The 72,089-nt window shown below is 38.8% G+C and overlaps 2 protein-coding genes across 4 annotated transcripts in view; both read left to right on the top strand.

Annotated features, from left to right (window-relative positions):
* Positions 1-4,965, top strand: part of rasl11a (RAS-like, family 11, member A) — a 17,879-nt gene extending 12,914 nt beyond the window's left edge. Inside the window, exons 7-9 of one of the 2 annotated variants that reach the window (XM_038293125.1) lie at positions 868-944; positions 1,221-1,294; positions 4,424-4,562. In XM_038293125.1, the coding sequence (XP_038149053.1) occupies positions 868-944; positions 1,221-1,294; positions 4,424-4,427 (155 nt within the window). In that variant the 3' untranslated portion in view covers positions 4,428-4,562. Of the gene's footprint in view, positions 1-867; positions 945-1,220; positions 1,295-4,423 lie in introns of both variants that reach the window. The other variant, XM_038293124.1, reaches the window with a different exon arrangement.
* A 29,304-nt stretch (positions 4,966-34,269) lies between these two features.
* On the top strand, positions 34,270-68,007 carry gc2 (guanylyl cyclase 2). 2 transcript variants are annotated; one of them, XM_038293133.1, is made up of 25 exons: positions 34,270-34,470; positions 40,582-41,037; positions 41,158-41,286; positions 41,396-41,575; positions 41,741-41,858; positions 41,975-42,276; positions 42,374-42,505; positions 42,608-42,711; positions 45,810-45,928; positions 46,071-46,155; positions 46,252-46,348; positions 46,478-46,600; positions 47,686-47,766; positions 48,138-48,314; positions 49,212-49,368; positions 51,098-51,247; positions 53,369-53,517; positions 53,635-53,798; positions 53,893-54,085; positions 54,174-54,348; positions 55,085-55,183; positions 55,582-55,676; positions 55,768-55,853; positions 64,617-64,717; positions 67,391-67,527. In XM_038293133.1, exons 2-24 carry the CDS (start codon positions 40,636-40,638, stop codon positions 64,714-64,716), a joined length of 3,417 nt encoding a protein of 1,138 aa, XP_038149061.1. In that variant the 5' UTR covers positions 34,270-34,470; positions 40,582-40,635; the 3' UTR covers position 64,717; positions 67,391-67,527. The 2 variants fall into 2 exon arrangements, with proteins under 2 accessions (XP_038149061.1, XP_038149059.1); XM_038293131.1 differs by lacking the exon at positions 64,617-64,717 and having other exon boundaries at positions 67,391-68,007.
* Positions 68,008-72,089: the final 4,082 nt, after the last annotated feature.

Below are 72,089 nucleotides of genomic sequence, written 5' to 3'. Positions count from 1 at the left end.
CTACCCGCAACTAGAGGGAAAGCAGGAAGAGGAATAAACTGATAGATTGGGGTTTATGCACTAGTCCAGTCTGTTATGATGAAGAAAGAACCCCTGATTTACTGTTCTGTCTACCCTCCTGGCCTCAGCTATGCTTTTGAGGTATGGATTATTACTGAAACAACGTGATCCTGGATACAAGCGGCCAGTATGATCTTCTTTCCGGATGGCTGGACTCTGCTCTCTCTTCCATCCTCAAAATAGAGCAGAGGCTTCTCTGCATTGAAGGGGTCAGTTGAGGTGCATTGAGTAACAGGGTGTCCCCTGGGTATATTATACCCCCTTTTCTTGCTGGAACCCTATTTATACCACTTAAAATTGTCTATTTATTAAATTTTTTCTACCATGACCCATTCCCTGCAATTATACTGCATCCCCAACCATTAACATTCTTATGCATATTTTCTCTGAAAGCTTTTTTCTTTGGTGATTCTTTTTATTTTGACCCTCTGTGAATGTTTGAAAGATTTATGCTCTTTGTTATCCAGTGAAAGATCTGCAAAAACCATTTATTTTATGGTTTACAGTTCACAGATAATCACTCCTTTACTTATTGTTCTTATTGTAAACCTTAATCCAAGTAGAAATAGAAACCACCTATTCTGAAATTGGTGATTTCCAGTTTTTAGATGGATTAGTTATGGTTGAACACACCAACCAACTCCCAACAGTTGGCGATTTCACACTCTGCTAAAATATTGAGGAACACAGTACAGATGAAGTGACCTTGATAAACTGTATCCTGCATGTTTCCTGATGAGAAAGGAATGCCGACTGTTATCAGGACGATGAGAGCTGAGTTGATCTGAGCCATATCTCTGATCGCAGGAGGCGTTTACTTCGAGGCCTCGGCCAGAGAGAACCACGAGGGAGTCCATGCCGCCTTCCTCCATCTCTGTCAGGAGGTGGGGCTTTATCTTATTTTTCTCTTCTTTTGTCGGAAACGGTTGATTGGTGACTCAGGAGTCCTAATATAGGGAGCGTTTGTCTCGATGAAAGCATCTTATTTAGCTCCTTGGGTGTTGGTCATTTTATATCCACCATCCTTTTAAGGAATTTCATGCTCTGTGGGAGCTCTGATAGCTGACTGATCCTAAAAACGGAAATACCACATGTTTATCTTTTTGGCCATAGAGGGAAACCAAAATGGATCACTGTGTGTGTGTGTGTTTTTTTCTTAGTGGAGTAACAGTCGTTCCCCTCCGGGAGGACCACTGAAATTTGCAGTTTCCTGCTGCTCTACGAGATTGTTGTGGTAATTAGGCTCAAATTCTCCCCAAAATTATCCACATTTTCAGATAACAAATCCACCAGTTAGTTCCTCACTAAATAAAAAGCCAAATAATGTATGAGATCCACAGGTTGACGGTTTAATAATCCTGTTAAAATAATAAAAAAGGGGGGGGGGGGGGGGGGGGGGGGGGGAATTACAGATTTAGCAAAATCATCCATAGTCCATAAATAATCCTTGAGATATTTTAATTTTACATTTTTTAACAGACCAAAACAAAGTAGCTCAAATTGTGAAGCAGCAGTCAAGTCAAACATGACCTTAAAGATATTTTGTAAAGAAATAGTTAAAAGTCTCTTGAGTCTTTTTTTAGACCTTAACATATTTTCTTCAGACTTGTTTCTATATTAAGCTCCACCAAGGTTATGTTGTTTGTTCCTGCTAAAGAGAAACAATCCCACTGCATGATGTAGCCAGAAATAATCTGCGAAAAGCAAGTTTCAAGGTATGCTGCCATTTTTAAATTGTATTTAGAACACAGCTGATATTGGGCACATGAATATGCTTTGACCTCGACCATCTGATTTAATTTTTTTGTAGCTTAGGCAGAATTTCTTTCTGTCCTTCTTCCAAATGCTGAACTTTTTCCCCATCATTGGATAAAAAAACATGATGCTCGCACCACCGTGCACCACGATCCCGCGTGGACCTGCTGTGTTTAGGTTATTTGCAGTTGGGTAATGCTAGGTTTATTTAGTTTGTTTTTTTGCAATACATAGAGTTTAGGATGCCTGTTAAAAATATTCACATTTAATCTTATTTAAAAAGAACATGTTTTGCAGAAAACCCAAATGATAAAGCTCCTGGAAGGTTGCAGAAGGAAAAAACAATACCCGTCAATTTATTCTCAAAACTTTATCATGAATGTTGTTGTAGCTAAACTGAGATTTAGCGATACAAAAGTGCATCTTTGTTTTTGTATTTATTTTTATTAAAGGACAGAAAAAATTACAAGTGAGAAAGGTTTGACTAAAATTTTCTGGCAATAAGCAGTGAGACGAGACAAAGGATTAACGGAAAGAAAAAACAGAACAGAGATTAGTCTATTAACTAGTTTGCTTTACTAATAATATACAAGCATGGGAGCATAGGCCTAAGAGAAACTAGATTTAGAAGGAGCAATATATTCCATCCAGGGTCAACAAAGGTGGATTCTGGTAAAGCCTCAGTGTGTAAAATGTACTGTTATTTAGCAGTGCACTAAATGAATAACAAGCACTTTGCCTATATCGAGATAATACCCAATATGGGAGCCATGGAGTATCATTAATGTGACAATGTCAACATCCTGCATAAGTTCAAGTGTCCTGTCAGGTTATAAAGAACAGAAGGATACACAGTGCAGTTTCTTTGTTTTGGCATCAAAATTCTTGCAGCTCTACGGACTACATCTTGACAAAAAAACTTGTGTTACTTTGGTCTATTCTACACATCATTCCCCATCACCATTGATAAATTGTTGCTATGACTCCTGTGCAGACTAAAATCAGCTGATAAATGTTGCAATGGAGCTCGTCCAATGTAGGCTAACAAAAAAATTAGCCAGGAGGACTGAGTAGTTGCTGGATTTCTCTGTCCTATTGCTAACATAGTGCCAAAATAAACTCTGCTGTTAAGTTAACCTACCTGTCCAGCAGAAAGCATGAAACCTCCACGTCTAGTTTGAACCCCCAACTCCTCATGAGTTGCTTCCATCTGGTTAAAGCTATGTCAATATGGACTCTGTTCCTGTCTTAGTTATTGTTTCTTTTTCTTTTGTTGGTCAATTTCTCTTCCCTCTCGCTGAGTAAATACACATGTGGGCAAAATTATTGGTGTCTTTTGTTTAATGAAAACACAATGGTTCTAGAAATAACTTTAATCTGACAAAAGCAATAAATAACTATTCTATGGAAATGAACAAATTAATTCAGACATAACCTTAAAAATCATTAAAATTCATTAAAATATCATTTTTTATCATTTTTAAATTAAGGCCTTAATTGGTATAAAAATTCATTAAATGGGATTATCATGGCATTTAAAATGCTTTATGAAAATATATATAACAGATATATAATATTGCGATATATTTGCGCGGAACCGCTTCCGGTTGATCGTGAAGCCGTATGTTCAGAAAAGAAACCTGAGGTGAGGAGAAGGCTAGAAAATGGGAAGATGTACATTTCAACAAACGTGGCTGGAAAACGTGGTATTTGTGACATGGCTGAAGCCTGTCAATGTAAAGATTAGAAAGGATTTTGAAGTGTTTTTTATATATATATATATATATATATATATATATATATATATATATATATATATATATATATATATATATATATATATATATATATATATATATATATATATATATATATATATATATATATACAGTATATGGGAGTCATGTTTACTTGTTGATGGCATTAAAACCATTTCTAAGAGCATTAAAAGAGTATTAAAAAGCATTAAATTAGAGTTACTTATTCCTGTATAAACCCTGTTATATGGCCTTATAGCTGCTGGGAGGAAGGATCTGTGATAACGGTCCCTGGTGCATTTAGGGTGCAACAGTCTGTCACTGAAGGAGCTCTCCAGTTCTGTTGCAGCTTCTTGCATGGGGAGACATTATCCAACAGATGTTCATTTAGTTAGGATCCTTTTGTTTCTCACCTCCTGCACTCCAGAGGGCATCCAATTACAGAGAAATCAAAATAAATATATTTCAAAACAAAAAAAAAAAAAAACAATCCACTGGACTTTGTTTCCAAATTTGAAGATATTTCGCTTCCCATCCAGGAAGCTTTTTCAATTCAAAATGTCAGAAATAGCGTTGAGTTCAAGGCTTAATAGAGTGGACCAAAAACATGCAATTTTGAATTAACATTTGCATCCTGGATTTGAATCAAGACGTCTTCAAACAAAGTCCAGTGGATTGCTTTTTAACATTTTTGGAATTACCAAGACCTGGATGACTGAGAATCTTCACCAGAAAAATAAATATAATTTATATTATAGTATTTTCTCAAACATTTGAATCGAAAATTGCCTATAAACTAAGAGAAATGTAAAAATAATGGGAAACTGTTCAATCTTTTTCTCCTGCACCAGGTGATCCGAGCGCTGGGAGGAGGGAATGGGGAGAAGAGGAGAGGAGGCCTTCATCTAGCCAGGCCCAAGTCTCCCAACATGCAGGAGCTGAAGAGAAGGTTCAGACAGGTCCTCTCCTCCAAAGTAAAGTCAGCTACAACTATATGATCCTGAAGCACACAGAGGCAATATCAAAGCCTTCTGTCCAAATTAAAAGATGGAAGAAAAATCACAAGAGGAGATAATGAAGAGCCATGACCTCCAGGTTTCATGTCTGAAGCGTTACATGAAAACTACCGAGATGCTCTAAGGGGATCAAAGCCTTTCAAAGAGCACAATATGTCTCTCTTCTGATGAACAGATAAAGGCAGAGACTGACTTTGACTTAGCTTCCTGGCTCTCCAGCTCCTCTGAAGGAGAATCCTGGTCAGAAGCACTTCCTTCCTGGGATCAACAAAGACACATCTCAAGGACAATTGATTAGACGGTTCTTTTCCTGTTTTCATGAGAGTGGAAATGACAAGTCTTTAACCCAAAGTAATTAAAACTCTTAAGAATTTAAATAGAGAGATGGATTCTTATTTCTACTGGTAATGCTTTGTCAAAGAAACATTAAAGATGTGCTCTTTTCTTAAACAGCTGACATAAATCAGTATGGCAAAGACAACATTTAGCAGACAAAAAAAAATGTCTTCATCACATTCCTATTAAGAATATATTTTAAACAAAAACAGGAAATGACCCCAAAACGCTCGAGTTCAGGGCTATATGCTGAGACAAATAGTGACCTATGGCCGAGGACGGAAATCCTCTTATTCCAAAGTGAAGAGAAAATTCCTTTTCTCTAATGATGCTTTGGGCTCACATATATAGAAGAATGATGAATAAAACCGGTTTAAAAGTGTTAAAACAGGAACTTAAGTTCAGCATTTTGTTCTTGTAGATTTCATATCATATTTCAGAGTAAAACTAAGAATGATATAATTATAATGCATTTTATAAGTATATAAATAAAAACAGCAAAACTTTAAATATGGAGATAACGTACTAAATTATTCTATTTGGTTAATTTTCAATAAAACCCAAAATGGTCACAGAAATAACTTGAATCTGAATTCATGAAAACGAACAATAAAAAAACAGACGTTGATTTTTTTTAACCAAGCTTCAAAAGAATTATTTAAAAAAATAAACTCATGAAACAGACCTGCACAAAAAACATTGTACCCCTAGAAAAGACAAAAAAATCTTAATAAATCAAGGTATCTCCACTAACTAGCATCACAGGTGTCTACTACCTTGAATCAGTCAGAAGCATATATGTAGAGGGAAAAATTGAAGTTTGGACTCATAATGACCACAAAGTTGCATAGTCCCGCAAGTTGCATATATTTATAAGTATGTCTAAAAATGTATATTCTATTAAATATACTATTATCGTTCAACAAATAATTTTGTCTCTAATTGGATATAAAAAAGGCATCCATCTGCTTTTCTTCCAAGATCCCTGATAAAACAGTCATCCACTGTATGATCATTCCCTTACCTCTAAAGTGTGTGAACTTTAGCATTGATCAGGGGTCTGCAATCTGTGCCTCTGGGGCCGCATGTGCCTGTTGGACCCTTCATGTCAGCTGGTTTGTAGTTTTTTGATCCAAGTGCATGATTACATGGACAACGAGTACATTTTAATGTTTTATTTACAAAAGCAATAAGAATCTGGAAGCGAATAACTGAAGGGAGTCAGTTGAATTTTCTGGTCTATCTGAGGGGAGAAAGCAGCCTGATCGGGAAGGAGCTGGTTGATGACAACTGATGAGTGATTGATTTGCTTAATTGAGAGATACGGTGGAGGTAGCATGGATCTGTGGGGGTTTGATTCAGCAGACTTAGCAGACTGTACCCTAGAAGTCCAGGAGAACGTGAGTGAGATCCGAGAGTTTGTATTTGCCAGAGACGATTGCTAGAGAAATGGCAGGCAGATGATAAAGGCTGAGAAATGCTGCAAACAGGTGAGAAGTTTTCCATGAAGATCGGAGACGAATTGAGGTTCACTTGTTGTCTGGAACACTAACATACAGACATGGGCAATGTGGAGTCAACAAGTCATCTCCATGTCATGTATTGGTTCTACCCAGCCACTGAAGCAGGTGAGTCCAATCTTCACCGTGAATTAACCTGTGCAGATTGGACTCACCTGGTTAATTGCCTGGGTAGAACCAATACATGACATGGAAATGACTTGTTGACTCCACATTGCCCATGTCTGCTAACATATTTCCCAGTAAAGAGATTTACAAGAAGAAAATTTTCACAAGAAATATATTCCTGGTTAGGGTTAGGGTTATGCTTGTTATCTGGATTGAGAAATTTTCTCAGGTGTGCAGCAACACGGGTCTGTCCAGCCACCAGCAAAGATCCTCTCTGTGACAGGAAGCTCACCCACAGCAGAAAAGCAGAAAAACCCAGAGACCCTAAAACTTCAAAAATGATATAAAGAACTAACTAATATAGAATAATAAGAAATATCAGTCTTAAAAGCTTTGTTTTACAAAGAATGTATGAATCACATTTTCACAATAGAATGACATTTAAAACAACCAGAAAGCTACTTTTAATTAAATTAGTTTGGAAATTATGTGTTTTATTTATTTTTCTTTTTACATGAAATAATAATAATATAGAAGAAAATGCATGATTCATCTCTATGAAGCTTTTTGTTTTTAATTTTTCTTAATAGCTAAAAATAGAAAGAAACTTTTGGTTGTTTATGGTGGCAACAAATTTGCTATGGAAGATATAAAAAATACTGGGTTGTGTTTTAAAAGTCATGTAATATATTGTGGCTCTAAATGACTTAAACCTAGCCGGACTTGGGGCAAAATGGCTGTTTGGATATGAAAGGTTGCAGACCCCTGGTGTAGATTCAGGTGGTCTTTATATCCCGAGGCTCCAAACATGTTTCTCATTGAAAGAAGCAGTCCAGTCATCAGACACTGAAATCCATCTTTTTACCACAGCAGAATTAACATTACATTTATAGATAAAGTTAGTGACTTTTGTACATTTTTCCCTACACAGCTTTGCTGCCCGTATTCCCAAAATATAAGGCTGTGCTCATTTGTATGTTAGTTAAAATCCTTTCATCTACTTGTTTGCATAATTAATAGTGTTGCGCCGATGCCATTTTTTTGGCCCCGATACCTGGCTGTGCGTTATTGGCCGATACCGATACTATCTGTTTGAAATTTCCATCATGGCTTTGTCAAGCTGCTGCCTACCTTTGTGAAGCAGGAAAAAGACTGATACAAAGGGAATCCAGTAGAACTTTTTATTGCCTACCTGGAATGGGTGACAATAGTTGAATTTACTTTTGGCTCTCAAAATGATATCGGTGCCCTAATTGTTGGTACTCACCAATACTGATAACATCATTTTAGTGCTGGATCGGGGCCCCGCCTGATACTGGTATCGGTATCGCTGCTACACTAATGATTAGATGTGTGCATTTTGACGGTCGACTTCAGCACTTTCAAACAAACTTTGACTCACTTCATAACAATGACATTTTTCAAAACTACTGTCTCAGCATCCGGGGAGAGTATAGTGACTCCATTTGCCACAGGTTTCATACAAATGCAATAACTTAACAGGGGGTCTGCGACCCCCTAGGTGGTTCAAGGAGGTATTGCATGGGGGTCACAAAAGTTTTGGCTGGACAGGGCCATAGAAGGTCTACAACCCATCAGCAGGACCGGTATCTGCTCCACTGCTGTGAATGTCTCTGACCAAACAATCTTCACAAGGGTGGCCTGAGGGCCCAACGTCCTCTAGTGGGCCCTGTGCTTACTGCCATCCACCGTGGAGCTTGATTGGCATTTGCAGAATTGGCAAGTCGGCCACTGGCGCCCTGTGCTTTTCACAGATGAGAGCAGGTTCACCCTGAGCACATGTGACAGACGTGAAAGGGTTTGGAGAAGCCGTGGAGAACGTTATGCTGCCTGTAACGTCGTTCAGCATGACCGGTTTGGTGGTGGGTCGGTGATGGTCTGGGGAGGCATATCCATGGAGGGATGCACAGACCTATACAGGCTAGACAACGGCACCCTGACCGCAATTAGGTATCGGGATGAAATCCTTGCACCCATTGTCAGACCCTATGCTGGTGCAGTGGGTCCTGGGTTCCACCTGGTGCACAACAATGCCCGGCCTCATGTGGTGAGAGTATGCAGGCAGTTCCTGGAGGATGAAGGAATTGATACCATTGATTGGCCCCCACGCTCACCTGATCTAAATCCAATAGAACACTTCTTGGACATTATGTTTCGATCCCTCTGACTCCGCCAGGTTGCACCTCAGACTGTCCAGGAGCTTAGTGATGCCCTTGCCCAGATCTGGGAGGAGATACCCCAGGACGCCATCCGTCGTCTCATTAAAAGCATGCCCCGACGTTGTCAGGCATGCATACACGCACGTGGGGGGCCATACAAATTACTGAATACCATTTTGAGTTGCTGCAATGAAATTTCAGCAAAAGGGACTACCCTGCCACAACATTTTTTCACTGTAATTGTTGGGGTGTCTTTGGATTCAGCCCTCTGTAGGTTGATAATTTTAATTTCCATCAAATGATGTGGTATCTTTTTGTTCCTAACACATCACCCAGTCCAAAAAGTATAAACAAACAGCATGATTTTTTTTGCCCTATTGAGATCTGATGTGTTTTCAAAGTGTTCCTTTTATTTTTTTGAGCACTGCATATAATTAGGGGGTCCCCCGCTCCATCTTGCCATCAGTTTGGGGGTCCTTGGCTTGCAAAAATTTGAAGACCCCTGCTCGAGGGAAACATTATTAATGTGTTAGCATTATCCCCATAAAATAGTTTATGCTTGAGAATCATGACTCAGTTTGAAGCAACCGTGTGTGTTTCTTGTAGTGTGTGTGTGTGTGTGTGTGTTTTCCACTGTTCTCATGACCTCTCCTGTTGCTAAAACACTCAGAATTCCAAGCAAAGACAGATTCCACGGCATCTGGAATTTCTTTTTGGCTCATTGAGCCACCAGGCTTCACACACACACACCCAGTATAAAATGTTTGCTGACCCAAACTTTAACCCCATCGCTCTCTGACCTTTAGAATCCGCAGGACTCCATCAAATTTAAGAAAAAACTCTTTCATGCCCTTAGTTGCCATTAAAAAAATGCAGAGTTGTGTTTGAGTTCTTGAGTCATAGTGTGACGACCTTAACCAGAACATAAATCATTACTTTTTTTATGTGAACTTTTCAGGCTGATAGTAAAAGTAGATGAAAGTTCAAATGACAAAATACTTTGTCCTTTAAAACTATGGAAATATTCCGACATTGTCTGAGAAAAAATATTAGAATTTTTTTTTTTATCAATGTCTAGTAAAATCCTGTTGCTTGCTTTCAGTTGAGTTCTTTCCTCTTTCTTCCTCGTTACTAGATACACACACATAAGCAGACACAGTGATCTCTAAAATCTTCTTCCTGCGTGCCGCTGTGCCACAGAGTTGGCTTCGATAGATAAAGAGGAAACTTTTGCACTTTTCCCTCAAGGCCGGTTTATCTGCTCCAACTCTGACTTCAGCTGGGAGTTTATGTGATAGATGGAGACCTACTGTGACATTTAGGAGGTTATATGCATAAAAGTGAGCCTTTGCTAAGTTTTGCCTTTTTTCGGTAAGGGCAGACCAAGCTTTACTGGGATCTGTTTCAAATGTGAGAAAACCTGAGTGGAAAAAATTACATTGATTTGTATTAGACAGCTTACTGTGTTATTCATAACAATGCAGTTCACAGCACAAGTGTTAATCATGGTCTTTTCTCATCCTGTCGCGTTGCAACCACAAATGGTGTGTTATCATTATATTTTATCAGAATTATTTATGTGACAGAGCACCAAAAGGTTAAGCTATTAAGCGTTGGTAGCCTTTTGGGAATGTATCTTCTATTTTTGCACTTGAGACAAAAATCTTTGTCTAATCTTCTTTGCGAAGAGCTCAGAATTTCCAACCTCTGAATTGGAAATCTGAACTGAAACTCGGCCAAAAGTAAGACCTACATGTTGGGTAATTGTAGCAACCCAATCTCCACATTTAAAATGGCCGCTCCTCACATGAAACGTGGTAAAATATTCTAACTTTGAAGGTTTTTAGAATAATTTTTTTTCACAGAAAACATATGGGACAACATGCAGGTTCCCTGTTCAGAGTTTTTAAGTTGTGTCAATACTTCGCAGTAGTGTTACCATAGCAACTACATACAAACAATAAAATTTTTTTGACTTTCATACAATTTGGAAAGTAGAACATTCTCACCCATTATCAAGGGGAGTGGTGGCCTAGTGGTTAGGACAAAGAACTTGGAATTCTGAGGTTCTGAGTTTGAGCCCCACTCCCAGAGATTGCCCCTCTTGGTCCCTGAGCAAGACCCTTAACCTGATACTGCTCCGTTGGAGCCCCACAATGACAGTCTTCTGCTCCCCAAGGTGATGGGTTAAATGCAGAGTTCATTTTGTTGCTCTGTACTTGTGACAGTGTAATGATAGTAAAAGCTGGGAAAAGAAAACATAAAAAACCTTGAAGGTTATCCTGTTCTTCAGTTTTCAACCCTTGGAAGAGATTAGCAGCTGGATCTAGTCAAGGATATATTAGCTTTGTCTATATGTATGTTTCTCCACATCTTTCTCTCTGATTTGTCTGCTATATCCCTTGGTCTTTATGATGCTGTTTGTATACTACAGTTATCTAACAAACCTCTAATGTATTGCTTCCTTAGAAGTTTGATAGGGGTCAAACCCTTGGATAGGATTCAGAAAATAAAAAATGTGGGAACCTTTGCTCTCATCCTTTATGAAACAGATGGATTCATTATTACAATAAACTCCACACAAGTCAAATTTCTTGACTCAATTAGGCAGTGGATAAATTTACTGGCATCAGAGTAAAGGAGCCTGAACAAAAAGGCTCACTACATTTCTATTTTACATTTCTTTATATAATAATTTGAAAACTATTCATCATTTTCCATCAACTTAACAATTTTGCAATACTTTTTGTTGGTCTATCACCTGAACCCTAACACCTAATATAATAAGGTTTTTGAGTTGTTAGAGTAAAAAATGGTAAATTGTTTGGGGGATTTATTATTATTTTTACACTATAATGTACAGTGCATAATTAGAACTGTAATGGGGCCCTAATACATGATAAATCCTACAAACCATGAACCCCATTGGAGAATTTTACAACAATCAAGTATAGTGAACACTTTTGCCAAAACACTGTCACTATGATTACACATCCTGCCACTGTGACTTTGCAGTGTTACACAAACTTGCAGTGCTTACGAGGGATTGGCTATGTACCATTCCTAAGGTATACCTTGCTTGTAAAAAGTTATAGTTCCATAAACTGTTAAGACATAACACTCTTATGTTTTTAAATCCTTTTAATAACATGGTGTCTCACTCCAAGCATATACATGACTAAAAGTTGGTGTTTGGAAAGTATGAGGAATATGACCCATTATTCCTATTAAGGTAATACTTATTTAAACAGCTGCTATGCTAAAAGACTCAAATGCTACGTGTGTTAAGCATCGAAATGCAGGCTAGCTTACCAAGCCAGTAGCCCAGTGTGTTGCAAGATTTCCACTACCGCTCTCCTAGGTTGAACCCATAGGGATGAAATTCTGTGCAAATAACATTATTTAAAAGCATCCAATGAATAAAACCCCTCCACATCTGCTAAAAAAACTCAATTTGAACTCGTAGGGAAGTCATATTTAAATGTCAAATCATTCTGGCTTAAGTATGTATATACATGTACTCTTTATCAGACGATATTGACCTAAAAGTTAGAACATTTCAATAAAAAAAAAAATCTCTTAAAATCTGTATTTTTTTTTCGTTATCTTATGCAGGCCAGTTAGTTATACGTGAGCTTGTTCACCTAAATTCAGCCAATAATATATCAATGGTCATCTGTCAATCAAATTTTTTCGGTCATAGCGTCTCGATTCATATATCACAGCTAATATACGCAACGGTTGAAATAAGAAATAAGAATAATTTCCTTTCCCATTGAGTTCCGTCCCAGTGTTCACGGGGATGGACGTCTGTGTCTTCAGCAGGCGTAGAGCTAACAGAACTGGCAGCGTTGCGAGGCAAGGGCTCAAACATGTACGGCTATAAGCCTTCTACACCAAACCAAGCTTTTGACGCCCTGGCGTCCTCTTTTAAAACATCTTCGTCCCCGCTTTCCTCCTCTATATAAAACATGTATGACGGAGGAGACTCATCCATGACCTCCGACACAAAACTCTCCTCCTCTTGCATGTTGCTAGGCTCTACTTGGTCCCAATGTAATTTCCCATTGGGAACCTACTAGCACTAGTGAACTGGTTAGAAAGATGACACCGACAAACTGGCAACAACTAAACATGTTTGCGAAACTTCCGCCACAACCATCCCGCCCCTTTGATGAACAACCAATCACATTCACGTTATTCACTCGTGTAAAGTCAGGCACCACTCGGAGAATTCGTAAATGCAACGGTTGGAACAGCTGCTTCCCTACGAATTTAAAGCATATTTCAGTTTTAGAAAATCATCTGTGGCTAAGATACTATTTTGTCTGGGATTTTAAAATATCCTAAACTAAAATAAAGAAAAACTAATTTGAAAACTTGATCTTTAGAGCCTTAAAAAGCTGACTTTACATTTAAATCGAGGGACAGTTACATTAAGATCATAATTGTTGCCATTGTGATTATTAGTTTATTGCTTATCAAACAGCATATAGAATTGGTCGCTACTCTTTTTAAAGATGTAGTCATGATTACCATGTCATCCTCTGGCCTAGCTATCGGCGTGTGTGCTGTGACAGTCAGTAGTTAGGATCATTAAATGTACTTCACTCTACCTACCTGTTCACTTGTCTTTATATACAGATCTACAAATTATGTTATTTAGCCGTGTGGTCATCGTGGATGAAGCTTTTCTGGCTTCTGCTTTCTCAACCACAAACCTGGTCAAGCACCATAAAACCACACGTTTTTCCCAAAACTGCCAATGATCCCTTCACCATCTGTGCCTATCTCAACCAAAACATAACTCTCTAATTAAAAATGCACATGGTTCTCTGGGCATAACACACTATACAGTTTTAATCTCACAGCAATGCATTTAGGTACAGATGGAAATTTACCCAATGCACACTAACTATAGAGTAGTACAGTTTAAACCATTACTTGGATACTTACTTCTCCCATTTATTTGTTTTCCATCTCATCACAGTCTGAGGGCTAACAACCTCCCCCCACACACAGACACACACACACATACCCTCCAGACGCCTCTTTTAGATAGTGGGACCAAATGGATGCATATGTCCTCACACACAGCTGGATCATGTCCCATAATGATCTACCACCAAGGATAGAAGCTTTTCTATGGTGTTCATCAGAAAAGAACACCCACTTATTTATGTTGTCTGGCTTTTAGCAGCCGATAAGCCGTTGAAAAGTGAAGATGGTTTATCCTATGTCCTTTTTTTTTTTTGCTGCATATGACCTTTCCTTTTAGTGATTCCTAGCAAAATGTACATACCTCAAATATCCCTTGGGTATTTCTGCAGAGGTAAAAGTCAAATAAAGCAAATGAAGGAAAACTACATAAAAAGAGATGCAATTTATTTATAAATAGTTTATATAACTAGTTTATAATATATGGGTAACTTTTTTTTATTTTCTTCTCTTTATGCGGGTAGAAAGAACCAGTACATTATTGCCCCCAGAGGTTGTACAGGATAATGTTAATTTCTGAATGAAACTTACACTTAATTGTTGATACCTATGTTTATATTGTGCACTCCTTTATTATAGACTGATATTTCGGGTTTGGAGGGTTTTTTCTTTTACTCAATGTTAGTAGGAGCAAATTTCGTTTGATTGAGAATAAGTTTGAAGTTGTTGTTTTTAATTGTAAATAGGAAAAACATTAGTATGCCATACATTTCTGATGAGCAGAAACAAAGTGAAATACTTTATTTCAGTCAAATTGGTATAACGTATAATATTGTTAAACTGGAAGGAAAGGAACTATAATTGCTTTGATGTACAGAATTGGAACAAAGACTTTTTGGAATTGGTTGGTATGGAACGGGCCGCCATAATCCTAGATAATCAACCGGGTTCAAGATTGTCTGGACGTTGGACCACACTGAAAGTGTATTAAAAAAATAACGTACATGATAACCACCTGTTATTGCCTTGATAAGTGACCCCCCCCTCCCTTGTGTATTATGGCAAACTCTGTACCCCTTTTGGACAACACCCTATATAAGGTATGCTTAATAATTAGTAACTTCCTTTCCTATGGCAAAATGGGTCAGAAAAGAGATTTGACAGAGTCTGAAAAGTCAAAAATTGTCAGATGTCTTTCAGAGGGGAGCAGCAGTTTGGAAATTGCCAGGTTTTTGAAGCGGGATCATCGCACAATCAAGCGTTTCATGGCAAATAGCCAACAGGGGCGCAAGAAGCATGTTGAAAAAATAAGACGCAAAATAACTTGCCATTAATTGAGAAGGATCAAGCATGAAGCTGCCAGGAAGCCATTAGCAACCAGTTGTGGCGTGCCGAGAAGCATAAGGTACTCAATAGCAGGGACCTGGCCAAGGTAAGGAAAGCCGAAAAAAGGCCACCTTTGAACAAGACACACACAAGAAAAAAACGTCAACATTGGGCCAAGAAATATCTTTAGACTGATTTCTCCAAGTTGTTTTGGTCTGATGAAATGAGAGTGAGAGTGAGACTGGTATGTGCTGGTATCATCAAAGATGAGCTTGTGGGACCTTTTCAGGTTGATAATGAAGTCAAGATTAACTCCCAGACCTACTGCCAGTTTCTGGAAGACACCTTCTTCAAACAGTGGTACAAGAAGAAGTTGCCATTATTCAAGAAAAACATGATATTCATGCAGGACGATGCTCCGTCATCAAAATACACCACAGCGTGGCTGGCCAGAAAAAGTCTGAAAGGAGAAAAAATAGTGATATGGCCCCTTTTTCCCCTGATCTGAAACCCATCGAGAACCTGTGGAAAGGGAAAACAGTCCACCTCTCGGAACAGTGTCTGTTAGGCTGTGGTGGCTGCTGCACGCAATGTGGATTGCAAACAGATCAAGACACTGACAGAATATATGAATGGAAGGCTTTTGAGCGTCATGGTGAAGAAAGGTGGCTATATTCTTCACTGATTTGTGGTTTTTGTTCTTTTTTTTTTTGACTGTTGCAAATGTTGTATTTCTAAATTTGGAGTTGTTATATTGGTTTACCTGGTGAAAATAAACAAGTGAGATGGGTATAGGTTTGTTTTTTATTACGTTGCCTAATAATTCTGTACAGTAATATTTACCTGCACACACAGACATCCTCATAAAATGGCCAAATCAAAAAAAAAAAAAAAAAAAACACCTCAACTTCCAAAAATATAAAAATTTGATATTAAGGAGTCTTGTGCGTTGATTGAGAACACAATTGTGGCCCAATAATAAAAATAATCCTCAAAAATACAACTTGTCTAATAATTCTGCACACAGTGTATATATATACAAGCAGCGATAAACCACTTTATGGTTTAATTTGTCCTCTGACATCATGTTAAATGAAAGGCAAAGTATGAGTATGGGTGTATAGTTTCTGACTTCAGCAGGAACATTTGAAAGTCTGCTATAGATACACTTTAGTCCATTTGGCTCATATCGCTCCATTCATCTAAAGGTTACAATAAAGCCCGGCCATGTAGAAGCAAAATATAAAGAAAACAGCTGGAGATGACGGGCACTTAAGAGATACAGACTTAGAGAGTTAAGAATGAAATTAAATACCTTGGAGAGGAACATAATCAGCTCATCTTTCTAGAGATAAAACCATACCAGTGGCCAGCACTGTTATTCCTCTTTATGATAAAATCATGTGCATGTAGGCTTTATCGTTCAATCTGTAAGGGTTTACCTAACAGTTTCTTTTGGAGGCAGAATAAACACATTCCAGTGATGCACTGAGCGCCTCAGCATCCATTCTCCAAAGCCATTTTAAAGTTTTTAAACCTTGGAGAAGTTTTATGATTCTGTTGCAGTGCCTCTTTAAAGAAACCATACATCTAACTCATTTTTATACGTGTTTTCTACTCTACTTTAAAGCCACAAAGTAAACCATTGTATTGTAGCTTTGACTTTATGTTTAGGGTCATCCCCCTACACTCTTCTCAAGTCATTTGCAGCCTCCATCAGGTTTTCTTTCAGGATTAACCTGCATTAAGTTTCATTCATCTTCCCTTCCACATGGCCAGTTTCCTTATGCTATATCATTGTTATGTTAGGTTTAGTCTTTATTATTCATGTATGTGCTTGTTAAACGCTAATATTACCCACCGGTAAAGTCGTAGAGAAGTGGCTGTTCCAACAGTTGCATTTCCGAATTCTCCCAAGGTGCACGACTTTACACGAGTGAATAAGGTGAATGTGATTGGTCATTTATCAAGGGGGGATTGTTGTGGCAGAAGGTTCGAAAGCAAGTTTAATTGTGGCTGGTTTGTCGCCAGCATCTTGCTAACCAGTTAGCAACTTAGTGCTAGTAGGGTCCCAATGGGAAATTCCATTGGGACCAAGTAGCACTAAATTGGTGACTTAGACACTGTCAAGGAACGCTATGGACAGATGAAACATGCAAGAGGAGGAGAGTTTAGTGTTGGAGGTTTTGGATGAGTCTCTTCCGTCATAAATTTTTTTTATTTAGAGGAGGAAAGCGGGGAAGAAGATGTTGTGTAGAAAGTGTAGGTGTAGGTGTAGAAGGCTTACAGCCGTACATGTTTGAGCCCTTGCCTCGCAACGCTGCCAGATCTGTTAGCTCTACGCCTGCTGAAGTTACAGACGTCCAAAAACACTGGGACAGAACTCAATGGTAGAGTAAATTATTCTTAATTCTTATTTCAACTGTTGCATATATTAGCTGCGACATATGAATCAAGATGCAATAACCGAAACAATTTGATTGACATTGTTGATATATGATTGGCTGAATTTAGGTGTACAGGCTGAAATATAACTAACTGACCTGCATAACATAACAAAAAAAAGAAAAAAAAAACCCCACAGATTTTAAGACAGGATTTAAAAAAATAAATAAAAATGGTCTAACTTTTGGACAATATGATCTGATAAAGAGTACGTTTATATACATATTTAAGCCAGAATGATTTACTATTTAAATATGACTTCCCTACGACTTTAAAGGTACACAGTTAATTTCAGAAAATATACTCTTCGTAGAGTTCTAATTTAACACTGATTTGAAATGGGAACAAATCCACTGAGAAACAGTCAGTATCAGAGTGTTAATTTTATGTGACATTTTACATGTTGATTTGACCAAAGTCAAATCGCTAAAAGAGACAAAAACAGACAAATGGGAAAATGTTAAGATTATGATTTATGAACTGCTGCATTTCTTTGAGTTGGAGGAATATTTGTGTGTTTAAACCATAAAGGCAGGTCATAGGGTTTTGAATTTCCTTCCTGTCTGTGCAGAGAGATTTTTTAACCTTTTCCAACCTGAAGGAAAAATCCCCCAACAACTGTTTACTGTAAACAGGAAACTTCCCAGCACAAAGTCAAAACTGCTACTTTTGACCTGTAAACCACTGGTTCCCAAAGTTTGTGAGAGTTGGTGGTAGTGGGTGGGTGGGGGAGGTATTGGGAAACAGGGGTAGCCTGCAGGTTTTTCCGACATCAAAATTATAAGCCTATTGAAAATATCCAATAAAACCTTTAGTTTTGCTATTGTTGGGCTCTACTGTCTACTGGGCTCCACTATAACATTACAGCCATGTTGGTACAGAGTTTATTCATGAGCAATATTTGAGGTCTGTTTCTATTCCTGGCTGCAAAGCTCCCAGCGGGCAGCCCATTTAGCCTCCCATTTCCCTTCTTTTAGACTGCTTTCCTTCTCTCATCACCACCCTAGAACCTGGCTAGTCACTTCTTATACAGCTCTGTCCTTCTATATTTATAGTTGTCCCACACATACTGAACTACTTTGATCCAGGTGTTATAACATACATTTTTATTTTAGATTACCAACATATATTATTACTTATCTCACTTATAAGTAAACATTTTGCAACACCCAAAAAGGTTGAAACTGAATAATAGATGGAGTACAAACGATACGGGAGACTGTGTTTTAAAATGCATAGTCTACCATAAAAGTCTTGAAGGCCATCAGGATGTTTTTCTTTTTGTCTCAGATATGAGAAACAGGATTGTTTTCTGCTCAGCAGTGGTTTCCATCTTGGTTCTAGATCAGGCGTCTCAAACTGGTTCCAGAAAGGGCTGTGAGGCTTCCAACCAAGCAATGGCACACCAGACTCCAGTCATCTCATGAAGTAAGTCCAGTCTTAACATGATGTCTGGTGTGAAATTGCTTGGTTGGAAAGAAAACCTGCAGCCACGCGGCCCTTTTTGGAACCACTTGAGCGCCCTGATAGAAGGCACTTTAAAGATGCACTTCGTTTTAGTCACTAAGGGCACTAGACAGGTACTTCCAGGAAAAACACACCTGAAGGCCACTGGAGCCTCTACACTGTTATGAAATTAAATAGACTCCTTCTGTCTTTAAATTCTACATTAGAGGACCAAAAATATTTCTGGTCAGGTAAGTGCCATCTTTTTGTCTAACAATACTATTAGTTAAATCATGGGTTTAAGTGAAGCTTAACATGCTATAAGCCGATGAGGTGGAATTTTGTGTGCAAACTGGTATGCACAGGTGTGATTAATTAAGGATATTGTTTGCATTTTGTTATATATTCCCAGCATATTCTCACTTCCAACTCGTCACATATTAACGCTTGGTCAAAGTCCCCTGTGCGTCACATACTGGTGCACAAGGGGTAACCCTCATGTCAGTATTTGATGCACAGGGTAAATGTCAGGTTCCGGACAGTGTATCACGTGACCTGCACAAAAAAAAAAAAAAAAAAAGAAAAATTGAAGTTTACCCTACAAAGTTACTTTGGTAGCTTAAGAAGTGTATGATAACATGTATACTAGTGTTTCTTTAGGTCTAGTGGTTAAGGTTAGGGTAAGGGATGGTTTAGTGCTATGTTTTTACTTCACAGCTCATTGATCAGCATTATCCTACAATCCCAAATTTTAGTGAAGTTGTGAACTGTTTCAGATAGGTAATAGAAAATGGGGCATCTTGCCAGCCTCTTCATTGTGAACTCCTTCCAGCTATAACTTATGTTTCATAACGGTATATCAACAATAATAAAACCTTTATGTTGTATGCTGGTGAAGATTCTCAGTCATCCAGGTCAGATTCAATCCATATACTATAGGTTTTACATTTGTTATTAAATTTCAGACTTTTTTTGCAGATTTATTTATAATTAATTAAATAATTAATTAATTAACACCTTCATATAAATTAAGCCCCTTATCTATTAATCACATTTTAGCACAAAACATTTATGTAGTAAATAATGTCAAATAACATAATAATACTTTTCCAAAAAGTCAATGGAATAAAATGGAAGTAAGTAAAGGAGAGAAAAATTTTAATAAAACATTGATAATTGTAATATTTACCCATTAATTACATGCATGTAGGATGTTTGGTCTATGATTGTCATAGGAAACAAGCTATATAAATAAATCTGACTTTTAATTTGCTTTTTCATCATATATGTTTTCCTTGTTTTTCTATTTGGTCTAATCTGAAGGGCAGGTGCGCTGACAAAGGTGCGGTTTACTGGGATAAGCATAGTATGTATGGAGAGTCAGAAGCAGCCTTCTTAAAATCATATTTCGATTTAAAGGGGGGATAAAGTATTTGATTTGCTTTTCTCCTTATAAATATTTTCTTTTAAAACGTGATAAAGTAAATTGAACCATATTTGTTGTGAGACCATTAAAATAATTTGCATGTAAATTATTAATCTTTAACTTCCAACCCTGATTTGTAAGAAGATGGATCACTTCATGGTATTGTCTGGCAACCTCTAAACAGGTCAAATCCACAATAAAAACAAAATATTTTATTAAAGTTGTAATGTCTTCTATTGAACAAAAGGACCTTGCAGCTCTTTATAAAGTAAACTTACAGTTACTTAGGGAATTAAACCATAAGTTTGCTTGGAGTTATTAAGCTGATTATATGGTTTTATTATTATTCTCTGCTGTCTTCAAGGAGATGTCCTTCCCTGTAAAATGGTACAATTAGATCACCACTAAGAAAACAATCTAAAAGCACCCTTGCAGATAAACAAATGCACTCTGTATTTTTCCATAAGGTAGTTGTGGGATTTTTTTTAGATGTTTCAGATAATCCCTAGTTACAGTCACAAATAAACCCTAGAAACTTTGTCTCTGCTCTTATCTGCTAACTGTGAGCTTGAAGGCCACTTATCCTGCCGCCTCAAAGACGCTGTCCGACTGACGAACAGTTTAACAACCCAAGAAAAGTCAACAGTTACAAAATTGGCAGTGAGAGATAAAAGCCATGTGTGTCTGTTAGCTCACAGGCAATTTCTTCTGAGGCCTTAGGGAAGGGTCTGTGGGTGTGTTCCCTAGCTATATTTGAGACTGAACTGCTATTAAATGTAATCCTTTCAAGTAAGGTCATCCCCCTGCCCCATATCTGGCTTTCTGCTGCTCCAAAATAAACTAGCTGAGATGGAAAGCAGCCGGCTCAGGGGTTTGCTGATGTAGCCAAGGGATCCTTGAGGAAAGGAGATTTTCTGTGTGGGAGGTCAACTCTGGAGCTGATACTACAAAAAAGATAACTTAAAGCTCAGGGCTCTGATAAAAAAAAAAGTGTGTTAAACCTTTCAGATAATTAGTCAGAGAAGTGAATGGGATGAATGTTTATTTATTTATTTATTTTTTTTTAAAAGCTAAACCTGAGATAAATGGTACCAATGCACAAATGGTTTAATACAAATTGGTGAATAATTTATTTCTGTCATGATCGATTTAAGAGATCTGACCCACATGCAGAGAATCCCTCAGAGAACCAGGGGAAAACTTTAACAGGTTTATTGAGTAGACTGTACAGGAGTTGAATCAGGAACTCAGAGAACTGGTAACCAGAACTGGAAAGTCTTTAGAGGAGATCACAGTGATCAGTTCATGGGCCGAAGGAAAAACTGATTGAGTCTTTAGCACAGTGGAAGTGGGACTCGTGTTTGAGGGGGTTCCTGTCTTTCCTTGATCCAGTTAGTGTGGGTTTATCCAGAGAAGAGGGAACTCGTTGGAGAGCAGACAGGTAGACATACCTTGCACTCTGAGGAGCAATGGAGCGGACTGTCACTTGGATTTCCGATGGGGACTTGAAAGGCAAGTGTGGAAGTTTTCCCCTGCTCAGTGTGAACTCAGTTAATCCTTCCAGGGGGAGAAGGCCAGGCATCCAGTTACACAGGAAGGCTTCCTGCCGAATAGGCAAAGACAAAAACAAAGTTAGACTCAGAGAAACAAAGGCTCGGATTAGACTCAGCTAACCTCAGCTTGGCTAGAATACCCAAAACTGGCAAACACTCTGGTGTTGAGGTAGTGGCAGTCCGCTGCTCAAAAAATCTTAAGTGATGAACCAACGAGCCGCAGGTGTGCAGGAAGGCCAACGAGAACAGGGCACCACCTGGTGGTGGAGGGAGAGAAAAACATATAACAACCCACACAAACTTGATTCCTAACAATTTCAAGCTTTAAAAGACATGATTAAAAAAAACAATGTGCTTGATATCCCAGTTTTAGAGCAAATTATAATTCAAGCTGTCTACATAAACATTTAAAGCGTAATTCACTAATGTTCAATGTTCCATTTCAAAGGGAGATGGTAATGGTATTTTCTGAATCTGTTGATGTCCTCGGCATAATCAAGGTAACGGTCTGGATTTAGTTAATGTGAAAGTGGATGTCTGCACTATTAAAGGGCTAAGACTGCTAGAAAGATAATATTCGGGCAAATGGGTTTAAAGGTGCGTTCACACTGAAGGTGAATGCAGTCTCGACAGGACTCCCATACCTGCTTTGCCAGCACTACAGGGAAAGCCAGAGGCACTTCCAGGACAGCCGCACGACATAGTCCCTGCAGTCTGTCTTGGATTGTCTCCTGGGCTTCCCCCAGGGAACACTTCCATTGGAGGCCCCCAGCGGGCATCTGAAAAAGATGTCCGAGTCACCTCAGCATTTCCTCGCTATGTGGCGAAAGAGCAGCTGTACTACGAGCCTCTTGAGGATAACTGAGATCCTTATCGATCTCTATCACCATCTCTAAAAGAGTTCTCCCTGCAGAGAAAGCTAATTTCAGCTGCTTGTATCCAGAATCTTGTTCTTTCAGGTAACAATCCAGATTTCGTTTGCTTTGTTGCTCTGCTGTCTTTTCATCACAAGAGACTGGTTGTGAGGGACCGAGCCAAAAAATCAGAGAAGCACAGGGAAGTCTTGATGAAAAAATGGTAACAAATTTATTTTGCAAAAAATAAAGTTCAAAAGTTCAAACAACACTGGGCCCATCAAGGAAAACAAATGACAAACATCTGCATAATCCAAACCTGACACAGGAAAAGACCTACCTAACTGACACACAGGGGAAACATATATATATACTGGTTGATCAGACCATTTTGAAACAAGAGGGAAACATAAAATACATTTTCCTAAACAAAACTACAACAAAAGACAAAACTAATCAACATCATACTTAATTAGCAACCGATGAAGAAGAGGACTTAAATATTCAATTTTCCAAGTGTTACTATAGAAAACAAAACCAAATACAGAAACCTAAACCCTTTCTACACCCCTTCTGAATGCAAGTGGAAAAGTCCAACTAGGCCTCCATGTCAATGAGGAGATACTTTGCAGCTGGGGCCTCCTTTCCTTTACTGGCTTTACTCATGACAGCCTCCCAGGAACTGGCAACAGACCATTTGTGTGGTTGTACATGCAGCCATCACACTCCCCCTCCCTTCAGAGTCGTCACAACCCCAGCGAGAGAGGTAGTCTGCCGTCAGGTTACATTTGCCCGGGATGTGCTCCACAGTGAAACGGAAAGGTTGCATAGCCAGGTACCATCGCGTGATGCGGCTGTTTGTATCCCTCATCCGCTGCAACCACTGGAGGGCCTTATGATCAGTCTGCAGGGTAAACTCTCTTCCCAGGAGGTAATACTTTAAAGAATCAAGGGCCCACTTAATTGCTAGGGCCTCTTTCTCCACTGTAGAATAGCGAGTTTCCCTTGGGAAGAGTTTACGGCTGACGAATGCCACCGGATGTTGTTGCTCTGCTGGACCCTGCAGAAGGACAGCTCCCATGCCCCTCTCTGAGGCATCCGTCTGTAGAATGAAAGGTTTTTCAAAGTCAGGGCAATGCAGAACTGGGCTCTTACCCAAAGACTGCTGAATGTCCTTAAACGCTGTCTCAGCTTCTTCCGTCCACCGGACCACCATAGGGCATTTTGACCCAACCATGTCAGTGAGTGGAGCAGCTCTGGCAGATAAGTTGGAGATGAACCGTTGATAGAATCCAGCCATCCCCAAGAAGGATCTCAGCTGTTTCCTGGTTTGGGGCAGAGGGCAGGACTCGATGGCATGCACTTTGCGGACCTGTAGCTTGATGACTCCATTTCCAATAATAAACCCTAGGTATTCAGTCTCAGACTGGGCTAGAACACATTTCTCAGGGTTGATGGTCAGGCCTGCAGGTTGGAGACGCCCCAGCACTTCCTCTAAATGCTTGAGATGCTCCTCCCAGGAACCACTGTAGATCACAATATCATCCAGGTAAGCACATGCATAGTTGTCACATCCATTTAGTACCTGATCCATAAGCCTTTGGAAAGTTGCTGGAGCACCATGCAGTCCAAATGGCAGAACGGTAAACTGGAACAGTCCCCAAGGGGTCCGAAAGGCTGTCAACTCCCTGGACGACTTTGACAGGGGAACTTGCCAGTAACCCTTTCACAGGTCAATGGTAGTCAGGTATTTTGCTTTTCCCAGATGCTCAATGATTTCGTCAATGCGTGGGGTGGGGTAGGAATCAAACTTGGACACAGAGTTCAGGTATCTAAGATCAATACAGAAACGGATTGAGCCATCTTTCTTTGGGACCAAAACCACAGGATTACACCACTCACTCTTCGAGCACTCAATGATCCCCAAAGAAAGCATCAAGTCCACCTCCTTTTTCAAGGAAACAAGAAGACGCTGTGGAATCCTGTAACTCATCCGTTTGACTTGTGCTTCCTCCTTCAAAGTTATGTGATGTTCAATCATATTAGTGCGACCTGGATACTCCTGGAATATTTCTGGAAGACATAAAGCTCTGACCTGATCTTGTTGAACAGCTGTCAGATGTCCCAAATCCAAAGCCCTGGGTGCTGATGAGGGCAGATACTGATCATCCACCAGCTCTTCCTCCTCGACCGATCTGATAAGCAGCACAGCAGCTCTTGTGGTCTTTCCTCCCATTCCTTAAGAAGATTCACATGCAGTACTTTGTTGGAATGTCTTTTACCTGGAATGGCAACTTGGTATGTGGTATGTCCAAGTCGTTTCACCACTTGGAATGGACCCTGCCATTTAGCCAAAAGCTTATTGTCACTAGATGGCAGCATAACTAGGACCTTTTGACCTGGGCTGAAAGTCCTATGTTGTGCAGACCGATCATACCAAGTCTTCTGGTACTTCTGGGCCTGAGACATGTGCTGCTAAGCGAGCTCAGACATCTTTTGCAGTTTCTCTCTCATCTGCACAACATAAGAAACCACATCAGCTTCCTCACCCTCTTGGTCCCCAGTCCAGGTCTCCCTGAGTAGAGCCAGAGGCCCCCTCACGTCGTGTCCATACAACAGTTTGAATGGTGAGAAATCTGTAGACGCCTGGGGAACTTCCCTGTAAGCAAAGAGCAGGTAGGGAAGCCATTGATCCCAGTCAGAACCAGCATCATTTACAAACTTACGGAGCATTTGTTTGAGTGTTTGATTGAACCGCTCTATCAAGCCATCAATTTGTGGGTGGTAAGGAGTAGTTCGCACACCTTTAATTCCCAACAGCTTGTACACCTGTTTCAACAGTGTGGACATGAAGTTGGTTCCCTGGTCTGTTACAATCTCACAGGGAAATCCAACCCTGGAGAAGAGCTGCACCAAGGAGAAAGCTACTGCCTTTGCTTTAATAGATTTTAGTGGAAACACCTCAGGATATTTGGTTGCATAGTCGGTAATCACCAACATGTAGCAGTTACCTGCTTTGCTTCGCTCGAGTGGACCCACAATATCCATGCCCTGCCGCTGGAAAGGGACACTAATAATGGGAAGAGGTTGGAGTGGTGCTCTGGAGGGTAATCTATTGGATGTTACCTGGCACTCAGGACATGTCTTACAAAACCTAGCAACATCAGTTCTTAGGCCCGGCCAGTAAAAATGTTGCCTTATACGAGCAAGGGTCTTGTGTTTCCCCAGGTGGCCAGCCCAGGGAATGGAATGGGCCAAGACCAGTACGGTATCACGTGCTCCTTTAGGCACCACCAACTTTCTAGTTGAGCCCTGTAGGTGATAAAGGGTGCCCTCTTCAAAGACAAACTCTCCAGAACCCAATCTAAACACTGTCCCTTCTTTCCTTTTCTTTGCTTCCTGTAGCAAGGTAGCTAAGCTAGGATCCTCATGCTGCATTTGGCTCATGTTTAAAGTAACTTTAAGATCCAAGGGAGCATCCAAGTCTCCTCCAGGTATCACAACTGTATGTGAATTCTTCTCTTGTCTTCGCTGCCTGCGGGATTTCCGTGTCTTACCAGGCTGTGCATCAAAATCTGCATTGTAAAAGGGTAAGGCCCTCAAAGTCACAGAAGGCTCGTCCACCTGCTTGACTTGGGACCTGGTAACAGCAATATTACAGATACGTGAATCCTGCAATATATCAAACAGGACTGGTAAGTCGCTACCCAACACAACTGGGAAAGGAAGCTTGTCTGCGACTCCCACATTCAGAAGGTAAGGTTGTCCCTGTACCTCCATATAAATGTGCGCTGTGGGGTAAAATTTTTCATCTCCATGTACACAGCAAATGGGAATAGTCTCAGAGGTGCAAACAACATTAGCTGGTACAAACTGTCTTTGCACAAGAGTCTGAACACTGCCAGTGTCAACTAGGGCTTTCAAGGTTTGTCCATATATCTTTACAGTTGTCAGTTTTACTGAGCGCCCATCACAAACTGTAAAAGCGCTTTTATAGGGAACCACACACATTTGAGTAAGCTTAGGAGGATTCTTTGGACACATTGGTTTTGTATGTCCTTCCTGTCCACACAAATAACATATGGGCACTTTATTGTACTGCTTTATGACATTTGCTGGCTGATTCTCTCTAAGGAAAGTCTTACCCCCACCTGGAACTTTCTGCTGGTATTGGGAGGTTGTTGGTCTGCGGGTGTCCTTTTCAGCTTTCCAGGTGGAGTAGCTCCATGGTTGTCCTTTTTTCCGAGCAGCCACAAACTGTTCTGCTAATTTAGCAGCTTGGGCCGCCGATGAAGGATCACGCTCCCGGATCCAGACCTGAAGCTCAGGGGATAGCATGCACAGATATTGTTCCAAGATGATAATTTCACCAACATCTTTCACAGTTTTACCTCTTGGTTGAATCCACTTGTCATACAGCTCCTTCAATCTGACATAAAGTTCCTTAGGAGTCTCTCCAGGCCCTACATCTGTGGAACGAAATCTCTGCCTATAGGTCTCTGGATTAATATCATATTTCTTTAGGATAGCCTCCTTGACATGCTCATAGCTATCAACTTCATCCATGTCCATATGCACATAAGCGCTCCTTGCTTTACCAGGTAGCAGTGGTATAAGGCTGAAAACCCAGTCAGACTCTGGCCATCTACATGATGCAGCAATCCTCTCAAATGTAATAAGAAAGTGTTCAATGTCATCCGTTTCTGACAGTCTTTCAAGCCTAGGTTCTTGGAAAAAACGAGACTGACCTGATGGTATAACTGATGGTTGGATTGTTTCCTCCACATCCCCGTTCACGTGATCCTCTTCGTCTAGCCCTGCTCCCATAGGTTCTGGTGTGGGAGAAGTCCGGGCCTGTACCTCCAACTGAAGCATTTGAAACTGGTGCTGCAGTGCCTTAAACCGCTGCTCCTGCCGTGCTGACTCCTCTCTCCATCGTACATCACGAGCCTCTTGCTGACCCATGTGAGCCCGAAGGATCCCAGCCAGGTCAGACAGCGTTGGTTCTCGAACATCCTCCTCTCTGTCTACCATCCCTGCAGACATTCCTGGTCCTGGTGGATCCAAATGCTCCTCCTGAGCAGCCTCCTCTTGCAGCTCCACACGAGCTCCTCTGGTGTTGCGTCCTCCACGCTGCATTGTCCACTTCCAAGAAAAAAAAAAAAAAAGAAAAAAGAAAAAAAACTGTGCTCTCTTACTGGCAGATCCCACTTCTGACACCACATGTGAGGGACCGAGCCAAAAAATCAGAGAAGCACAGGGAAGTCTTGATGAAAAAATGGTAACAAATTTATTTTGCAAAAAATAAAGTTCAAAAGTTCAAACAACACTGGGCCCATCAAGGAAAACAAATGACAAAAATCTGCATAATCCAAACCTGACACAGGAAAAGACCTACCTAACTGACACACAGGGGAAACATATATATATACTGGTTGATCAGACCATTTTGAAACAAGAGGAAAACATAAAATACATTTTCCTAAACAAAACTACAACAAAAGACAAAACTAATCAACATCATACTTAATTAGCAACCGATGAAGAAGAGGACTTAAATATTCAATTTTCCAAGTGTTACTATAGAAAACAAAACCAAATACAGAAACCTAAACCCTTTCTACACCCCTTCTGAATGCAAGTGGAAGAGTCCAACTAGGCCTCCATGTCAATGAGGAGATACTTTGCAGCTGGGGCCTCCTTTCCTTTACTGGCTTTACTCATGACAGCCTCCCAGGAACTGGCAACAGACCATTTGTGTGGTTGTACATGCAGCCATCACACTGGTGCAGTGTCCGCATTATATAGCGATCTGTCTATTGCTTCCTACTCTATTTTTCTCTCACTCATGAACGGGACCCCAAGATACCGGTACTTGAACTCTTCCACTTGAGCAAGGAACTCTCCTCCAACCTGGGGTTGGAGGAGAGTTCCCTCCACTTGTACAGATACCAGAAGGCCCCTAGCAAAGTCCTCCCCTCCCCACACTCCTGGTGCGCCTTCCTCAGACAACCATGAGGGACATGGTTAAATACCTCCTCTGGGTAAAAAAAACACATGTTGGCTGGTTGGACAAACTCATTAACCCTAAAGCACCCTGCTTAGGTTGTAAAGGGGGTCCAATGTTCCACGGACGGGATGAAAACAACGCTGTTCCACCTAAAGCTGAGGTTCGCCCATCAGCCGGACCCTGCTCCAGCACCCTGGCACTTCACTCAGATCACCCCAAATACACCATTTACATCCTACAAAATGCGTTCCTTACTGTAGATTGCAGACCTTGCAGTTGGTCCAGAACGCACATTTACATAGAAATAACATTGAAATCCTGCCACCTTATTTGGATTTGGTGAGAATGTACATTTATACAGAGTTATTGCAATACAACAGCAAAGGACTGGTTTGGAAAAAACTACCAAATGCCTCCAAGGAAAACAACCTTAAACCATCTCTGAAGCATGGAGCTGGAAGTGTCATGATTTTGAAAATGCTTTGCAGTAGCAGGAATTGTGTGTATCTCATCAATAAATTCCTTCACTAGGGGGGTGGTAAAAAAAAATGTATGACTATCTAGTTCAGAAAATAGTTTTAGAATCATTGTGGCCAATAGTTGGCTACAGTAATCTTTTTTTTTTTTTTCTCAGAACTGTCTTTTCAAGAACAATAAATAAACCAGGGCTTGTTTTTAAGTTAATCTCAACTTTCCCATGAGGCCTCCAGTGGCAATCTTCAATCTGAACAAGAAGCATGGACGCAGATAGCGTCACTAGTGGAATTTGAGAACTTGCCTCGTCCTGTTTGGAGGTCTCACAGGGTCCCTCCAGCGCCGTTGTGTCTTCAGGATGACAGGTCCTCCATCAGCGAACACTAAGTGGCTGTTTCATAAGGATTTGTGGAACAGAGAGCTCCTGATCAATTCAAAGACTTGCTAACAGCAGAGGCTGTCATCACTTAGATATAAGACAGCACTCTGGCTCATGAACCTGTGCTTGAACTCAGCTTCACGGGAGCTTTACAGTAACTTTTTAAATTTGCATGGACCAGTTAGGTACAAGGTTATATAGAGATCATTATTTCTACTTTAGGTGTGCAGAACATATTTGACTGACCCCCAATCATGAGGCAAAATCTACTTATTATATTTTGGTCCCTTAATGTAAAAATAATATGATGATTTAACCATTCGAATAATCAAACCAGCTTGCATTAACATACTTTTGATCTCTCCTACATTTCGCTTCATGACACGTTTCAACTTATTTCATTTTAAATATTTGCAATGGATCAAGTATCCCTTTACAATAAAGTAGAAGGAATTAGCTTCAGACCAGATACTGGGTGTCTGAGAAGATTCATTTTTGAATCCTGCCTTAGATTTGCATTGGATTTAGGTTTAGAACATTCAAACAAATTCACATGGTTTGATTTAAAGGATTCCCCTGCAGCCCTGGTGGGGTCTTTTTCCTGCTGGAGGGCAAAGCTCCACCTTAGTCTCAACTCCTTTGCATCCTGCAATAGGCTTTCTTCCAGAATTCTTCTGTTTTTAGCTTGATGCATACTCCTAAACCATGACTTGAAAAAAGCTTATGCTAGAGCCATATATTAGTGGGGAGCTGGGTTTGGAAAAAAAAACTTACATTAGTTACTTTGCCTTGCAGCATTTAATATCTTGGCCATCCTTACCACTTCATAATTGTCAGGTTGAATGAAGGTTTATAGAGGACCCAAATGCAGAGATGAAAGGAGACAGAGATGGTTTTTTGCTTATTTAATGTTGATCCAAAGGCAACAGAAGGTAAAGTACAAAAACAAAATACAGCATAACCAAAAAAAGGGAGACATCAGGGAAAACATGCAATGAGAAACATCACAAGAGGGGTATAAATGGGAGACTGAACAAAGACTGGGCTAATCAGCAGGCGAGGAGCAGGCGTGGATGGAAGCATCTAGATAGGAGCTAGGAGAAGGAGACTGACACATGGGGGCAACAGAGGGCAAATAAGAAATACAGAAAACAACACAAAATGGAAAAGAAACCAATGAAAACTCAAAAATAAAACTTAAACAGAACAGAAACCATGACAATAATGACCAGATTAGTGCAGTGCACACCTTATAGTCGTAGTTTTTACAGATTTTCCTACCTGGGTAGTGGATCTCTGCAGCTCCTCCAGAGTAAGTGAGTATGCAAGGCACACTGGTTACTTATTTTTTAATGTATTTATTGAAATACATTTTTTACTCTATGAATAACTTTCCTTATAATATCACACTACTTTGTGTTGGTAATCCATCAAATCCTTATTGAATGCATCAAAGTTTGCGACTGGAACTTGCCCAAATGTGGAAAAGTTCAGAAATATTTTTCACTATCTCAACAATAGCTGCTAATATATTAGAGCTTTCAAAGGAGCGGCTAGTGTGTAAATGTGTGCATTACAGAAAAAGAGTCAGAGAGTTCTTCTGGCAGGTCAACACTTCACATCTGGACTGATTTGTCTAGGTTCAGCTGGAGGTGATGTAACTTTGTTATGCAACAGCTGCTGGAAAGCTGTATTGCTTCTCTGCAAGGGTTAGGGTTGGGCCCAGGCTACAGCGTGTTCTATAAGAAAAAGGTGACAAAAACAAACTATTATGTTATGAGTTTTTCTTATCATAAGTCTTATTTTACATGTATTTTCAAAAGCTAAGGATTGGATGAAGAGCCATTTAAGAAAATGTGGATGTATCAGCAATCCCCACTTAAGTCCACAGCAAACTGTGCATTTTCTTTGCCCAGCAGTGGAACTTACTTAAACTAGATGTAAAAAAAAAATTACAAAGAAATCTTCATCCAAGATACAGTAGCTCCAGTTTTAATAGGTGTACTACTGCACATTTTCCTAGAAACATCCAGCAATGTGGCTTGTAGCTGTTTCTGGCTCATACTGCCCTCTTGCTTTCAAAGGAGGCGAGTGATGTTGATAGAGATGCTCTGAGTATTTTCTAAGACCTTTTATTTTTATGACCTTACCGTGATTTTCTAGGAATAAATTATTAACACTGACAAACTGGTGGATTTTCATACTATAAAAATATAATCACTAAAAAATAAGAAATCATCAGATCTAAATATGAGAAAAACATTTTACTATCCATATGATTTGCAAGGGGAATAAAATGGCATTTTGATTCTGAATTAAAGGAAATTTAACCTTTTCTTTATGCTTCATAGCTATAAAATTAATTGTAAGAAATATGTTGTTTAAACTTATAAGTTTACAAATATTAAAAACTGTGGATAATTAATTCATGATACTTGTGCAGCCATTTAATTGAACTTATTAAGTAATTTCTTCCAAACCTTATGAAAAAATGCATGCTTTTAGATAAAAGAATAAAACCCTGAGAGTTGGAGCATATGGTCCTACATTCCTCACAGCCGGGAGTTGGTCTGCTCACATGGAGACCAAAGCACCAAATATCTACAAACATCTCTGCACCTATTTGCTTTAGTGCTTCAGGGTTTTATTTTAACGTTTGAGTACGGTTTGACCTCAGCTTGGTAACAGCTGGAGTATGTTTCAGTAGTTGGTGGTTTCTAGAGTTTAAAAATCAAACTTTCAGGTAATCTAGAACCAAAAGTTCAACACATTTTCTTGCTCTAATTCACCTTAATTTAAGGGGGGAAAAAATCTTCTTTAAATTTTATTTGATCTACAGAATCTTTTAGATGCCCTGTTATATTAGACTAAATGAGTTTTAGCAACCGAGGCTGCAAAACGACCTTCGGTTTGAAGCTGGTGTTAGAGCTTTGATCAGTATAAACCCTTATTTTCTTATGAGATATGTGTTCTCTCTTATATTACTTCCAGTGGATACTGGGTAATCTAAATTGGCGCCTGCTGTATGTGAAGACTTGGGGCTCAACCATGTTGATTCCTTCACAGTTTTTATCTGCTAGTAGGGATTTTAGTTGCAAACCTAATCTGCACTATTGAACATTTAATCTGGATTAAATGGATTACATTTTTTAATAACTGTTTTGCTTCTTCAAGATTTTTTAAGTTTTGTTTTCTTTCTTGTTTACTGTATAGACTGCCACTCTGGGTCTCTGAGCAAGACCCTTAACCCCCGATTGCTCCCCGAGCGCTCCACAATGGCAGCCCACTGCTCCCCAAGGGGATTGGTTAAATGTAGTATTTAGGCGATGCCATTTTCTGGCCCGGATAGCAGATACCTGGCTGTGCAGTATCAGCTGATACCGATACCATCTGTTTGAAATTGATGTGTGTTTGTGTATATATGAAGAACTGCATACCACTGGGATGTAAAATAATTGCCATCATGGCTTTGTCAAGCTGCTGCCTACCTTTATGAAGCAGGAAAAAGAGTAATACAAAGTGAATCCAGTAGAACTTTTTATTGACTACCTGGAATGGGTGACAATAGTTGAATAAACTTTTGGCTCTCAAAGTGATATCGATGCCCTATTTGTTGGTACTCGCCGATACGGATACCACCATTTTAGTGCTGGATTGGGGCCCCGTTGGATACTGGTATTGGTGCAAAACTAGTTAAATGCAGAGGTAAATTTCTCAGTTGTGAGATCAATAAAGTTCAATTAATAGATTAAATAATATCAAACTTTTATGTGTCTGTATACTTCCGTTACCTTTTTGCTTTGCCACTAAGACACCTACATTTTCCGACTGTTGACCAACAAAGGGAGTTTGTATTATTCAATATTATGTATTGTTGTGTTTTCATATCTGCGTTTTGTTAAAGATTGATCTTTTCTCCAATTTCAACAGATTTTTCAACTGTGCTGCTTTTCAGCATCTTCTGTTCTATTTTAGGGTTTTTGTTGTGTGAAAGTTTTTGTCTAGACTTCTCATTAGATGGTAACCTGCATAGCTGCCTGTGGCAACTTTGATATTGTGCACACAAATGTATTTAAAAATGTGATTCAACATCCAATTTCTGTGTTTCAAATACAGCTTTCACTAAATACCCAAAAAGATTAGTATCAAATATTGTTTGTCGATCCGTATAGTCTGCCAATATATCTAACGATTATATCGCTAAAGCTGGAAGTTAAAACAATGAAAAGGACGTTAAAAAAGATTTTTATTGCTGGAATTTATGGGTCTATCGTAAAACAAAGAATGTGAACAGAATGAATGAACATGTGGATTAAAAATAAATGTTTTTTTTTTAGGTATAGTGAAGGATCTGCAATCTCACTAATATATTCACGAATATATATATTTAGGGACATTCTGGGTTTGTTAAAGTGTTTTTTTTTCGTGGAATAATATGTAAAGCTCAGAGGTCACAGAATGCTTTTGCTGTCAGTAAAAAGATATCTTAACTTTAATAAAATACAGCAATTTCTGGCATCCATATTTAAAAAGATCGTTAATAAAGACTACGGCATATGAGGTTATTATAAAGACAGTAAAGTAAACCACTTTTATTTGCAGTGCTAACTAGCTTTATCCGTACCTCTGAAGATTCTGATTGGATTTGACATAATCTGACAAGACAGGTCATACACTCATTGCAGATCGTCTCATACAGACTTACAGCTTGGATGGTTAAAATGTAGAGAACCTGTTCGGTTAGTAATGCTAGACCAGATTTTATTTGACCTTTTTTTTAAAGCGTTTTATGTCTGAAAAAATTAAACAATGAAAGTACTTCTCTGGTTATTGGAATTCCAATTTGCCTTGGAGAGACCACACAGAAGTCTGTCTCTTCAATGCATGGTATGTATTTAATATGTTCTTGTGATTTGCAGATGACAAATCAGAATAGCTTGAGTGAAGGAAGTAAAGAAAAACAATGGGATAGTTGGTTAAGTTTATAATTTATAGATTAGGATTAACTACCATTGTTTTAATTACACTTATCAGAAAGCTGTTTTTACAAATTAATATTTTTTCTGAGATAGAGTACTTGTACAGCTTATTTTCACCACAGCAGTGGTTTACATAGCTATGAAACACATGTAAAGATAAAATAACCTCTAGTTGCTTAAATCCAGTTCTGTTGAACTCAAATCAGTGAATTAAGATATACAGGTCAGAGGTTTATACATAATCATAATTTTTCTTGAGATCAGTACTAATTTTGAGCTGTTTCTGGTTGAAGCTTTTCATGGTCAAACAACAGTATGAATTTTTTCCGCTCTGGAATAGGGAGCTTTTAAACTCAAGGATATTGCACCTGTTATAATCATGTGGTAGCATCATCAAACTCTGTGGACAAATTTTTTTGTACCAATGGTAAACTAAGTTAATCTCCTTCACTTCAAAACTGAAAGGCTGAAACCTGGATTGGTTCAATGTTTCAACTGGACAATGATGCCAAGCTCTCATCAGGAGGGAAAAGAATGTCTGACTTAAACCGTTGACTTGAGCTTTTAAGCAAATTGAAAATTTACAAACCTATGTGCAAGACTAACCATGAGAAGCAGAGGAAGGACAGAGAGAGAAGCTTATAGAAAGAGAGCTAATACCACTTAAGGAGCTGAATTTATAAAAAAAAACTAACCTGCATGATACGAGCCGCTGTGGTGATGAAAGCACCGTTGGCAGGCTTAGGCTGCATGTTATGAGGTTAGCAGATGCTGTATCTCAGTGTAAATCTTAGAACCTGGTTAAGAAATATGCTCTGAGGTCTGTGGTCAACAGGCCTTGGTAGTGTAATTTGAAGAAATTGGTTGAATTTGGGTCATAGCTACAAGCCACACGGCACAATGAATGAGTGTGTGTAAGGAAGAGGCTTTTATTTTGTAGAGTCCCTTTAGTCTTATTTTGAAAGTCTATCATGGATGTGTGTCAAGGGAAGGGTCATGCCCAGCAGTTATATAGAATCCATTTCTAAATATGAAATCACTGGTTTTCCATGTCATTGGGTGAATAGATGCGGTATTAGAGCGTAAATGGGAGACTTTTATTGTGAAATTCACTCCGGGGTATGTTTTGAAAAGGTCCCTAGAGTCTAATAGAAACAAACTGGTAGAGTTTGGGTCATAATGCTGATCCATTTGCATCAATTAATACGCGTGTATAATATAGAGGCTTTTATTTTGTAGGGTCACTGGAATCTTATTTTGAAAGTCTAGCAGTAGTGTGTTGAGAAAAGGGTCAGACCCAGCAGTGACACTTGATGACTTTCCAATCATTAAATCATTCTTTCCCCTGTTATTAGGGCAGTAGATGAAGTGGCAATGGGAGGCTTTTATTTTGAAATTTGCTGTGGGGTGTGTTTTGAAAAACCCCTAGAGTCTCATTTTTAAAAAAGTGGTTGAGTTTGGGTCATAATGTTGAGCCATACTCTGGGAAAAAAATATGAGTTTAATGTAGGAGCTTTTATTTTGAAGGGTCCCCGGAGTCTTATTTTGAAAGTCTATCAGGGTTGGGTGTGAAGGGAAGGGTCATGGCCAGTAGTCATATTGTATCCATTTCCAAATGTTAAATCAGTGTTGTCTCCCTCCATTAGATTAAAATGTGCTGTTTAAAGTGGTGGAGGTAAAATCCCTTTGAAGCACGGTTACCTTGACAACGTTAACGAGCCTGTCAGTGACAGAGAGACATGCGCTTCACTTTCGTTCCTTTCCTCTCAGGCTTTTTTGAATGGGAAAATCAACTCTGAACAAACGAGTGCTGAAGACAAACCGTAAATGGTATCTAGAAAATTCTTTCAGTCTAAGTGACAGCTATTATTTGTCTCCAATTGGGATAACGTTCATGGCTGTAGCTCATTCATAACCTTAATGGGAAGGAGAAATAAAAAGGTTTGTCACACCTGCTCGTCTCATTAAATAACATGGAGTTCCATGGTAGAGCTGAGGTGTCAAAAGCAAAACTTTCCCTCCGAACAAACGAGTTTTGAGCCAAAGCTGTAAAAGGTATTCAAAAGATTCTTTCACTGTTGGCGTCAGCCATCCTTCGGCTTCGACCGTGCCAGCTTTCATGTTTCTACTAAAAACTATTTGGCCACGGTGACGATGAAAAAATTTGCATTTTCTGAGTTTGAGGATTTTTCTCAGAATCAGCGTTTTCCTATGCCCGAACAAGTCAGCTAAACAGCTAAACCATAAATGATATTGAAGAAATTCCTTCAATGTGAGTGCTAGATGGTTCTGAAGATGTTGTATACCAAGTTTCATGTTAGTACATCAAATAGTTAATAAATGGGAGCGATACGAAAATATGTATCGTTTTGGATTTTGTCTGTGATTTTTGGAAAATCTCTCATTGGATTTCTATTGGGGAAGTGTGGACTTCTTCATGGTCTGGGCCAAACTGTCGGAAAACCGTAAATGCCACACAAATGAGGGTTATATTTCCTGAATCCTGATAAAAATCCCTACGTTTTGATGTATAATTTATTTCAATTGAGTTAAAAATGAGGGACTGAGAAGAATTTGTTCGGAAAAACCAGAACAGTTCAAAAGCTAGAGCACGCACTCTAGCAGCTGAAGAATTCCGTCCATAGACTTCCATTATAAATCTAAAAATCTTTAAAATTTCTTTTAAAGTTTGAAGCTTCACTGAAGCAAAACTGTAAAAGTTAGCAAAAAGTTGAGATAAATAGTAATAGCAGAAAGATACGGAAACATTTTAAAAGTTGAATGGTGTTTCTAGCTGAAAGTATGCTGAAGTAGTTAAAGGGCAAAGTAGCTAAAGTTTTAGTGGAATTTTTGAAGTTTTACATGTATTTCAATGGGACAAAAAAAACGCATATAAAGCTGAATATTTAAAAAAGTATAATAGGTGAAGGTACCAAACGATACAGCAGGATGGACCAGAAGAAGCTGAACGTTTTGATACCAAATTTGTTGAAATCGGCTGAAGTATGGGGAACTAGTTAGAGACAGAAAAACGTACGGAAAGTATAATAATAACTAGAAAAAGCTGTTTCGGAGAAACATCAAAGTGGGAATGCTTTTGCTGAATGAAAAAAGCTGAAATTACCTGAAGAACATATGAAAATGTGATAGGAAGTCATCAGAAACTTCAAACTGCAGAAAACAATTGAATCATCTGAAGATTTTGTAGGGTAGAATCATTTGGCAGTAAAATGGCAGAAACAAACTCATCTTAAAAGCTGCACAGCCAAACCATACATGATATCAAAAAATGTCTTGAATGTGGGCACTAGAAGGGTCTTAATATAATGTCTCCCAAGTTTCTAGAAAAATGTATAAAGAAATTTTGAAGGGGGGTTTACCTACTTTCCAGAAACATGTCAGGCGTGTTATGAATTAGCAGCAAACAGAAAAGCTTAATTCCTGTCCAGAAACAGAGCAGAATGAAGCCAAAGTTCACAACATAGGCTGAAAAGTATGAAATTAGCTGAAGTAGAAAATAAATTACAAAGAAAAACTTTAATCTTATCTGGTTGAAGAAAAAATTAGTAGCTTAAGGATGGGAAGTAAAATGTTGAGGACGATGCACTGAGGTGTGTGGTCAACAGGCCTTGGTAGTGTAATTTGAAGAAATTGGTTGAGTTTGGGTCATAGCTACGAGCCATACGGCACAATGAATGAGTGTATGTAAGGAAGAGGCTTTTATTTTGTAGAGTCCCTTTAGTCTTATTTCGAAAGTCTATCATGGATGTGTGTCAAGGGAAGGGTCATGCCCAGCAGTGATATAGAATCCATTTCTAAATATGAAATCACTGGTTTTCCATGTTATTGGGTGAATAGATGCTGTATTAGAGCGTAAATGGGAGACTTTTACTGTGAAATTTGCTCTGGGGTATGTTTTGAAAAGGTCCCTTGAGTCTAATAGAAACAAGCTGGTAGAGTTTGGGTCATAATGCTGAGCCATTTGCATCAATTAATACACAAGTATAATATAGAGGCTTTTATTTTGTAGGGTCACTGGAGTTTTATTTTGAAAGTCTAGTAGTAGTGTGTTGAGAAAAGGGTCAGACCCCATCAGTGATACTTGATGACTTTCCAATCATTAAATCACTCTTTCCCCTGTTATTAGGGCATTAGATGAAGTGGCAATGGGAGGCTTTTATTTTGAAATTTGCTGTGGGATGTGTTTTTAAAAACCCCTAGAGTCTCATTTTTTTTTAAAAAGTGGTTGAGTTTGGGTCATAATGTTGAGCCATATCCTGAGAAAAAAATATGAGTTTAATGTAGGAGCTTTTATTTTGAAGGGTCCCCGGAGTCGTATTTTGAAAGTCTATCAGGGTTGCGTGTGAAGGGAAGGGTCATGGCCAGTAGTCATATTGTATCCACTTCCTAATGTTAAATCAGTGTTGTCTCCCTCCATTAGATTAAAATGTGCTGTTTAAAGTGGTGGAGGTAAAATCTCTTTGAAGCACGATTACCTTGACAACGCTTAACGAGCCTGTCAGTGACAGAGAGACATGCGCTTCACTTTCGTTCCTTTCCTCTCAGGCTTTTTTGAATGGGAATTTCAGCTCCGAACAAACAAGGGCTGAAGACAAACCGTAAATGGTATCTAAAAAATTCTTTCAGTCTAAGCGAGAGCTATCCTTTGTCTCCAATTGGGGTAACTTTCATGGCTGTAGCTCATTCACAGCCTTAATGGGAAGGAGGAATAAAAAGGTTTGAGAAATCCTGCTGGTCTCATTGAATAACATGCAGCACAATGGTAGAGCAGAACTCTCAAAAGCAAAACTTTCCCTCCGAACAAACGAGCGGTGAGCCAAAACCGTATTAGGTATTCAAAAAATTCTTTCACCGTGAGCGTCAGCCATCTTTGGACTACAACTGGTGTAACTTTCATATTTCTACAATATTTTGTCTAGGCGTGGTGACGATGTAAAAAAGTGTATTATTGTCAAAATCTTGATTTTGGGGTTCAGACAGATTTGTTACCCCCGAACAAACCTTTTTCCTAGCTAAACGATAAAAGATATCGACACACTTCCTTCAATGTGAGTGCTAGGAAGGTCTGAGGAACAACTTCCACAAGGCTCGTGTTGCTACGTCAAACGGATCCCGAATGGGAGCGATACGAAAAAGTCTGTTTTTTTGAATTTTCAGTTCGGATTTTCAGAGAGCTCTCATTGGATTTCTATTGGAGAAGTGTGGACTTCTTCGTGGTCTGGGCCAAACTGTCGGAAAACCGTAAATGCCACACAGATGAGGGTTACATTTCCTGAATCCTGACAAAAATCCCTACGTTTTGATGTATAATTTATTTCAATTGAGTTAAAAATGAGTGACTGAGAAGAATTTGTTCGGAAAAACCAGAACAGCTCAAAAGCTAGAGCACGCACTCTAACAGTTGAAGAATTCCGTCCATAGACTTCCATTATAAATCTTAAAATCTTAAAATTTTCTTTTAAAGTTTGAAGCTTCACTGAAGCAAAACTGTAAAAGTTAGCAGAAAGCCGAGTTAAACGGTAATAGCAGAAAGATACGGAAACATTTTAAAAGTTGAATGGTGTTTCTAGCTGAAAGTATGCTAAAGTAGTTAAAGGTCAAAGATGATGAAGGTTTAGCTGAATTATGCTGAAATCTAAGAATTCTACATGCATTTCAATGAGACAAAGAAAACGCAGAAAAAGCTGAATATCGCGAAAACTACAAAAAATATCTTTACCAAAAGACATAGCAGAATTCTCCCGAACAAGCTGAACGTTTTGATACCAAAATTGTTGAAATCAGTTGAAAACTGCGGGACTAGTTAGAGTCAGAAAAATTAAAAGTGAAAAACAATAAGTGGGAATGCATAAGCATTCCCACTATTATCAAGTGGGAATGCATAAGCATTCCCACTTGATAATAATAAAGAGAAACAGAAAAACAATAAGTGGGAATGCATAAGCATTCCCACTTGAATATTTGACCAAATCTCTGTTTTTTCAATTCTTTGTTTCAGAGGACACCCTCTTTATCAAGATTCTGTTGAACCCTAGAGTTCGGAGGACTTGAGATGCTTCAGCTGCAGCATGCCTTCACCTCCTTACATCTGAAATTGAAACAGCAGAGAAACCCATATTCTTCCAATGTCCCCCCGATTCTGCGATATCCCACAGCCATTCGTTCATCTTCATGGCCTCCATGCCACTGCTCTCTTTCACAGCTTTTAAATGTCTACCCTCTTCTTGGACTACATGGTCTCCTGAAAACCTTCCTCTTCATCCTAACTGTCCTGTGCTTATTGCCCCACCAAGCACATGCAGCCTGGTTTCGGGTTGGAGTGGTGGGACCATGGGGGTGTGACCCCCTCTTTGCCAAGGCACTTCCAAATGTTGCAGCGCAGCTGGCTGTCAATCGCATCAACAAAGACCCCAACTTGTCCTATGCTGCTACATTTGTCTTTTCTGTGCTTCAGGTAGAATGGAAATAGTTTCTTATAAAACATATTTGAGTTCTAGTCTATGCAGGGCAAGTTTGTGGTTGACAGGGGTTGGGGTTAAATGCCAAATGGCTTATTAAGTGTTTTTTTCTTTAGGAGCCCTGTGAAACATCCAGAGCACTGGAGGCCTTTGTGGGTTTCCACACCAAAGCCTCTGGGTACATTGGACCAGCCAATCCAGGGTACTGTGATGCTGCGTCAATGCTAAGCAAAGGCTGGAACAAAGTAAGTGGAAATACTCAAGTTGTTATGTGTGCATTTATGTTCTTTTACCCAGAACAGTTCTTAAGAGAGTGTAAGTAAGCATGTTTATTTCTCTACTCTCTCCTGCAAGGCAATATTTTCTTGGGCTTGTGTAGGTTATGATTTGGACGATGTTCGGAACCATCCAACATTTGCCCGATCTATGGCAAAACCCACAGCAGTGCTGCACAGCGTCATGAGCTACTTCAGATGGGCTCACATTGGTATCATCTCTTCTTCTGAAGACATTTGGGTGGATACAGCAAATAAGGTTTGAAAGTTTGTCTTTTGTCCTTTTGCAGTAAAAAAGGGGACTTAAGGTTGTTTATGTGTTGGAAAAGGAAAGCTACATAGACAAACAAACAAACATATTTTTTTGCTTTTGTGATATTTGAGTTCATGTCTTGTCATTAAGCATATGTACTGTCCTGTGTAGGTCGCTGACTCTTTAAGGAGCCATGGGATGCCTGTCAGATTTGTTATTTTTATGGAAAACACCCCTCATGGCATAAGGAGAACTTTAGCAAAGGTCCGCAAGATGAAAGAAATAAGAGGTACGAGTGTTGTTTGTTGTTGACGAGGGTTTAGGATGCTTGTTAGACTGGTAACAAAAAAAGGAGAGATTTCCAACATGTTGTAATCTAATTCTTCTTGTCCTTTTCTCCCCTAGCTGTGGTTCTCTGCATGCACTCGGTACTCATTGGTGGTTCGGTCCAAAGACTTCTCTTAGAAACAGCCTACGACATGCAAATGATCGATGGCTCCTTGGTGTTTATACCATATGACACTCTGCTCTACAGTCTGCCATATATTAACGCAACCTACCCTGCTGTGAAAAACAACAGCAAACTCCTGCGGGCCTACGATGCTATGCTGACTATCACCATTGACTCACCCAAGGTGTCATTCTATGATGCCTACAGAGAGGCTATGGAGAGGGGGGAGGTGGCAAGAACACTGACACCCCAACAGGTACAGTTTTGACCAAATGCTATGGTTTGAAAGGGGTTCAGTTCGTAAGTTTACCTCCCGGACAGCCGACAAGTTGACATCTCCTTTTATGGCTCAGGTGTCTCCTCTGTTTGGCACTATCTACAACTCCATTCTGATCATGGCTCATGCAGTGCATCGTGTTCGTGAGTCTCAAGCATGGATGTCTGGGGGAAACCTAGCACAACGAATACGTAATTTGGATTTTCAGGTACGGCAAGGCCAGGAAAGCAGTCAGCTCTCCACCTTTTTCTAATATCTACAAGATAACAGTCCCTACAAAGGGTCTGATTTACATTTTATTTATTTGCAGGGCTTTAGTCATCGTGTCAAAACCAGCAGCTCTGGGGCTGTTCAGCTCGACTACCTCATCCTGGACACAGATGGGACTTCCATGAATTTGATGCCAACATACACGTATGTCTGAGCTGATATTTGTCACATTGGGGGGTGATTTGAAGGGGACCCAAATGGAGATACAGAAAGCCAAAGTGGTTTCTTGATATAAGGCGCACATTAACGTCTTTTTTTCCCCTCAAAATGTGCGGTGCGCCCTTTGGTGCGGTGCGCCCTATGTGTGTTGTAACTGCGACTTTTGAGACCACCTCATTGAGGAGATGATGAAAGAGTGGCTGAGGGAGGTGAATGTAAGGAGACCAGGTGGTTTTTTTCCACTCATCACCATCGCTGTTATTCTGTGACTCCGTGCGTGCCCATCTCCATCTCACAGCTGATGTGAAAAACATGGTGAAACAAATTAACACTGTGCTTGCTATTATTCAACTGCTCAACATCGGTGTGAACCGGACGCAGCAGGCGCAGCAGAAACAGCGAGTTTACATGCAAAGTCAATGGTTGACGCGCGTATAGGCGCAGCAAAAGGTCCCGCAGCACATTTTGAGCAGCAGGCGCAGCGCGTCGGGAGCGTTTAAGCATCTGACGCACCGCCAACACGCTGCTGCAACTCGAGATGGAAAAATTTAAGTTTTGCTGCTGGACGCGCCGCATCAACCAATCAGAGAAGCTGATCTGGGAGCTGACAGCGAGATAGACACATCGCTCTGATGACATATGATATTAACGCAAATGAAAGGGCTGGATGGATGAGGAGATGATGAAAGAGTGGCTGAGGCAGGTGTATGTGAGGACACCAGGTGGTTTTTTTCCACGCATTACCATCGCTAAATCTGTGACTCCATGCGTGCCCATCTCACAGCCGATATGAAAAACATGGTGAAACAAATAAACGATGTGCTTGCTGTTATCCTGGGGGTCTGACAAAGGAACTTCAACCGCTCGACATCGGTGTGAAGCGGCCGTTCAAAGTAAGGCTGCGAGCGATGGATGACAGACGGAGAGCACAGTTTCAGGATAAGTGGAAGGCAGCGCCGGGCAATTAACGCCACCGTTTGCGGATGGATTGTTGATGCTTGGACTAACGTGTCTGCTGGCACTGTTGTTAAAGCTTTCGCAAAAGCCGGCATTATTTCTGAGGAGCCGCGCTGCACAGAAAGTGACTCTGACAGCGAAGAAGGGGAAATTGGCATGTCTGATTTAGCGCAGCTGTTTAATTAAGACACAGAGGATGATTACTTTGATGGGTTTGATTAATACTTTGTAATAAATACTTGAATGAAGCACAAACATACTCAGTTTCGCTCCCGCTCTATATTTCTACCTGAAAACTTAATTCAACTGCAGCCTCTGGGCCGGGTCTCCTCCTCTTCAGCGCGGCGGCTGGCAGGTGTTTTTCATCTAAATAATCTAAATCTTGCAGCTATATTTGCTGTGATCAGTGGGAATAAAGTAGTTTTAATATGTTTTTAAGTGAGACAGTCCACCTGAAAAATTAATAATTGCAGTCAGTTCATCCAGATTATCTATTTCTGTTGGAGCCGCTCAGACCCCGACATACCAGCGGTGCGCCGACAGTAGGAACCCCTTCAACAGCAGCCTCTGGGCTGGGTCGCCTCCGGGTTCACCGCGGTGGCTGGCAGGTGTTTTTCATCTAAATAATTTAAACTGCAGGCACCAGGATACCGGTAATAAAAGCGAACATATTCCGTCAGCAGGTTTCAGGATTTTAAGTTAATTTAGGAGTCATCACAGTGCTCTGTCATCAGCAATGTGTCTGTCTCATGGCCAGCTTCCAGGTTTGATTAATACTTTGTAATAAATACATGAATAAAGCACAGTCATACTCAGTTTTGCTCCCGCTCTATTTTTAAATTCGCAGTAGAGCTATTTAAAGGTTGTAGAGGACATGTACCGGTATATAAAAAATGCGCCCTATAGTCCGGTGCACCTTATGTGTGTGTTAAATACAGAAATGGCACACATAACTGAGACTGCGCCTTTTAGTACGGTGCGCCTTATGGTCGTGAAAATATGGTAACCAAAAAGTTCAACAGAAGAAAAATGAGAACCAGGAATACTTACACAAAGGGGGGAAAGAAATTACGACAAACCAGCAAAGAGTGACTGAACAGGAGGAGGATATATGGGAGAGACAAACAAAGACCAGGCTAATTAGCAGATTGGGAGCAGGTGTGAACAGAGGCAAGAAGGGAGCTAGGGGAAAGGAGACTGACACAAGAGGGCAAACAAGAAATATCTAAGAACTTAAATGCAATCAAAAATAAGTAGAACACAAAAATGGAAACAAGACCAATGAAAACTCAGATATAAAACTTAAACAGAACCAAAACCATGACAGTGTTACAGTAGCAGCCATTCAAAATGGCCCTTCCCAGTCAAACGCCGAATGGCACCCAACTTCCCTGAGACTCCATGCAAAATCTCCTCCAACTTCCAGCAAATGGAGTGACACCCTCCCTCTCCTGGGTGTGCTTTTTTTTTTTACTGACTCCACCCTTTCACCAAATTACAGGTTCTGACCAGGAGATGGCACTTCTCTTTAGATCTTAATCTCCACAAATCATGACAGAAAGAATATTTTTCTACAAAGATTGATGTTTAAAAAGGAATTGTAGGGAACCTGCCAAGGACCCATTAAGGAAAGAGGGGACAATTTGAATGGCTACTGTAAGCGTTTAATGATTTCTTATGGCAGACAGACTGATAAGAATGTATTAAGAAATTCTTGCTATGGCTCTTTTTAAGGTTCATGCATGCATGCCACACATTAACATTTCTAATTTGCAAAAAATATCTTACCAGCTTCACATTGTATTCCCTTTAAATTATATTTAGTATAAGCATAATTCCCATAGAGGGATATTATCCATTACAGATGGCTTCCAAAAAAAATAAAATAAATAACTGTAACAAAGATCGTAAAAGATACTAAAAGCATGCTGCATCTAGCATAATCTAAAGAGAAGAGATTTAAATGAGTAGCAGAGAGAGATGTCAGGTTGCACATTTATGTCCCTTTGTCCAGTTTATCTAATGTTATATTACGTTCCCAGATAATAGTACCTCTCTGACAAAGAACAGTCTAAATGAACTGTTCCCTCCTCCATTGTACCACTGCTCTTACTAATTAATGGCAGAATTGATGCGGAGATGGGCATGGTTCGCTTCCTGGGTCGAGACCTTCACTTTCCACAAGGCTATGGACCGAGGAGGGATTCTTCATGCTGGTTCACACCAGGAGTTATCTGCTCAGGAGGTCAGGAACCTCTCAGAAACATGCATTCACAGTTAGTAGCATCTAGTTGATTAAGCTGCTTGATCTGCTGGAAAGATTTTCATACAGCGTTATAGATTAACCTCTTTTCGTTTCGGTTCTTGTTTTATCTTTTCTTCTGCAGGAGTGGATCTTTTCTTCACCTTCAGTATGTTCCTTGGTTCTATTGCGGCTTCTATTTTCGCTGTGGCTCTTCTCTACTGCATCAGGTATGAAATCACCAGCTACCCTTATGATTAGTTACATTACTGGGACATACTTTTCAGCCTTTTTCTTACCATCCTTGTCTTTGACGTCTTTCTCAGGCGACGTGTCAATCAGATTCGTATGGTCAGAGGTCCAAACAAGATCCTGCTCACTCTTCAAGATGTCACATTTATAAACCCATCCCTTAGTAACAAGGTCTGACTTTGTGTTCTTTTTTTAGAAAATAAATTTTTTGTTTATTTCTTGGGCTACAATAAAATTCCTGCACTAGCACTAAATAACTCCTGAAAGTTTTCTAAACCAGGAATAATTTTCGGTCCACAGAAGCTGAGCCTAGATGACAGCAGGACCAGCGGCGGCCGAAGCATATCTGAGCGCAGCCTCAACACACCCGCCTCCTCCCAGTCCCCAGCCACATACGAAAATTCAAACGTTGTTATCTTTGAGGTCAGATTTCAGGATTTAATCTAAACTAATATGATTTTTTTTTGCTTTCAATTCTAAAAGACATCTTGGGTAATCGTGCATGACCATCAGCGGAACAAGATGACAGATTTGAGACTTTCATAGTAATCATCATCAGTCAGTGATGTGATCAGGAACAAGGACACTTCACTAAAGTTCTCAAAGACAGTAGCCAGATGGGAGACACAGATAAACTAGGGGGGGATCATCAAAGGTTTTCACTGAATTCCAAGTTTGTACTCAAGCCAATGTCATACAAAGAGTATTTGAAAAACTGATAAGGTATAAGAGTTTAATCTTATACCTTATCAGGTATATTTCAGATCGCATATTGATAGTTCGCTATAAACATATTCTGCCCTGGGTACATTAGGTAATAAAAAAAAATAAATAGATGAAGAATAATAATTTTCAGGCAAGTTTGACCAGACATATCCTGATGTATCAAAGGGCATAATGCCACATAAATGTTAGAGAAAACTTTGGGGGGAAAAAGGGAAAAAAGTAACAGCATCATAGATCATCTTTTATATTCCAGCCTTACTTCCTACACTTGCTTTAGTTTTAAACTTCTAATTATTAAATATTAAGTATGTTTGGACAACTTTTGATGGGAAGCTATTTATAGCAGATAAAACAAAAGCCCTTATGTGTTAATAAAAAAGGAGCATGTAGCGCTCCGTTTATTTTATTAAGCCCTCCCTTAGGAGGCTATATTTAGTACCAGTATGTATAATTTCAACTTAATTTGGCATTTCTCACAGTGTGTTTTGCAGAACTTTCTTGTCATTCTTGTATTCTATCTAATTGTAGTTTACCTCTTTTTTTGCACAGAAGTAGAACTACTACTTTTTCCATTTTGTTATACACATAAGGTCACAATAAAACACTTCTGATTCTGTTACTGTCTTATGTTCTTTATTCTTCCCTATTTGTATGAATAGTTAAGAAAAAAAATGGCTGTATCTAAATTTAATTTAGGTACATAGATGAGAAGAAACCAATGTGTCACTTTGCCCCAACTGAAACTTAAAGAGATCTAATTAAACAATCTTTCTCCTGACCAGGGTGACTGGGCATGGCTGAAGAGACTACCGAATGGCAAGTTTGGCAGCATTAACCCGAAAACCAGTGATGTCTTTGAACTGGTATGTGAAACATTTGAGAGATGGTAAACAATGTAATTTGCTTCTTTTTTTTTTTTTTTTTTTCCCTAAAGCAGGATATTGTTTTTGACATTAATACTAATCTTTCTTTGCCTGATGGGGTTTAAGGCCTGAAGCTTGTAAATTTATTGTCACTCTTACTGAACAGAGCCAACAGTCATTGATTATCCAATTTAATCTCACAAAATCTTTGTTAGTTTATATTGCCATGGAAACCTGCATCCTATCTTCTTGTAAATGAGTCCTTTCGTCTTATTTTCTACAAAATGCAAAATATCTTAATTTTATAAAATCTTATTTTCTAGTAGTAGGTGAGTAACTTTGTGTTCTGTAACCTCTACCCTTTATTTCAGATGAAAGACATGCGTCATGAGAATGTCAACCCTTTCCTGGGCTTCTTCCATGACTGCAGTGTGTTTGCCATTGTCACTGAGTTCTGCTCCAGAGGAAGCCTGGAGGACCTGCTGCTGAATGATGACGTCAAACTCGACTGGATGTTTAAATCATCTCTGCTGTTGGACCTTATTAAGGTAAATGACAACATGGAAGGACCAAGAGGCACCATGAAAGGAAAAAAAACATCAATTTAAAACTTATAAATCGTCCCATTAAAAATCCAATTTGAAAAGCATTTTCTAATTGTACATTTGAAACTGAATTAGCAAAGATTAATTTTAGCTTGTATGTATTACTCCATTATCAATTACTACATTTTGGATATCTTGGATGTTTACAACAATGTATAAATCAACAAAACAGTTACAATTTCTCCTCAGATGTAACCAGCTCTTTTATTGGTTAGAGTGCCATACTTGGTTACAGAATTGACCAATGAGGGAGCTGGTTACATCTGAGGAGCGACTGGAATAGCTTTAACTGGTTTTCCGTGTGCTAAGGACCACAAGAGTCACAGAGAAGGTAAATGGAAAGGGTAAAGTAAAAAGAAAAACTGCAAAAAGGGTTTAAAGAGTGGCATGAACAGACTTTTGGAAGGGTAGGGGCTGAATAGAAAAAAGGGCACATACACTAAAGAGGGTCCTCTCTTTAGTAGAGGGCACTTTAATATGTGTTTTAGCTCCCAAAGGGACACTTTAGCATGTATTTTGCCTCCCTAGGGGGCACTTTAGCATGCATTTGGGCCCCCAAAGGAGCACTTTAGCATGCATTTTAGAAATTTTTTTATATCAGATTTATGAAATGGGGTTTTTAGATGTATTTAATTTTAGCTTATAATAAATACAAGTTACAATCCCTCTTTAATAATTCCATTTAAATTGTGCAAGTAAAAAACAATTTTTTAATTGGTTTTCTAATTTTATGAGATTTGAAAAAGATGGTCTCCCATACAACAGAAGTTAGTTGGAAAATAAGATTTAAACAGAGAGACAGATGAAGCTAAACATACTTTGATATGTTCCCTATTAAAGGGCATGAAATACCTTCATCATCGCGGAGTGTGTCACACCCGTCTGAAGTCTCGTAACTGCGTGGTGGATGGACGTTTTGTCCTTAAGGTGACAGACTATGGTTACAACGAGGTTCTGGAGGCGCAAAGGTTCCCCTTCGTTGAAGCACGGCCAGAAGGTAACAGATTAAGTATTTTTGAAAGTTTCCCCCCTACCAAAGCTGCATTTTAACCCAGCATTGAGAAAATTCACTTACTTTTTGGAAAGTTGTTTTATTAAAACACAGAATGCATTATACCAAGCAAGGCTAGTTCAACTGTTTCATTCATTTCTAGACGGCTGGTTATAACTCAGATAATAAAATAGTAAGAAAAAAAAAGTACATTGCAGTGCCAAAGCAACTAAAGAAAAATTGAACTTCATACTAAAAAGTGTTTGGGTTAGAATAGTGCAGTGAAAGGTAACCCTGAATTTAGGTTTTTAACCTTGATTTCAGTGTTTTTAAAACTTTTCTATTAGGTTTTCTTTTTTTTCCTGAAACAGTGTGAAAAGTGGGGCATAAAAAAATATTCTGCTGGGTCCTGTTTGACTGTGGATATGCTTAAAAGATTTACACAGATAACCTGGGTTTTCTGGATAGTCGATATGACAATAACTCATTATTACATTTTGTTCCTAAGCCGTTCAGTGATTTATAAACTACAGTAGTATTTTAAAGTCTATTCCCTGACATCCGGGAGACAGAGTAAGTAGTTTAAAGCTAAGGGGATGTGCTCTTCTTTTTTAGTTATAGTGAGGAGACGGGCAGCAGATTTCTGAATCAGCTGCAGCTGACGGTTAGATTAAAATAAATGCAGGGATTCGTTTTTTAACGCTCTCCTGAGACATTAGTCCTATTATTTTTGTCATGGAAAAGCTACTGCAACTTTTTTTCCTTTGGGATTGTTAAAATATTTTTGAACTGAATTGAATAATCCTGGAAAAAAATTTTTTAGGTGATAGGATGCCAACTTTGTTTCTAAGGCTCAGGTCTGCATCCATCTCCACACCCAGAAATTAGGCCTAATCAGTGGTTTCTAGCTGTAATAAATGAAACTGGGTGTGGCCCAATTATTTAATGCAGAATTATTTCCTTAGCTTTGTTGTTTGATTTAGCTAAATAAGATTATGGTTCACATGCTTTATGTTGTTGTATTCATTTATCTAGCTCTAGAATAGGTTCATAGTCACCTGGAGCAATGTGATATAGAGCAAGGAGTTGTTTGCAGAGTTATGGTAACTTTTATTGCTGTTCATTATTGTAAGCTAGAGGGAGCATGTAGATATTGTATTTAAATGTCTCTGTTATTGAACCTTTGGGAACCTCACAATGTGTTTTCCATTGGCTCTGCTGTAAAAAGTTACTCACTAGATCAAAGATAAGTTGTTTTAAAAGCTTATCACCTATTCTGCTTAGTGTAATTCAAAAAAGATAGTTTTATTTAAGTGTTACTATCCTTTTGTTATAACGTATTCATGTTTTTGAAAAGGCCATTAAGAGGTTTAGGAAATGGGGATGCACCAATTTGGATTTCTCTTTAAGATCTCAAACACCATGTGATTTATATTTTTTGTTTATGGTTATAATTTATATAAGAAGGGTTTTGGATGTGATACCATGTTTGTCAGAATGCAGCTGCTATAAGAGAGTGTTTTTTTTTTTTCGAAGTTGATAACATTTTAAAATCAAACACTCCTAAACAACAGATGGAGGGTAGAAGGTCAAAAGTACAAAACGGCTGTTTGTAGCCAAAGTATATTCCAAAAACGCCACCTTCATGGAGGAGACTGTGTGCGTTCACAGAACATTTCTCAAACTGTAGCAACAGCAGGAAATAATTTTTTTTTTTTTGCTTGTTTTGTTACAGAGCTGTTGTGGACGGCTCCAGAGATCCTAAGAACCAGTACACCAGGACTCCATGGGACGCCTGCTGCAGATGTGTACAGCTTTGCCATCATTATGCAAGAGGTCGTCATCAGAGGGCCTCCATTTTGCATGTTAGACCTTTCTGACTCAGGTAAGACGACCTATTTGCAAACTTGGTTGTTCCATAATGCAGCCAAAATGCAGTCACATATGGCTCACCACCCTGGGTGTCAAAACACATAGGGCAGCAGGGCAAAAAAAGAAAACCTAAAAGTATAAAATTTGTTTTTGATTGTTTAGTAAATGGTGTTAGCTTTTGAACTCCAAACTCTGTCTTTGCTATGTTCCACGTAGCTAAGTTTTTGAATATTCAAATAATGAAATTAAATGTGAGGCTGTGTTTATTGGTTTTTCAGTTTCTTTATAAGGCATTTGCAAAGTATATGGCCCACGAGTTAAAAGCAACACATCAATGGTTTTGCAGTACTAGTAAAATGTACAAACAATGGTAATAGAGATCTGAGGTAAAAATCTCAATGGATTCCAAAACAGTGTCCTATTAAGATTAAAAAAGTTTAATTCTAATACCAACTCACCAAAGGTACTTCAAACAGTAAATCTTAAAAATATGAATGAAATCTAACCAGTGTTGTTTTCGTCAATGATGATGAAATGATTTAGTTGACGCTCCTTTTTTTTTAATGACAATAACAAAAACTGACGAGCTAAACATGGATCTTTGATGACCAAAACATGACTAGTCATGGGGTTGAGTTTTCGTCGAGACAAGATGAGACTGAATAATAATTAGCAGGTCGTCAGTCAGACATTTAGAATGCATCATTGTGCTGTAATCTGCTAAGCAGTATCAGCCGTTCTGCTGCGTCCTGTTTGGTCATGCTGCCCACCTGGCGTGAAGCTGTGCTCATTCAACATGAACACAGATAGACCGTGGCAGTAGCGGCAGTGGAGAAAATAACCTGGAATGGTCCGGTACTGTAAGCTGAACTCTTGATAAATTCTGCTCTTCCAGCTGTGATGTGCAGAATGCATCTTTGTGCCCGTTAAGCTCTCAGTCTGCGCTTCTCGCTCCACACTGATGGTTCGCTCTCAGCATTATGTCTCCTCCTGCCCTCATTACTTAATAAACTATATGTGGCTGATCATCCTCTGCCTAGCATAGAAAATGTGTTTGTATAACCATCAAGATTTTATTTCTTACACCTCAGAAAAGGGGATGCCAAACCTTCTTTAATTTCTACCAAAAGGAATCCCTAAATTATCCCTGTTTATTTTTGGATAAAGAGCCAGGTTAAAATGTAGATATTTGAATATTTATCTCTCATAGTTCTCGTTTCTATTTAAATATGATGTCAATTTTTCATTGTATTGTCATTGAAACATTTTTTGTTTCCTTTGAATGTTTCAACATTTTTGTTAGCATATTCATTCAATTTAGGTCTGGATTTACATGGCATTAAAAGGCAGTTATGTATGTTCTCTCTCTTTTTTTTTTTTTTTATATTAAAACCCTTTTAATCATAATCTACTTTGACCCCTGAGCAGCAGTAACTAAGGGGTAAATTCTCAAAAAATAAAGCCATGATTGCCAAAGTAGAAAGAAGAATGTTTTTGTTCTATGCTTGTTTGGAGTAATGAAGAATTTATTGATCAGTGTGTAATGTATAATTCTTAGTAGATCAGGAAAAGTTTGCTTTACATTGGAAAACTTGTATGTCTAAAACCATTCTTTTATTGTACATTTTGTTGCTTGTCTGTCTGCTGCATTAACCAATATGAGGCACTTAACTAGATCTGCTATTTTCACAACTTTTGTGAGACAATTTTTTTATAAAGTAGGGCATCAATTCATAAAAAAGTTGATGATGAACAGCACGACAGCATTCTATACCCAGCAATTGTAGTGTCTAGGCAAGAGCTGTCAGTCAGGTAAAGAATTTCATTGTTATTCGAAATTGTAAAGGTTAACTGTTTTATGTATTTTAACATAGAACTGACTAAAACTAGACTAAAACCTTTTTAAGTTTTAGTCTACTAAAACCGACTAAAACTATCACATATTGTTATGACTAAAATGTGACTAAAACTAATAATAGTTTTTGTCCTGAAGACTAAGACTAAGACTAAAGATGTCTGTCAAAAACACAAGTCCGCTTATCAGATGTCCCTGTTGTTTGATGGAGAAAATTCTCTCTACCTCTAACCATGCTACCCATTGTGTAAGAAGCAAGCTTCTGTTTTATGTTCACAGAAATATTAGAAAAGCTACGTAAGCCTCCGCCTCTGTGTCGTCCAGTGGTCAGTCCAGATTATGCTCCTATGGAGTGCATCCAGCTGATGAAACAATGCTGGACTGAGCAGCCAGACAAAAGGCCAACATTTGAGGACATATTTGACCAGGTTATTCCTTTCCCAATCAAATGGCACTAAAATTTGTATCTTATTATTAAAAAAAATCTTCTTGAAGTGCACTTATTAGTTAATTGTATTTGATATCCTCCATATCTGTCGTTTCAGTTCAAAAACATCAATAAGGGAAAGAAGACCAACATCATAGACTCAATGCTGAGGATGCTGGAGCAGTATTCTTCCAACTTGGAGGAGCTGATCAGAGAGCGGACAGAGGAGCTGGAGATAGAAAAGCAGAAGACAGAGAAGCTTTTAACACAGATGCTTCCCACGTACGTTACCAGATACATGCATAAACAAATGAACTAACTCTGTTCCTTGATTTGCAGACATGCTTTAATTGTGTTGAATTTTCGTTCCCATCAGGTCAGTGGCAGAGGCTTTGATGGTGGGATCGGTAGTGGAACCAGAACATTTCGATAACGTGTCCCTCTATTTTAGTGACATTGTTGGTTTCACCACCATCTCAGCCAACAGTGAGCCTATCGAGGTGGTCGACCTCCTCAATGACCTTTACACGCTATTTGACGCTATTATAGGAAACCACGATGTCTACAAGGTAACAGTTTTCAGGGTTTTTTCCTGAGTATTTAGAGATTGTTTTAAGTGGTTGAACATGTGGCTCATTTTCTTATGGCCCTTTCTAGGTGGAGACCATTGGCGATGCCTACATGGTGGCATCGGGTGTTCCAGTCCCCAATGACAACCGTCATGCTGCAGAAATTGCCAACATGTCTTTGGATATCCTCAGTGCTGTGGGAACCTTCAAAATGAGACACATGCCAGACGTTCCTGTCAGAATTCGTATAGGTCTCCACACAGGTGAATAAATAATACAGGTTAAATGTGATTGTCCTTAGCTGCCTATCAGACTTTGGGATGACATAACACCAAACAATGTACATTAATGGACATGATTTCTTTATGTCTCTCTACTGTTGATATGGCATTATCTATATTCAGACTAAAAAAGACAATAAAAAAGTGGGATATTTTTAAACTGTTACCCTGATCAAATTGAACTTAAAGATGTTAAACGTAAGCATCGATTAGCCTAAAATCTTAAGAAAAAACATTCAGTAACAAGTAAACATATTTAGATGGTCATTTAGCCAAACTCTTCCTTTCTAAGAACATTTACCTGTGAAGAGTTGGCAAAATAGCATTTTATTGGGCTCGTCCACAACATTTTGCACCGGGATGGAGGGTGTTACAGGAAGTTTGCTTCTTTAATGTTGATTTAATAGTGTGTAAATGCAAGTTTAATCACAGCCAAAAATCAATAATGTAAACAAAAAAGAGCCAAGAGAATCCACCCACCCACCTGCTTATCCTGTAAACCACCCAGGGATATAGGTGCTTATATCCAGCTATCCCTGGGTGAGGGGAAGTACATCTCCAGTAACAATGCACAAACTGCACTTGTTTCTTTGCACATAACTAGAAAGTGTTAAGTGGAGGAAACATAAATGTTTAATAGAATTCTTTCTGCATAATTATTGTGTGGATCTAAGTCTATAAGGCGAAATGTTGACTTTGGATGTGTGATGCGTTGCAGGTCCGTGTGTAGCAGGTGTGGTGGGTCTAACTATGCCTCGGTACTGTTTGTTTGGAGACACAGTGACCACTGCTTCTCGAATGGAGTCGAGTGGAATGCGTAAGTTCACTGAGGTCACAGAGCAAGTGGATGAAATCGTTAGACAAAGAAGGGCTTATTTCCTGCCAATTTGTTGACCCTTTTCATAGAAAACAAAAATTTACTGATTAAAATACATTAAAAAACACATCCAACACTGTCATAAGAAAGATAGTTGCATTTTTTTTCATTGTATGTTTTGAGTAATTTTTTAATCAACATGTACTTTGAAAGCCAGTATAACCTGCAGATAAAGATATATGAAAAACTGTCATCTTAGCCATTACTTTTGCTATAGGTTTGCTGATCACGTGGAAAGCATTTTACTTAGTGTTTTCAACAACTGCACAGTTTATTCTGGTTAAATGTAACATGCAAAGTCTTGATATTAATAACATTTTTTGGATTTTTTGCAATAGCCTACAGGATTCATGTCCATGAGAGCACAGTGAAGGTCCTCCGGGAACTCAATCTTGGCTACAAGCTTCAGCTGAGGGGCCGTACCGAAGTCAAAGTACAAATTGTCAACAAATCAAATGATTATTTGACCTAAACTACTAGAGGCCTGACCAAATGGTTAAAATGTGACTTCACCTCTTCCTTAGGGAAAAGGAATAGAGGAAACATACTGGCTTACAGGAAGAGATGGATTCACCAAACCTCTGCCAGTTCCTCCAGAACTCAAGACAGGGTACGAGTTGCTTTTGATTCCTTTCTGTTTGTCTTTCTTTTCTTCTTGTTGCTCCCACCTCCTTGTTTAGCTAGTATTTGTCCACCCTTGTCCAAGTTCTGAGTCCTGCACTGGTTTCCAATAATTCTAGTCTCGGGTCTTTAAATAGAAGTAGCCCACTAATTGGTTTATCTTTCAAGTTAAAAACACTTTTGCTCATGTTCTGATCTTTACGTATAGATTTACTATTACCATCTCTAGTCTCCTTTACAAGAAGAATAAAATAATGCAGTTCTGAAATTTTTTTCTTTTTTATTTAAATCAAATGATGTGTCTTTTGGAAACTAAAGCTCCCTTAATCGGAAATGTAGAAAATGCCAAAATTATGTACAATAGTTAAAAAACAGCAGCAACCTCTTCCAAGAAAAGTAGAACTTCAAATGTTTAAACCTGCAATTTTCCCTGCTTACATAACAGTGGTTGAAATAGCAAAAAGACGGTGGAAGCATAACACTTACCAACGCCAATCGGACTTTACTTTTTCACTATCTATCAAATCAGACTTTAGACAGTTGAAGAAACCATATGTTACAAATGATATTTGTACAAAGTAATCAGTAATAAAAAGGCCAACAGCAGGCTCCAACACACAGCGACACACACAAGTACAAAAACAAAGGCATATTCAAAGGAAGCCCAGGTGGACATGGGGTTATCTCAGCTGTCGAACTAATTCAGGTCAAATTACTGCCCACTATTATCCTCTGATAATTTAAACAGAATTTTTGTTCAGACACAGCGAATAATCACAAAAATCTGTAATCTGTCGATTGCAGCTCTACGTTTAAGGGTAATTTCTTGAGGTTGTTGAATATTTACCAAAGCACATGAAGCACTGAATTTCCAAGTGGATAAAAGTCAACACATTTCTTGATAATAGTAGATCCTGGTGTAATGACTCAGATGAGAGGGACCCAGTGTTCAGGCAAGACCGACAGTGGGATAACTTGAAAAGCGTTTATTTAAGCAACGACGGATAGTTTGCGGATCTGCAGCAGCAGCGACTAGGGCGTCCGAGGCAGTTAACTGTTTTTTTTTTATAGCTTAGACCATGCCCAGTAAATGAGGTGATACCAGCCTGTCAGCTGACAAGACACAGCACTTGCTGCACAGAGAGTTCAAGATACCAAAACTTTGAAGGACACAGACAGTAAAGAGGCAGGTCCAGGCTCAGTCCAGAGTAGAGTCCAACAGAATCCGAAGACAGGTCAGGCAAACAGATCCGAACAGGTACAGGCAGGCTCAAAAGTCAGAAGACAGAAACGGGTCAGAGTCAGACAATCAGAACACTATTTTTAATGCTAGAAAAACTCTCACGAAAGGCTCAAGAATAATCTGACACTGATGGTTGGGACCAAGCAGTTATAATGGAAGCCAGAGCAGGTGGATAAGGTGGAACAGTGATTAGAAACAGGGCAGAGTTAGACAGGTAAATGGAATGAGCAATTAAGCCCGCCATCAGCACCAAGATCATGACACCTGGTTCCCAAACAGTTTCCCTAGTTACAATTTTGAAGTAGTTTTAATCCATTAAATGCTGGTTGGTTCTCCCGTTATGTTAATTTTATCCAACAAATAACAGAGTGAATAAAGATAAAAGGATAACATAAAATTAAGTTTGAATTTAACGAAAGACAACCGAGGAATTGTAATAAGATAGAACCATGCAAGTTTAAGTAAAACAGTCAATGCTAATATAATGACTATGGCCTACGAACTGGTAGAAATTTCATCATCATTTTATTCTTCTACTTGAAAACTGCTTTAGTTCGAGATTAAGATGTTTTCTTTATGGGATAATAAAATACAAAACAATAGGTTATCAGCAAATATACCAGTGATCATTGTGTCAAATTGATGGCATAGGTCTACCTAAAAACTACTGTAATTTCACCAAATACAGTCCACATAATTTGCTTAAAAAGTAAATGCAATTTATGCATTAATACTTAAAAACATGGAATTAATTTGAGAACAGCACAGAGAGATAGACCAATTCAAACCACTTTTGTACAACTTGTGGATTAATAGGGTTTTCTTGGAAATTGAAGGGTATCTCAAGGTAAATGGTGATGAACAAAGCCAATCCTATACCTTTTGATTTCTTGTCAGGTAGTGAAATCTAAACAGACCTTAATAAAATGGGTTTTGAAGGTAAGATGATATAAAATAAGTAAAATTTGCTTGTTCCAAAACTGAGAAAAACTGCTATCTTAATGATAAAAAAGGATAATTAAATCACATTTGGAGTTTTTGACATTTTGCATGGCCTCTCAACGTTTGCTGTACTTGATGCCATTGTGGAAATTAGTAGATATTTCAGCTGCCATTGTGCGGCAGCGGGGGGGTTTGGGGGGCATTAAAGGTCTTGCCCTGGGAGCCAGAGTGGCAGACTGTTGGAGTGGAGCTTGAAATCAGAACATCAGGATTCCTTATTCAGGATTTGATCTTTGATCAAGTAGGCACAGATTTTACCCTTATGTCTGTTAAAAGCTTTCTTGGTATATTTACTAATATTTCAACATTTATCAAGATAATGTTGCCCTCATAATACAAGAAAATGTCCCTCTAAGATAGAAATAAAGATGTCGGGTAGACAGAAAACCTTTTAAAACCTTATTATATTGTCTCATCTGCATTTTCAGTCCATTTCAGCTGTTTACAACTGAAAGCAGGACTCAAGGACATTAAAACCATTATAGAAAGCCTTGAATAGTTGGGAAATACGATGCCATTAAATCAGAGCACAGATTTGACTATAATTTAAGCAAGACTGAAAGTCATTTCCTAGGCTGCTAAGTGGTGTACTGCAGAACAATAGCAGTAGTCTAACCCTAGGCAACTCATAAAGTTTAGACCGATGTGCAATCAAGGCGATCCGTCAGCACTTAATCCTTACAAGAGCTATTCTTAATGCTTGCACAGACAAAACCTTTAAAATGCACAGAGATCTCTTTTAGCGGTTGGCCATGAGAGTTTCTTTAGATAACAGTTTTTCGAAATGATTCCAGAGGAATATTGACTAGTTAATGGTGAAAGGGAACAACTTATGCCCGTTGTACATCATGAACGATCTGCACAATTTTTTAAATAAAAGACTAGATATAGAATAGTTATTTTAACAATAATTATATCAACAGAATTATTACTGGATTGGTTAAATCGTTGTATTTTATATAGGACTGTGTTATTCATGTTTACCAAAAGATAATGACTAGCTTAAATAACTAGAACTGGAAGTTATAATTAATAAATTAATTAATAGGTCATTCAGAATTGAGGGTAAAACCAATTAATTACAATGAGTTGAAATAGTAATTTGACTTTAATTTGATAACTCACAAGAGTTCTAAGTGTTTTAAATAAAAGGTTGGACTCCTGGATCCGGCTGTTTAAAAGTCAGTTGTGTTTTGCTAATTTAGTTATTTAGACCATGGCTATTAGCAGAGTTATTAATCACCAACATAATAAATCTGTCACTTTTTATTCAGATGTTAGTGAAAGAAGGTAAATCCAGCCTGAGTGATACACCGTTCACTGTGTAAACTAAACACAGAACACCACGGGCAATGGTACCTCTAGTAGCTAATAATCCCAATGCAGGCAATGAAACACTGCTGAAAATAAGCACTATAAATAAACAATAAATAAAGCGGAAAAGGTGGTTTAAAGGTCCATTCGAGAGTCTCGGAGGAATGTTCAAGTTTTAAGGTTTAATGCAATTAAGGTGTCCTTTCAAATATCCGCAGATAAATGTGAAAAAACCCTGACACAGATGTAAATGCAGTCAAAACAGTTAAGTTTCATGTGAATTAAAATTGAAAAATGAACAATGACTCAGGAATGCAGTAAGCTGTAATAAAGCTGAAAGACAAACGGTTAGCTTATCTGGCCCCAGGGGGTCCGGTTTGGCGGGTCCAACTGAAACAAAGGAAAAGTTAGAGCTCACAACGTGGCCTCTAAAATGTGGCCAGACATGTGTTAGCTTGGAGCTAATGATGCTAGCCAGTCCACTGGAGCAGTCTCTCCAGAAACAGATGGTAACACCACGTCGTTTGCTCATTCGGTTCAGTGAGTCTTAGCATTCAGTTCAGAACTCTTAAAACCATCAGCAGTTGGATCAGAAAGCTTATTTCAGATAAAATACAACAAATTGACAACTATCTATCCTACCTAGTTCACCAAAACAGAGCACTTAGAAGGCATCACATGGAAGACAGTGAAAGATGGATGTTACTGTTTTGGCGCGATGGAATGGAAGGGACTTTTCAACTTAGTTCGGCTCGGCTCGGTTCGGTCCAACTTGGCGACCACGTCTTCAGTCCAGTCTGGTTGTCCAACAGCAGCTCTCAAAGATATTTGGATTAATCCGATGCAGAGACAACTTTGCAGGGCTCAATATTATAGCAAACAGTGGTGGAAGACTCAGTCAGTGGCAGGAACAGTATGGCATGGGTTAGCGGCTCGTAATAGCTCCTTGGCAAACAGCAATTAGGCCCAGCTGTTCCATCGGCAGTTAAGGGCTGGATATACTCCCATAGCAGTGTGTCGCAGTGAGCTTGTCGCAGGTATGAGCGTGGTCTGCGCTATATTATTCCAAGTTACAATGCAAGAGGGAAAATCACAAACAAGATGTGGTTCTACATAGGGCAGGACATGAGGGTGAAAGCAAGCAGGGATCCAGGTGGAAAAAGGGTCGCATTCTTGCACACCTCGCTCTTCTAGCTGGTCCTTCTTCACGAGTCGTTCTCCACAATGGTGTTCATATAAACAAAACAAGCCGGTAAGGTACCAAACAGGAAATGCGCATAGTGTAGAGTGGATGTAGATCTGACCAATCAGAGGCTTCCTGTCTGTGGCACTGTCTGCGGTCACTGACAATTTTGGAGAGGTGCAGCAGAGTGTCTGCAGAAGGGGCGGGGGTGTATCTGCATTAACTGTGACACACACGTAGACGACCTGGTTTCTGAGTATAAATCAGCCTTTTGGTGTTGGTCAACCAGAGCTGGATAGCTCTCTCTCACCCACTTCAGCATGCAGGTTCAAAAAACACTACAAACGGGTATGCCCCTTAGGAAAGGGGAGTCGTTTTGGGTTTCCTCATTACTAAAGGGAGGACCCTGGATGGGAAGCGAAACATCTTCAAACTTGCAAACCAAGTCCAGTGGATTATTTTTTAACTCTTGGAATGACTATGGCCTGGATGACGGAGAATCTTCACCAGCAGATGAAACTTTGGACAATGCTGAAAGGGTGAGTTCAATGACTGGAGCAAATGTAGGAAGGACAGCAAGAGCGGCATTTTGTCATATGCAAGTCAGGTATATTAGAAAGTCGCTAGTGGTGAACAAGGCTCTATAAATTGGAAGGTTTAAATAATTGGGGGTTTTCTGATGAAATGATTAAAGAATGTCCCAAAGAAGGTCTTCGGACATCTTTCCAATAGTAATGGTGTGTTTCTTTATCCTTTGAACTGGGAAGTCAGAGTGACATAATCTCCAATGTTAAAGTTTCCGTATTCCTTATATTCACCATTGTTTTTATATGGCTACTGCAGCTACTTTTATAACCATAACAATAACAGAAACACTGTTTGAAGCACTATTCTGTTCATATAAACAACACTGATACATAGCATCTTACAAATACATAAAAGTAATTTATGAATGACGGATTTATGCCAAATAAATAAGAACTGTTACAAATAGTCAAAGTAGAAAAGTTGAACTATCTTTGCGAGTAGCATCCATCTTTTATACAATCTTCTAGAAGGTTTTGGAGGTTTATTTCAAATTGGTGGAGCCTAAGAACAAATAGCTGCTTCTCTATGTTTGGTTCTGGTTTTGCGTATAAATAGTAGATTTGAGCCAGAAGACCTGAGAGGTCTCAGCAGTTGATACACTGAAATCAAGTCTGTCTTGTATATGGATGCTAAACCATTCAGTGTTTTATAAACTAGCATAAGTATTTTAGTGTCTATTCCCCTGAAATACAGGGAGCCAGTGAAATGACTTTAGAAATGGGCTGATGTGAGCATTGGTATTCTGGATTAGCAGCAGGCATCTGATCAACTCTTCAGGCAGACTAGATTTCTCAATTCTACTAAAGGTGATCACATTAATTAGTTTTTAAGGGGGCTGTTCAGACATCAGTCCTTTGATACTGGAGATCTTAAGGCAATAGAAAGGCAAACTTGCTATTGTCTTTGTGTGCCTTTGAAAGTTCAGTTCTGAATCTATCCTTAGAGCCAGATTTTGAGCCTGGCTGGTGATGTTTAGCTGTGCATCATCTGCATACAGGTAGTTATGGCAATTTTTTTAAGGTAGAGGGAACTTATAGAAACTGTATAGAGGGATCGTAAAATGGAGCTCTGGGGAACCCAATGGGATTTTGTGATCAGATGTAAAGTTACCTGCTTACACAAAAACCCACTGTCTTTCAAATAGGATTTAAACCAGTTCAGTGCTATACGAGAAAGACTGACCAAATCTTCCAAGCACTATGATAATATGGAGTGATCCACAGTGTCAAATGTTGCAGTAAGGTCCAAGAATACCAGTACTATGGTTCTTCCATGTTCAGCATTTATGCGGATGTCACTGAACACACTGTGGTAAGCACAGAAAACTGAATGGAAAAGCACTTGGTCATTATTAGGACAGAATTTATCTGTTGAAATTCAGCCTTTTCAATAATCTTGTTGTTGATGGAGAGTTTTCAGGGGAGTCTGCAGTAGCATTTTGTCTAAGTTGCTATTTTTCAAGAGGTTTAATAAAACATCTGACTCTATGACAGGCAGTGCTTTCTGAAGGAAACCTCAGTAAACAATGACAGCAGAGGGAAGAGTCTAGTTGCTGCACAATATCTTCCAAGTTTATGTAGTTAATTTGATGAAAGGAGAATATCTTGTGAAGATCAGTTCCTGTTGGAGGAAACTTGGGTACTGAACTTGATATGGATGTACAGACTGCCTCTTTAGTGGGTGACAATAGTATCAAAGGTTGGCCTTTGCCCTGCAACTGAAGGGTCATCGGTTCAAGCACAGGCTTTCAAAGTTGTGTCTTTTGGCAAGACACTTCATCCCCATTTCATACTGATGGTGGTCAGAGGGCCCAGTGGCGCCTATTTATGGCAGCCTCACTCCTGTCATTGAGCTGTGCCTACAGTGTAGCATGCCACCATCAGTGTGTGAATGTGTTCAAGAATGGGTGAATGAAAGTCTCCTGTCCTGACAATAGCACTGTACGTACAGGTCATTCACCATTGTAATCTTTTGTGTTTTGTTGGTGAAGAGATTGGTAAACTAGGGGAGATCAGATGCCACAGTCACAAGAGGGTTTGTTAGCCTGTCAACTGTGGCAAATAAGACACAAGTGCTGTTAATGATTTTGCTAAGGATCCCAGAGAAGAAAGATTAAATATAAGTTATATCTGTAGAGTATATCTTTCTAGATGCTATTGTAAACTTTGAATCCAGACTTTAGACATCTGCATTTAGCTTTTCAGCACTCCCTTTTTTTCACATCTGACCAATGGAGGGACTTGGATATGTTTTGATTTCAGAGGTAGAAGGCATGGTTCAGGTGGCCGTCTCACATGAGACAAGCTAAGGGCTGTGTCCGAAAGTCCTCCCTAACCCCATACCGCAAAGCATTCTGGGATATAACTGCTGGTCTAGTGACCATAGAGGATCACTACTTTGTTTTTTTGAGTCCACAACTTTTTCATTCACTAGATGTTTGGACCCTCACTTAAAATGATGTAACTACTATCCTGAGCAGCTGATATTGTGAATCCTGAGGTTCTGAGTTCGAGCCCCACAGACTGCCACTCTGGGTCTCTGAGTAAGACATTTAACCCCACACTGATCCATGATGGCAGCCCACTGCTCCCCAATGGGATGGGTTCAGTGCTGAGGTAAATTTCTCCATTGTGCGATTAGTAAAGTTAGATTTTTACTACATAGTGCCCTATATACAGATTAGGGCAGATATTCTGACCCACCAAATAGTGGTATGTTGAAGGACAGAAAAGTTCCCCCAAGCGAAGGAGAATGGAGAGAAGCCTTTGAAGAGGCTGTCCATCCTATCACAGATACACATAGGAATTACTGCTTACTAAAAGGCTTCTATTTTGAGAGGAAAATGAACAGGTGAGGTGTCTGTGTCAATGAGTGGTCAGAAAGAGGCGGAAAACCAAGACATCCTAACCCAGAACATTGACACACAGGACCAGCTATATAGACTAGCAAGTGTCTATGTAGCAATTATTTATGTAGCAATATTGTAGCAATAGACTAGCTATTAAATGTTATGGCTAAAATTCACCATACCATGCACAGAGGTACAAAGTGGTTATAATCAAGGTATCTGGGCTTTCGCAATTTATTCAAAAGGTACTGATGGCAGCCCTAAAACTTATTGGTTTTCTTAGAAGCATGAAGTTCCAAGATTTGGACAAATCCAGCATTTTTGTAAAGACATAACAACAAAGACAAAATATTCGTGAAAGTATTCGTCCAGCCCGGTAAAATCTGTTATTAACAGACTTACTAAAGATATCCCTCTCCAAGGAACCTACTGTACCTTTTAGGCGCTCTAGACAGTTGGAGTGGCTAAAAACAACAGTGAAATGGTTAAGTTCTTTGGAAGAACACATTCCATTGCAGGACTACAGAACGTGTGTGTGTATGCTGTGATCATGGTGTTCACTTCGTCCCAACAGGCAAATGGCCCATGGGCTGCAGATGGCCGAGATAGCCCAGTACAAGAAACGGAAAGCCGAGAAACAACAGCAAGAACAACTTGCAAAGAAGAAAAACTGAGGTAATGTTATGCATTATAAAAAATGTATAACATTACTGGCTTGGTTGGCAACGTGACTCGTCCTTTAGAAAACATAATTTGGGAATGAACTGTCTTAAGGTGTTACCACAAATTGTTTATACTTGATGGATCATGAACACAACCCTTTAGACGTTTGGGGAGAAATCTTGGCTACAATAAGAAAATATCAGTCAAAATCCTGTAAGAAATTATTTGACTATTGTATAAATCAACTCAATATTCTTAAGAACCACTAGAAAATTAGAAGTCCCTTTGACATTCTACTACTTTTCCTCTAAGTTTAGAAAAAAATTTAGATTGACATCTAGTTTTCTGTTCCAAACGTTCTTTCTTGTCCTATTATTTTTTTACCTGGGTTGTATCAAGATATAATATATTATCAATCAAAAGCTGTGGCATCTAAAGACAGTTCATGTTAGGATTTTTGGAACTTAGTCCAAGAGATAAAAAGAAAAACTACGCTTTTATTTTGATAACAAAACTCAGTTCTTCTACTTTACAAGTCTTTTAAACTGCTCACCACGTCGCTGCTGTCTCTTGAAAAATCTGTTTTGATTGAAAGAGCCCTTAAATACATTTTTATTTTGTTTTCCTTGTGTTGAATGTTGTTTTTTACACCTACAAAATCATTAGAAAGGCAAAGTTCTCATAAAAAAAAAAAAAAATCAAAATAAAATAATCATTTGATGGCAGCAAAGTGTTGGCGCAGACCGGAAATGTTATGATGTATCTTTAAAATAATTGTTTTGGGGTTTTTTTTATTTATTAATTTCAATTTGTTTGAGGTAATCTTAATCTGTAGAAGGGAGCAATCAAAACTATTTTAGTTACTTACTTGCTTGGACCAGTCAAGTAAGTCTTGCGTCAGATGTCATGGGACGGTTACAAAGTAATTTTGAGCCAGCTAAACCGATTTTAACTCTAAAACATTCACACCAATGAATGCTTTTGATCACATTTTACATTAGATCATAACATGGATTCACCCTGGCTTCACCATGTACCCTGGGAAATTTGACACTATACATTTTGTTACATTTTTTACAATTCTGAATAGCAAAATAGCGAATCTATAGGGAAACAGGTATCGCATCCAAAAGTGAACGAGTGAACTAATTTACAATAGAGTAGTGGCTTAATAATTACTTAAAAGTGCTGACTGAAGTTAACTTTTAAAATAATGTAATTATGGTACAAAAACTACATTTTTTTATCCTTAAATCACTAAATAATGCCGATACAAATATTTAAAAAACATCAAATCAGCATTAAACTGCTTGTCTGATGTCAATATCAGACATGCTCAGAGTAGTGCAACAAAATATGATGAAACCATGTTTATTTCTTTTTGTTATTTCTTTCTTTAGGTTACGCACTGTATGCCATAATGTTAACTCAAAAGGAAAAATAAAACTCAAAAAGACTAGATTTGTGTTTGAATCCAAAGCCTAAAAAGTTAGCTCCCGGAGTCGCATATAATTCCATTTCTGGCACAGAAAGGAAAACGTATTTTAAAGGAGGGAAAACGTAATTTAAGTATTTTTTTTTTTTAAATTAAAATCAAGGGGGACCAGGATGTCTTTGCGCATGTGTAAATAAGCTGATGGTACAGATCGTGCTACCGGTACGGATCGGGTAATGCCAGGGTTTTTATATCTGACCTGTCCTTTAGCTTTTACCTTCCAATGAGAATTTCTTCCTGATTCTAGAAATAGAAATAGTTCCGACTGCTGCCTCCTGTAGGTACAACAGTAAAGACTCGATTACAGATATGCTTTCATGGATATAAAACAAGCTGGTATTTAAATCCTTCTATTTGTTTTAAAGTGTCTAAATTATATCCATTTTTAAAAAAATCTTTATGGTGGTGTGCTCAGAGGTCCTTTGTCATGTTTCCTGCTTTTTTGTGTCTGATCCTTTGTTTGACTGTAAAGAGTAGACACTGAGTGAAAATTTGTTGGTGCCTTTATAATGACATTTAGACCTGTTTTAGAGTTTGTTGCTTGCTATGCCACAGAGGAAGCTTCCGTAGATGGTAGTGGCTTGAGCAGAAGTTGGCAGTTCCATTCCTGCTGAGTTGATGTCATGCTTCATCGCTTCTCCAACACCTTTTAATTTCATATAGTTTTCATCAAAATGTTACCAAGTTATGTATGACTCTGCTAATGACCCTTTAATTAAATAAACAGTTAAAGTAAATTAAAATTTCCATGGGTTTAGTCTATAAGGATTGGAACTGCAAACATCTGGGGTAGAGCTTGAATTTGTAATCCTATTGATGTTTTTCCTGTTAAATAAATGGTTCTAGATTTTTGAATCATGTAAGGACAAGAAAAAAATCAATGTTTTAAATTTACTCTTTTACTTTGCATTTGGGAATGGTTTGTTTAAAAAAAACAAGCTCTTAAATGCTTTCAACTAAGCTTTTTTTTTTAGGTGTTTGTAAGAAAGAAAAGATACAAAAAAAAAAATAAGATCTGCTTAGCTTATTGCTTATCTTTGTGCAGACCGTACAACATTTCAAAGTAAATATAACATTTTACCTAAAATTGTAAAAGTTCTATTTAAGATTTTTTATTATTTAACTTTTTATTGAAACACTTTGATCCGTCTCAGATAAGTTTTCTCTTTCCATCCTCTCCTCTCTCTTAGAATGTCCTTGACTGAATCAAGGGACTTGAAGCAGGTGTTTCACAAGGCAGTGAAGAAGATTTCACATGTCCGTGTTGTGACGCAGCTCTATATGCCCGAAGACGACCACAATGTCCTGCTGACGCACCACTGAGTGACTGATTTTGTCTGGAGAACCCATAAGAGCCCCAACACAAAGCTTCAGCCATGAGGAATTCTGGAACTGCCTTCCTCTGAGAGACAGAAGGACAGTAGTGAAAGTGTGTGTTGGGATTAATATTGGTCAGAGCGTTTGTTTGCACATCCAGGAGTATTAGCGGCTCCAGCTAAGGAGATGAAGTCTGAATGTGGAATGATCTACAGAGGCTGACAAGTGGTGAGTCGGCAAAGAAGAGATCTGCAAAAGTGTCGGTCAGCAGCAGAGGAACCAAGCTAATCTCTCTCACTCATTCCCAACACCTTGCTCCTCCTCTGGAAGGACATTTATTAGGAGGGAGATCAGTGGTGCTCTGATACTTCATAAAGTTGTCCTAAAGGCCTACTAAGTTTTAAAACTGCTTGTTTTAATTTGCTACCAAACCAATAATTAACAAAAATGAAATTGAATAAAGCAATTATTGTGAAAGAAGTAAAACATATGTCAATATGACTTTATTGGGGGGGTTTGGGTTAAAGAAAATTGCCTGTGCAATACTGAAGGATTTCATTATTAATTTTATTAATTTTTATAATCATCCATCCATCCATATCTCTGTCTGTCCATCCATCCTTCTATCTGTCCATCCATCCATCAATCTACCCATCCATCCCTCTATCCATCCTTCCATCTCTTTGTCTTTCCATCCATCCATCCATCTATCAATCCTTCTATGCATCCATGTATCATCCCTCTGTCCATTCATCCATCCTTCCATCTGTCTCTCTGTCCACTCATCCATCCATCGATCCATTATCAATCCATCCACCCATCCTTCCTTGCATCCATCAATCCATCCCTCTATCTATCCCTCCATCCCTCCCTCCGTCCGTCCGTCCTTCCATCCTCCCTTTCATTCATTCATTCATTCATTCATTCATTCATTCATTCATTCATTCATTCATTCATCCATCCATCCATCCATCCATCCTTCCATTCATTCATCCATCCCTCCATCTGTCTGTCTGTCCAAGAGAATGTAAACGCGATATTATGCAGTGTAATAATCACATTCTAGAGATTACATTAAAGTGGTGGAAAATTAAAACCAAGGCAGTGTTATTATAGTTAATATTGTATGACATTACTTTGGGGTTTTTATTTGTGGAAACATTTAAGGGATCAGTAAATGGTGGATTCTACTCTTTTGATGAGGAGGGTGAACCAATGAGGTGGGTTTTGATCACCTATTACAGATTAAATGTTAGATTTGTCTGCATCGTGTGAGTGTGGGCTTCAGCTCAGCTCACACTGATAGGTTTATTCAGCTAATTCATGGTTAAATATCTGCTAGGAAACCACTGCTAAAGACAGGCAACAAGCAGAAGAGACTTGCTTGGGCTAAAGAATACAAGGAATGGACATTAGATCAGTGGAAATCTGTGCTTTGGTCTGATGAGCCCAAATCTGAGATCTTTGGTTCCAACCATCATGTTGTTGTGCGACGCAGAAAAGGTGAACGGATGGACTCTAAATGCCTGGTTCCCACCATGAAGCATGGAGGAGGAGGTGTGATGGTGTGGGAGTGCTTTTCTGGTGACACTGGTGGGGATTTATTCAAAATGGAAGGCATACTGGACCAGCATGGTCACCACAGCATCTTGCAGCAGTATGCTATTCCATCCGGTTTGCGTTTAGTTGGACCATCATTTATTTTTCAACAGGACAATGACCTCAAACACACCTCCAGGCTGTGTCAGGGCTATTTGACCAAGAAGGAGAGTGATAAATGCTGCGCCAGATGACCTGGCCTCCACAATGACTGGACCTGAACGCAATCAAGATGGTTTGGGGTGAGCTGGACCACAGAGTGAAGGCAAAAGAGCCAATAAGTGTTAAGCATCTCTGGGAACTCCTTCAAGACTGTTGGAAGAGCATTTCAGGTGACTACCTCTTCAAGCTCATCAAGAGATTGCCAATGGTGTGCAAAGCAGTATTGAAAGCAAAAAGTGGAGTCTTTGAAGAATCAGAATATAAGTCATATTTTCAGTTGCTTCACACTTGTTTGTTAAACATATGATTCCGCATGTGTTATTCGATAGTTTTGATGCCTACATTGTGAATTCTTAATTTTCAGTCATGAAAATAAAGAAAACTCCTTGAATGAGGGGTGTCCAAACGTTTGGTCTGTACTGTATATGCATATGTGTTTTGTTTGTGCAGAAAAAAGAAACCCCTTGAAAAAAAAACCAAAAAAAGAAAAAAAAAAAAGCATAAGAGCTGAGAGGATCCCTTTTTCAAGAGACCCACAGCAGCCTCTAGTGGCTCCTCATAAACTGAGCTGAGAGTTTTCTATTAGCAGATGGTGTCCTGAGTGTCCTGCAGGATTATCCAGCTTGATGCACATTGTAGACATTGTTTATGTGTATATTTGCTTCTTAAAAATCCACTAACTGGCTGCCAGCTTACTGCTCAAATAAAACATGTTTAAGATCAGGAATATAAATAAAAATTACAGCAGTTTTATCAATACCTGATGATTTGTGCCCCACTGATTTAAAGCACTGTCATGGGTGTATTTGGTTAAAATTCAATTACTTTATTATGATGAGAATCAATAGGCTAAAAGAACAAAAATATGTACATTTACTCGCTGATGAAGATTCTCAGTCATCCAGGTCATAGTCATTCTGTAAAAGTTCAAAAAAATATCCACTGGACTTGGTTTCCAAGATTTGAAGACGTTTCGCCACCTCTCCAGGAAGCTTTCTCAATTCAAATGTGAAGTCCAGTGGATATTTTTTTGAACTTTTACAGAATGTACACTTACTCCTATAAAAGAAGGAAGATATTGATTGTGTCAGGGTTGGGTTGAGGTTTTGAGGACTCAAATGCATAGGTGAGGGGGCAGAGGTGAGTTCTTGTAAATTTAAAGAACAAAAAACAAGGGACTAAAAACCAGACTACTTAAGGGGAAAACTCACATGGGGAGCCAGGAGAAGACGAGGAACCAGCACTGAGGAACTGCACATGGAGAGTACAGTATATATAGGAGACAGGACAAAGACAGGACTAATGAGCTGATTGGGAGCAGGTGTGAACAGAGAAGTCTAGAAGGGAGCCAGGGAAAAGGAGACCAACACAAGAGGGCAACAGAGGGCAAGCAAGAAATACCCAAGAACTCAAATACATCCAGAAAGCACCAAAAAAAGGAATTAAACCAATAAAACTAGCAAACAAAGAAAAACATGGATCAAAATGAAACTGATAACTCAAAAGAAAACTTAAACGGAACCAAGACCGTGGCAGACTGCATATATACTTCATATATCTTAAAGAATTATAAACATTCCTATACTCTAACACATTTAAGGTTATTTTTGCATTAAAGATGCCATTTTCAATGAAAAATCTTAAGAAAACATCAGCATTTGATTCCAGTGCAGATGTTGCTGATATTTACTCCCAGAGAAAGATGTCATTGAGGTATAAAGCTGCAGATTGTGGCTGTGTCACAGGATTTACATGGTACCCAGATGTTAAACGAACTGTTTGGAGGGGGAGGGGAAAGAATACTAAGGGTGGCTTATTCTATAGTGGCCAGTAGTCCTGCCCAGCACGGCTGTCCCATAAGCTAGGGTGGCAGAAAGAACATTGAAGGAACATGTTTTTCTAAGAAGGTTGTTCCAAGTGAGACTTCTATGTATTTTTCCATTTCACTTACCTGATAAAAAGATCATGTTGACCCACAGCAGTGCTCCTACAGAGCATCAGCAAAAGTAGAAATGACGTAAACAAAATAATAAACAGGAGAATATTAAAAAGGGTTAAATAACAAACATTTACAATACTCAGTGAGTATTTTATTTAATTAAATAATTTTCGGCATTTTAAAATACATTTATGTTTGTTGAGAGTTTATTAATTATGGCTATTTTTTTTCATTAAAAAAAACTTTATTCTGATTAACAAGCTCATTGTAGGAGTAAATCTAAATCAATATCTCACCGTTATTACAAGCTGCCTACAAAGCAACTCATTCTCTGATCCAAAAGCATAAAACAGACTTTAAATGTCCTCTAAATGCTCATTATTTTCTATCTAATCTTATGCAATATGACAGTCTTCTCTGAGGTTTTAGAACTTGAGGCTTTTAATAAAATATTTGCACAGTTTTTATGGTTACAAGCAACATCATTTCAATTTTTCTATAGGAAAATAATTTGCTTTTAACTTTCTGTAAATTGTAGGTAAAGAACTATTATCCCTAAAATATTTATTTTAGGGATAATAGTTCTTTCAGTTCCTGCAGCTCCACAGCATGATGCCACCACTACACTGCATAACACATGGCTTCCTGTTATTTGGCTTTAATCCTGACTTTGACTTCAGTATAGCATGGTTCTTGCCATTTTGGCCAAATAGCTCCTTATTTCTCTCATCATCTCCTCCATGTGGCATTAAGCTTGGAAATCCTTCCTTGTTGAGTTTGACAGTTTGGGTCGTGTGGTTTCAACTTTGCAAAAGGAAAAATTATATACTGTTTATGGTATATGTTTTAACATATTGGTGCCTTAAACAAAC

The sequence above is a fragment of the Cyprinodon tularosa genome, unplaced genomic scaffold (genome assembly GCF_016077235.1).
Source record: "Cyprinodon tularosa strain WSP-4 unplaced genomic scaffold, ASM1607723v1 ctg321, whole genome shotgun sequence".
In the NCBI taxonomy this organism is placed as follows: domain Eukaryota; kingdom Metazoa; phylum Chordata; class Actinopteri; order Cyprinodontiformes; family Cyprinodontidae; genus Cyprinodon; species Cyprinodon tularosa.
This window is presented reverse-complemented; position numbering and strand designations above follow the sequence as displayed.

Coding starts and splice junctions, on each gene's coding strand:
- gc2 (XM_038293131.1), top strand. CDS start 40,636: ATGCTTCAGCTGCAGCATGCCTTCACCTCCTTACATCTGAAATTGAAA. Junction 41,038..41,157: donor TTGTCTTTTCTGTGCTTCAG/GTAGAATGGAAA, acceptor TTTTTTCTTTAG/GAGCCCTGTGAAACATCCAG. Junction 46,349..46,477: donor ACCCATCCCTTAGTAACAAG/GTCTGACTTTGT, acceptor TTCGGTCCACAG/AAGCTGAGCCTAGATGACAG.